Source organism: Phyllobates terribilis, unplaced genomic scaffold, assembly GCF_046119375.1.
Source record: "Phyllobates terribilis strain yellow unplaced genomic scaffold, ASM4611937v1 Scaffold_13__5_contigs__length_258822181, whole genome shotgun sequence".
NCBI classification, from domain to species: Eukaryota; Metazoa; Chordata; class Amphibia; order Anura; family Dendrobatidae; genus Phyllobates; species Phyllobates terribilis.
The window spans coordinates 67,239,798-67,311,886 of NW_027362773.1; the positions used below are offsets into that span (position 1 = coordinate 67,239,798).

Here is a 72,089-nt window from a genome sequence, read left to right on the forward strand (position 1 = left end):
GTTACCAATAAAACCCCTAATTTGTCCCACACAAAACCAGCCCCTTCTCAGGTCTGTCATCTGTCACTGGGACTATAGGGGGTCCCATGTTACTGGTAGAACAAAGACTCTGGAAAAGCGACATTGCTCCCACCCCCTCAAATAAAATCTAGTGAATTCTGCGCTCCCAAATCCAAATGCCCCCTCCTTCTGAGCCCCACTGTGCCTTAACCGCAGTAAGCGGCCACATGTTTAGCATTATTGTAGCGGGGAAAGCACTTAATTTACATGGTTGTGTGTCACCAGGAGAAATGTATGGGGGCGCTACACTTTATGGGGGCACAATGTAAAGCCTGGCGTGGATGGTACATAATAGTCACTGCAGCAGTTGATGAATTCATTGAGATGTGCAATTTCTACAATGGGGTCACTTTTGGGGTTTTTCTGCTGTTCTGCAGCTCCGCAAATGTCGCCCATAAACTATTCTACCAAAATCTATGCTCCAAAAGCCTATAGTGCTCCTTCCTTCTCAGCTCTGACATATGACCTAACAGTAACTTCTGATGACATATAGGGCATCATCGCGTTCAGGAGAAATAGCATAACAAATTATGGGGTCCGTTTTCTTCTATTATTTATTGGAAAAATTACAAATTTGGGGCTAAAACTACATTTTCGTGAAAAAAATGAAAATTTTCAGTCTGACGACCTAATGTTATCAAATTCTGTGTAGTACCTGTGGGTTCAAAATGCTCACTATACCCCTGGATAAAATCCTTGAGGGTGTAGTTTACAAAATGCGGTAACTTGTCGGGGTTTTCCACTGTTTAGGCACATCAGGGGCTCTCCAAATGCGACATGACACCCACAGACCATTCAATCAAAGTCTGCGATCAAAATGACACTCCTTCCTTTCCAATCCCTGCCGTGCGCCCAAACAATAGTTTTCCTCCCACATATGGGGAATGTCCGTACTCAGGAGCAATTGCACAACAAATTTTGGGGTCCATTTTCTCCTCTTACCCTTGTGAAAAAATATTGGGGCTAAAAGTAGATTTTTGTGAAAATAATTTGATTTAGTAATTTCACAGCTCTACGTTATAATCTTCTGTGAAGCACCTGGCAGTTCAAGGTGCTCACCACACATCCAGATAAGTTCCTTGAGGGGTCTAGTTTCCAAAATGAGGTCACTTTTGGGGAGTTTCCACTGTTTAGGCACATCAGGGGCTCCCCAAACACGACATGGTGTCCGCTAATTATTCAAGCAAATTTTACATTCAAAAAGTCAAATGGTGCTATTTCCCTTCCGAACCCTGCCTTGCTCCCAAACAGTGTTTTTTCCCCACATATGGGGTATCAGCTTACTCAGGAGGAATTGCACAACAAATGGCATGGGACAATTTCTTCTGTTACTGTGGCACCCTGCTGTTCACAGGTACCACAGGACCCAAAAGGGTGCATGGATGGACTTCTCCACGAGAGGCCCTCATTACATGCAGACACCTCCACCCTTCCACCTTATACCACCAGAGGGAGCCCTGTTAGGGATATATATATGGAGGGTGGAGCCAGGCAGTTCAGAGAGAGAGAGAGAATTCAGAGAGTGTGCTGCCACTGAGAGCAGTGAAGACGCAGCACGTATGCTGCTGGATTGAGGGCCTCGAGTGTGGCCGGAGGCAGTAAGGAGAGGAGAGAGGAGTTGCGGGGGCAGAGGAGCATCATAGGCTCACCCCAAGACACAAACCGGACACCGGGTCCACGCCTACAGGGTCCTCTATACCCAGTAGGGACTACCGGCTTATCAGGAGGCTTCCAGACCCCTGGTCATCCTGAAGCTACCAGCAATAGCCAGACTAGGAACCACGAAGGCCCCGGCGTCCAGGGATAGTGGTTGCCAAAGAAAGGTCCTACTACCAAGCGGTCAGGTGAGAGAGCAACACAGCACAGAAGCTAGGCCAAGTTTCAGGCTGGCTAGAAGCTTAGAGAGAGGGAGACACGGATCAGGAGGCCTTATACCCGCTCACTGGGGAGAAGTCCTGAAGTGCACCCTTCCTAGCAAGTACCCTGGACCATACCTGCCATTACTCCAGCAAAGGTACCGAAACGAACCCCCTGTGTGCGTGTCTGTCATTCTCCTTGACCTGGCCATCTTTCACCTGCATCCCTTCCATCAACTCTGCCCCGGGGGTCCGCTCCGCCTGTAGGGAGCAGAAACATCCCAGCTGCCCTTTCATCACCCCCGGAGGTCTGCAGCAGCACCGGTAACCATTACCGGAAACCACAGGTGGCGTCACGAAACGAACTATACACTAAAAACCCCTTTTTCAAGAGAGACCCCAGAGTACGGGCCCGGGAGCCGACTGCCGTGACATCCTAAGCAAGGTAAAAGGTCCGGGTACCGAGTCCCCTATATCCCCCTGGGTGACACATTACCCTTATGAAAATGCAAAATTGGGGCTGAAAAACATTTTTGTGGGAAAAATGTGAAAATTGTATTTTTACGGCTCAATGTTATAAACTTCTGTGAAGCATCTGGGGGTTCAAGGTGTTCACCACACATCTAGATAAGTTCCCTGAGGTGTTTAGTTTCCAAAATGGTGTCACTTGTTGGGGGTTTCCACTGTTTAGGCACATCGGGGGCTCCCCAAACACAACATGGCGTCTGCTAATTATTCAAGCAAATTTTACATTCAAAAAGTCAAATGGCGCTCCTTCCCTTCCAAACCCTGCCGTGTGCCTAAACAGTGTTTTTTCCCCCACATATGGGGCATCGGCTTACTCGGGAGGAAATGCACAACAAATGGTATGTGGCAACTTCTCCTGTTACTTGTCACGGGGTTACCGCAATGGGGTGGAGCCAGAAGACCACATCGTCTGAGGGTTTCTACTCCAGCTCCGAGAAGAGGCACTTCTCCTTCATTTTAAGACATGTTTTAGTTTTTCTGGCAGAACAGGGGTTAAACGGCCATGTTGGAAATCTTGGTGCTCACAGCTGGGCTCGGTTAGCCACTCCTTTTCCCTTTATAATCAGGGCTCTGATATTAGTCCTTGTCAGAGCTAGCTTTTGCTGCATGGCTAACGGAGGGAGAGGAGTTATTATGAGAAGGAGAGTTGGAGGGATTATCAGAGACTGTTGTTTGGTTTGTACGCATGGTAATTCCTTATCCTTCTCCATTTTGTTTTATTCCACTACCTTCACACACTGGTGCTTCCCTCTGTTATATGTGAGTGAATATTTCGTGTGCCTGGAATTTTCTGTTTACAACTGTCTGTGTAGCCTTGTTTGTTGGGTGGGTGTTCTACGGTGCACAGTCGCACCCCCTTCCCTAGGTGGGGGAGGAGAACAGACGGAGGGCTAACTCAGGAGTTAGAGTGCGGGCGGAGGCCCCGACATCCTTACCTTCAGAGGTATCCCGGGGAATAGGGCAAGCTAGGGCTCCCCCTAGTGTTAGGGACATTGTAGGAGCCCCTGTTCCCTGGTCACCAACCAACCGTGCGGTGACATTAGATCTGACCGTAGCCATTTTATCTGTTCCATCATGGAACCAATCACTGCTCTGATGGGGCAGTGGCAGCAGCTTAGTCTGGAGGTGGCGGATTTATGCACGGTGGTTTTGCAGTCCCCTAATACATCTGGTGTGGGAATCCCGTCCCTCAGGCAAACCATAGTGGAGCCCAAGGTTGCACTGCCTGACAGGTTCTCTGGGGGCGTGACAAGTTTGTCATTTTCCGAGAGGCCTGTAAATTATACTTCAGGTTACATCTGGCTTCCTCAGGTACTGAGGAGCAACGTGTGGGGGTGGTACTCTCGCTCCTTCAGGGGGATCCTCAAACATGGGCGTTCTCTCTTCCGGCGGACTCGCAGTCGCTTCAGGCGGTGGAGATTTTTTTTCAGGCACTGGGCCTTATATATGATGACCCCGATTGTGTCTCCTTAGCTGAGTCCACACTGTGCCAATGCCAGCAAGGAGACCGGCTGGCGGAGGAGTATTGCTCAGAGTTTCGGAGGTGGGCCACGGATACCATGTGGAATGACTCCACACTCCGTAGTCTGTTCTGTGAGGGGCTTACAGTAAGGGTGAAGGATGCCTTCCGGGTTGATCGCCTTCTTCGCCAGAGACATAGGGAGTCCCCTTCGTTTGTGGGTGATCCGGGGTCAAGGGAGTTCAGCGTTAAACCTATTATGGAACTCATGCAGGTGGTAGCGGCATTCTCCACTGGGAAATTGTCAGTAGTCTGTCGTAAGGGGGAGAGTGTTTCCTTTGTGGGAAAAGGGGACATTTCGTGGGCACGTGTCCTTCCCGACCCCAAAGTAAACAACCACCGGAGAGACTTGATAGCCCAGAGAAGGTTAGCAACCCGGGTGTATTTATCACCTCTGTGGGCAGGACAGAATTTTTCCTACCAGCCACAGTTAATGTGGGTGGAGCTAAGGCAGAGGTGTCAGCCTTCCTGGACAGTGGGGAGGGGTTTTGTCGCGCCCAGGGGATGGGGAAGACTCGGCGCCCGGGCCTAGTTATTAGCTTTGGGGGGATGTCGCGGCGGTCGGCTCCCGGGCCCGTACCCTGGGTCTCTCTTTAAAAAGGGTGGATAATTATATGAAAGTTCGTGACGCCACCTGTGGTATCTGGTGAGAATCACCAGCGCTGCGGCAGCCCGCTGAGGCTGGTGATAAGGCAGCTTGGTGGTATAGCTCCCCACAGGTGGAGCTGGGCCTCAGGGCAGCGTAAGAAAAGGGGGATGCAGGTTAGGGAGGCCCAGCCGGGCCTACGGAAAGATAGGCAAACACACAGTTCTCTTCAGTACCTTTTACTGATGGAAATTCAGGCACATCCCGGAGCACTGTAGAGTGAAGGGTGCATTTCAGGATTCTCCCCAGGGAGCGGGTACAGGGCCTCCTGTTTCTTGCCTTTGCGTAGTAAGTTTCTGACCTGCCTGGAGCTAGGCCTAACTTTGTCTCAGTCCTGCACCGGCTGACCTTGTGGTAGGGCCTTCTCTTGGAGTACACGCTCCCAGCTTGCGGGGCCTATGCGTCTCCTGGCTCTGGTACGTATCAGCTCTTTGGTGATCCTGGGACCTGTAGTTCTCCAGGGATTCCGGTTGCTTCTTACTGGGTCATAGAGATCCCTGTAAGCTCGGACCCAGTGTCCGGTAAATGCTTCGGGGTGAGCTGGTTAAGCTCCTCTGCCCCCTATGTTACTCACTTTCCACTCGCCTTCGGCCACGCTCAAGGCCCTAACTAGGCTACAAACACTAACGGCAGCTTGCCGCGCTTCACCACTCTTATGGCGTCGGCACTCCTTAAGCTCACTATTCTGAGCTACAACTGAGTCTGGACTGTGCTCCACTGCAGCTGACTCCTCTCAAGCATGTTTACTGCAGGAACTCTCTCAACAGACTCTTTACTCTCTGTGGACTCCAGACTAACTGCCTAGCTCCACCTTCCCTATTTATATCCCTAACGGGCTCCCTCTGGTGGTCTGAGGTGGAAGGTGGAGGTGTGTTTATGCTGTGGGGGCCTCTTGTGGAGGAATCCTTTCATGCACCCTTCTAGGATCTGTGGTACCAAGCGCAGCTGGGCGCCACATTCCCCCCTAGCAAAGCTCAGCACTCCCTGGCTGAAGTACATTTTGAAACAACAATAATAACATGAACAATAACAATCTTTCCTTTTTGGGAGGCACTTTGACTTGAACATTGCATATGAACATAAACAGATATATAAACAAGTTAGTAAGTAACCCCAGAATCCAAGTCTCTTGCGGTGAGGTTCCCCGACAGGATGTCCATCTCACAGGTTAGAGTACTTGGTAGTTTGAGGGACCTGTCCCAAACCCTCAACATAGGCCCTGGGGTGGCTGCAGGGCATGGAGATCCTGAGTTGGACCTCCGGTAGAGCCACTCCAGACAGGTTTTCCTTCTGAGGTCACCTAAAGGGGCACTCCAGGGAGTGCAAATATTTACAAAGTAAAGTTTTTGGGCTGCACATAGTCCTCAGCCACGAAGTTCTTAGGTAAATAACAAGGGAAGTGTCCATTTGCAAGGCAAAACACAAATTAATAAATACATACATATAAGAAAGTACACAATATAATACAATACATTACAATTTAATACCCCAGGGGCAACTATCTACACTGTCAGGAGTTTAACTATTTTACTGATTATACCTGACAGGGGGTTGACCTTTAGTACTACGCGTGGACCTGCGTGGTACTGGGATGCGTGAAGCACTAGTAGGTGCTCTACCTCCCAATGTGTCAGTACTAGGTGTGGAGGGGCCACAAGGCTGCATTGACCTCTCTACAGGACTGGCAAGTATACCATTGGCTGGGCCCTCTTGCTCTTCTCCTACCGGGGATCCTTCGTCTGGGGACTCTTCTTGAGCTGGCTCTTCTGCAGCACTTACAGGTTCTTCTTGCTGTGGGTAGAAGGTGATTACAGGGATGATTACTGCTCCTCCTAGTTGGGGCCAATCTGCCTGGAAATCTCCTAAGTCAGTGTGGAGTACTGCTTCTTTAGGCTCCTCTGGTACGGTGAGAGGCACTTCTTCTTGGGGCTTTAGCAGGTTTGGACACAACTTTAGGTGGTCCCTGGATACTGTTGCAGACGTTCTTCCTCCGTATCTACTAATTAGGCAGGTCTTCCTATTATCAAATCTTGAATTCAACACAGTGTAGGGTTCTCTCTCCCACTGGTCATCAAGTTTGTGGTTTCTCCTTTTCCTTTTTAGTACTACTTCACCAGGTGTGAAGGGTTCTGCTGGCGCACTTTTGTTGTAGTGGGCCTCCTGCTTGTCTCTCACCCGAGTGAGACTGTCCTCGACACAGGCCTGCACTCTTCTGTACTGCTCCTGTCTAGTCGTGTCCCAGTCCTCAGTGGTCACATCAGCTTCAGGTTCGACAACACCAAGCTCCAGGTTCATGGGCAGCTTCCCTGGCCTTGCCCACATGAGATATGCCGGAGCCCAAGTTTGTGACGCCTCCTGCCTCGCTAGCCCACCCTGAGAGATGGGGGTACTCGGAACCGGGCCTCCGGTGTAGGGTGGATGCAGTCGTGGCCTAGGCCCGGCCCGTGCCCAGGGTCCTCACATCAAAATAAGGGCTAGGAGGGACGGTGGTAATCGAGTGGATTTAATGACTATGCCACCTGTGGAGTCTGGTGATTCGCCACCAGCGCTGCAGCAGTCCTCTGAGGCGGGATGTCGTGGCAGCAGCAGATGGTACTACTCCCCACAGGCGAAGCAGGGCCTTAGGGCAGAGAAGAGGGGATCAGGGGAGTCGTAGTGGGTGGTGTGGTGTGGTGCCGCGCTGAAATAAGGGACTGGAGGCAATCGATGCAGTCTTCCAAGCTTTACTCACGTTGTTAAGCATCAGCTGCAAGGCTTCTCCTTGCTCCTCACGTCGCGCTGCGGCCACCAGGAAGGGGGTTCAACACACTCCGGGTAGTTCGGGTGCATCAATCAGGACCCCCACACCAGAGTGTTCCTAGAATTTCCCACTAGGTCCTCTCCTGTCCATATGTGGTGAGTGTTGTAAGGCTGGGTCTCCCTCTGGCTATACACAGAACAAGGGTACGGGTGAAAACTCCGCTCCGTCCGTTACCCGGTGGGATCCACTAATCCTCCGGAGCCTCTCTGACTAGAACATGAAGTAGCAAAGCCAGATATCAGGGGCCGGTCCCCTTTTGTAGCAGGAGTCTCTCTGGCTAGGCCAGAATGAGGGTAGCAGGCGGCGTACGCCGCTCCGTCCGCATCCCCGGGGATCCTTTTGCCTGTGGAGCTTTACTACTCCGCTCCCCTCCAGGCCTTCTTAGTTAGGGACCTTGACCGGGTAGAGGCAGCCATTAAGTCTAGCCCGCTCCTTGCCTCAAGGCCAGAATACGAGGACCGTGTATCTTCAACAGGCTGCAGGTTCTTAGCAGAAAGCCACATTCAGCGATGAAGATCACAATCAAAGACCTTGAACCTAAGATGGCCGTAGATTAAATATGAATTAGCAAGTGTAACTGTAAAGTGCTTCCTACACCCACACTAGCCACTAGGTTCCCCCTATCTTTGGTTCCCCCCTTGCTCTTCCATTCAGGACCAGAGCAGCACTTTGTGCTTTACACCCCCTCCAGAATGGGAGCAGTGTGGTGTTGGGTGTGTAAAAGGGGTCCTGTGCGGTGCCCCATCCTTACCTCGGAGAGGAGATACCACACCTCTTTTACAAGGTGCCGTACCCCTGTGGCGACTGAACCCTCTGGGGCGCCACAGTTTCATTTAATTGACTCTAGGTTTGTCCAGGTTCAAGGCCTCGTCTCACATACTCTGTCCAGACCAATACCCATTGTTGCCATCGATTCCGCCTCCTTGAGAGAGGGGCACTTTACTCAAGTCATCTGAGATATGGGGTTTCAGGTAGGGGCTATGCACACTGAGGTGTTAGACTGCTACGTACTAGAGGGTCTGCTCTCACCTGTAGTACTGGGACTCCCCTGGCTCGCTCTGCACAATCCTGTGGTCGATAAGCAGACTCAGGAGATTGTAAGATGGAGTGGGTATTGTCAAGAGCACTGCTTGGGTACCCGGTTGGCTAGGGTGGATACCCGGTCTGTGCCTAGTTACCTGTCAGATTTTGGGGATGTGTTCTCGGTGCAGGGGTACCAAGAACTCCCTCCTCACTGTCCTTATGATTTCCCCATAAATCTCGTTCTGGGGGCCAAGCTGCCAAAGAGCAGACTCCGGTTCGGAGAGGCAGGCCATGAAGGACTACATCACGGAAAGCCTGGCTAAGGGTCATATCAGACCATCCTCTTCCCCCATTGGCGCTGGGTTATTTTTTGTAAAGAAGAAAGATGGGGGTTACACCCTTGCCTGGATTTCCGTGAACTCAATGCGATCACTGTCTGTGATCCGTATCCACTTCCCCTCATCACTGACCTCTTCAATCAAATTGTAGGGACAAAATGGTTTTCTAAGATGGACCTTAGGGGGTGTATAATCAAATCCACATTAAAGAAAGTGATGAGTGGAAAACTGCCTTCAACACGCCTGAGGGACATTATGAGAATCTGGTGATGCCCTTTGGGTTGACGAACGAGCCCGCTGTCTTTCAACACTTCATAAATGACATCTTTTGTCACCTGTTAGGCAGATTCGTGGTTATCTAGCTGGATGGCATACTAATTTATTCTCCTGACCTTGAGTCGTACCAGGGACACGTCAGGCAGGTTTTACAGATACTTCGATACACTTCTCAGGCTTAACATATAATTTATTGTATGTTCTCAGTCGAGGAGATCCCTTTCCTAGGATATGTGTTGTCCTCCACTGGTTTTCGCATGGATCCAGCGAAAGTCAGGGCGGTATTGGAATGCGATGGTCCGGAGGATTTCAAGGCGTTACAAAGGTTTTTAGGTTTCGCCAACTACTACCGTAAGTTCATAAAGAACTTTTCGGTAGTAGCCAAACCTCTTTTGGAAATGACCAGGAAGGGGACGAACTTCTCCAGGTGGTCTAGTCCTGCCAGGGAGGCATTTGATACATTGAAAGGGTGTTTTGCTTCTGCGCCGATTCTTATTCAGCCTGATGTCTCTCAGACTTTTATCATTGAGGTCGATGCGTCTGAGGTGGGAGTGGGGGCGGTATTGTCTCAGGGTGTGAATGGCAACCTTGTGCTTATTTCTCTAAAAAATGGTCACCTGCTGAAAGAAATTATGACATTGGTAACAGGGAGCTCTGTAATCCTTGTGGTGGTTGATAGGCTCAATAAAATGACTCATTTTGTCACGTTACCAGCTTTACCGAATGCCAAATCCTTGACGTAAGTTTTCATCAGGGAAATAATTAGATTACATGGGATCCCGACCAACATTGTTTCTGATCAGGGGGTGCAGTTTGTCTCCAAGTTTTGGAAGGCATTTTGCACCCGTTTGGGGATCTATTTTTCGTTTTCTTCCGCGTTTCACCCATAGTCTAATGGGCAGACAGAACGGGTTAACCAGAATTTAGAAACGTATCTGAGGTGTTTTGTATCTGAAAACTAGGAGGACTGGGTTGCCTATTTACCGTTAGCGGAATTCGCTGTAAATAATCGGTGTCAGGAATCGACTGGCAAATATAAGTGTGTGACTGATCGGAGACGTTTGGTGGGTCCGGACCTGTGTGTGGGTGACTTAGTGTGGCTGTCCTCTAGGAACATTAAGTTGAAGGTTCCGTCTTGGAAGCTTGGTCCCAGGTTTATTGGACCTTACAAGATTGTAGCCATCGTCAATTCCGTAGCATTTTGCCTTGTGTTACCACCTACCTTTAAGACCCATAATGTTTTTCATCGTTCTCTCTTCAAAAAATACGTTGCATCTTCTGTACCGTTGCCTCTTCCTCCTTCACCTGTCGTTGTCAATGGGGACTTGGAGTTTCAGATTGCGAAAATCTTGGATTCCAGTCTTCTTCATCGGTTGCTTCAGTACCTGGTACATTGGAGAGGGTACGGGGGGTGAGTACTGTCACGAGGTTACCGTAAAGGGGTGGAGCAAGAAGACCACAGCGTCTAAAGGCTCCTACTCCGGCTCCGAGAAGAAGCACTTCTTCATTTTAAGAAATGTTTTATTTCTTCTGGAAGAACAGGGGTTAAATGGCCATGTTGGAAATCTTGGTGCTCACAGCTGAGCTTGGTTAGCCACTCCTTTTCCCTTTATAATCTGGGCTCTGGTTTTAGTCTTTGTCAGAGCTAGCTTTTGCTGCATGGCTAAAGTAGGGAGAGGAATTATTATGAGAAGGAGAGTTGGAGGGATTATCAGAGACTGTTTGGTTTGTACGCATGATAATTCCTTATCCTTCTAGATTTTGGTTTATTCCCCTACCTTCACACCCTGGTGATTCCCTCTGTTATATGAGTGAATATTTCGTGTGCCTAGAATTTTGTTTACAACTGTCTGTGTAGCCTTGTTTGTTGGGTGAGTGTTCTACGGTGCAGAGTACCCTGCCGTGCGCTCAAACAGTGGTGTTCCCCCACATATGGGGTATCTGCGTGCTCAGGAGAAATTGCACAACAAATTTTGTGGTCCATTTTCTCTCGTTACCCTTGTGAAAATAAAAAAATTGAGTCTGAAGTAAACATTTTGTGAAAAAAAGTTAATTTTTTTCCTTCCACGTTGCTTCAGTTCCAGTGAAGCACATCAAGGGTTAATAAACTTATTGAATGTGGTTTTGAGCACCTTGAGGGGTGCAGTTTTTAGAATGGTGTCACTTCTGGGTACTTTCTGTCATAAAGACCCATCAAAGTCACTTCAAATGTGATGTGGTCCCTTAAAAAAATGGTTTTGTAAATTTTATTGGAAAAATGTGAAATCGCTGGTCAACTTTTAACCCTTATAACCTCATAAGAAAATAAATTTTGGTTCCAAAATTGTTCTGATGTAAAGTAGACATGTGGAAAATGCCATTTATTAACTATTTTGTGTGACATACCTCTCTGATTTAATGGCATGAAAATTCAAAGTTTGAAAATTGCAAAAATTTTAAAATTTTCACCAAATTTCAGTTTTTTCCACAAATAAATGCAAGTCTTATCGAAGAAATTTTACCACTACCATGAAGTACAATATGTCATGAAAAAAAAAATCTCTGAATCAGTGGGATCCGTTGAAGCATTCCAGAGATAGTACCTCATAAAGGGACACTGGTCAGAATTGTAAAATTTGGCCTGACGTATTTTCATGACATATTGTATTTCATGAAAGTAGTAAAATTTATTTGATATAAATTGCGTTTATTTCTGAAAAAAAATCAGAAATTTGGCGAAAATGTAGAAAATTTAGCAAATTTTAAACTTTGAATTTTCATGCCCATAAATCAGAGTCATGTCACACAAAAGAGTTAATAAATAACATTTCCCACATGTCTACTTTACATCAGCACCATTTTGGAACCCAAATTTTTTTTTTTTTTTTTTTCAACAAAATTTACAAAGCCATTTTTTTAAGGGATCACATCACATTTGAATTGATTGTGGGAAGCCCTTATGACAGAAAATACCCAAAAGTGACACCATTCTAAAAACTGCACCCCGAAAGGTGCTCAAAACCACATTCAATAAGTTTATTAACCCTTCAGGTGCTTCACAGGAAATGTTGGAATGTGGAAGAAAACAATGAACATTTAACTTTTTTTCACAAAAAATTTATTTTAGACCCAATTTTTTATTTTCGAAAGGGTAACAGGAAAAAATGGACCCCAAAATTTGTTGTGCAAGTTCTCCTGAGCATGCACATACGTCATGTGGAAGAAAACCACATTTTGGGCGCACAGCAGGGCATGGAAGGGAAGGAGCGCCATTTGACTTTTTGAATGTAAAATTTGTGTAAATAATTAGCGGATGCCATCTCGCATTTGGAGAGCCTCCGATGTGCCTAAACAGAGGAAACCCCCACAAGTGACACCATTTTGGAAACTAGACCCCTCAGGGAACTTATCTAGATGTGTGGTTAGCACCTTGAACCCCCAAGTGCTTCACAGATGTTTATAACATGGAACCATGAAAATAAAAAAATCCCATTTTTCCCACAAAATTATTTTTTAGCCCCAAATATTTTATTTTCAAAGGGGTAACAGGAGAAAATGGACCCAAAAATGAACCATGAAAATAAAAAAATCCCATTTTTCCCACAAAATTATTTTTTAGCCCCAAATATTTTATTTTCAAAGGGGTAACAGGAGAAAATGGACCCAAAAATTTGTTGTGCAATTTCTCCTGAGTATGCAGATACTCCATATGTGGGGGAAAACTATTGTTTGGGCGTACGGCAAGGCTCAGAAAGGAAGGAGTGACATTTTGGAATGCAGACTTTGATGGAATGGCCTGCAGGTGTCATATTGCGATTGGAGAGCCCCTGATGTGCAAAACAGTGGAAAGCTCCCACAAGTGACCCCATTTTGGAAACTTGACCCCTCAAGGAATTTATCTAGATGTGTGTTGAGCACCTTCAACCCACAGGTGCTTCACAGAATTTTACAACGTGGATTTGTAAAAATGGAAAAAATATATTTTTCCCACAAAAATGTTGTTTAAGTGCCAATTTTTTTCATTTTTACAAGGATAGCAGGAGAAAATGGACCAATTTTTCCTATGTACACTGATACCCCATTTGTGGTCGAAAAGTACTTTTGATGCACAGTGCAAAGCTCAGAAGGAAAAAGCACCATATTGGAGTTCAGATTTTGCTGGACTGGTTTGAGGGTGCCATGTCACATTGGCAAAGCCCCTGAGGTGCCAGAATAAGAGACCCAATTTTACAAACTACACATCTCAATAAATTAATCTAGGGGTGCAGTGAACATATTGACACCACAGGTGGATTACTGAATTTTATACTATTGGGCAGTGAAGAAAAAAAAATTAAATTTTTACCACCAAATGTTGTTTTAGCTCCAGATTTTACATTTTCACACTAGGAAATGGGTAAAAATGACAAAAAAAATTTGTCCTACAATTTTTGCTGAATGTAGATATACCCCATATGTGGCTGTACATTACTACTTATGTCGAGACTCAGGAGGGATGGAGCGCAATTTGCCTCCTGGAGCTCAGATTTCTCTAGAATAGTATGTGGACTCCATATACAGAGCCCCTTAGTGCTAGAATAGCAGAATCCCCCCTGAAATGACGCCATTTTGGAAATTATACCCCTTTTGGAATTTTTGTACATGTGTAGTGATGATTTTGACTGCGGGTTAGGCACACTGTGGAGCACAAAAGGGAGGTGGGCATTTGTATTTGGGAGTACATAATTTGCTGAATTTCTTTTGGGGGAAAGGGCCATTTTGCTTATCCAGAGCCTTTGAGCTACTAGTAATGTGGAAGCCCTGTACATTTCGGTTAACAGAAGCTTTTATTGTGATACAAAATGTTATGTAAAATGTTCCCATTTATTCTGTGCTCTACGCTGAGCAATGATATCGGGGTTTCCATTTAAATCTCCAAGTGACGTAATTCAGATGAAACCCCCAAGGGATTCAGTCACAATAATGAGGTAGCAGAGTTACTCTGGACTACGTCTGGCCTCTGTTCAGCGGTGTCCTTTTTTTCAGAGGTTCACAAGCTGCGGCCGACAGCACTTTTATGCACGCCTAATAAAAAGACAGACTCTGTGGGATCACAAGCCAGACGGCGTCCACAGTGTCTCCATCTGCCTCATTATAGGAAATCTTCCGCCGGTGGTTCCGTCTGAATCACGTATTTCAGTGATTTACACTGAAACCCCAGTGTAAGCGTTCAGCGCAGAGCCCAGGATAAATGTGCGCAGAGCCTTACTGCGATCTTTGAGGCAGAATGAACAAATCAGCAGCAGGTGAAGAATTGGTTTTATTTATTGTTTACGCCGCTCCTCGTGCGGTATAAGTGATTAGACGACTTTATTCTTTAGGTCGGTGTGATTACAGCAATACCAAATTTATATCAGGTTTTTATGTTTGGCTGCTGTCACACACTAAAAAAACGCTTTTTTTTGCAAAAACTAGTTTTTGCATCGCCATATTTTGAGAGCTATAATTTTTCCGTATTTCGGCTGACAAAGTTATGTAAGGGCTTGTTTTTTGCGGGACAAGTTGACATTTTTATTGGTACTATTTTCGGGCATTTTTTTTTTCTTTTTAATGCCGTTCCGCGTGTGGTAAAATTAATAAGGCAGCTTTATTCTTTGGGTCAGTATGTTTACTGCGATACCACACATATCTTTTTTTATGTTTTGGCGCTTTTACACAAAAAACTATTTTAGAGAAAAAATTTTTTTTTCCAGCACTTTATTCTGAGAGATATAACTTTTTTATTTTCCAGCTGATAGAGCTATTTGGTGCCTTGTTTTTGCATGACAAGATGATGTTTTCAGCAGTACCATTTTTATTTACATTCGTCTTTTGATCATGATGTATTCCATTTATTGTTCCGCAGTATGATGATAAAACATAGTTTTTTACTTCTTTTTTTACCGTGTTCACTAAAGGGGTTAACTAGTGGGACAGTTTGATAGGTCAGGTCGTTCCGGACGCGGCAATACCAAATATGTGTACTTTTATTGTTTTTGTTTTTTTCATAATAATATTTATTTATGGTATAATATATATTTTTTATTATTATTGAGATTTTTTTAAAAATATTTTTACAACTTTTTTTTTTACTTTTTTACTTAGTCCCACTATGGGACTTTCACTTTCTGGAGTCTGATCGCTGTTATAAGACATAGCATTGCAGGATCACTGCTATGTCTTATAGCTGTCAGTCCTGCAGACACAAGATACGTAGTTAGATCATGCACTGCACATGACCCAACTACCTTGCTAGTGCCTGGTGACCCGGATGTCGTCAAGACATCGGGTCACCATGGCAACGATCAGGACCCCGCGATGACGTCACGGGGTCTCCGATTCAAGAGCAGAGGGGCTTCTCAGGAAACCCCCCACAATCACCACCATTTTGGAAACTAGACCCCACAGGGAACTTATCTAGATGTGTGGTGAGCACCTTGAATCCCCAGGTGCTTCACAGAAGTTTATATTATGGAGCTGTAAAAATAACATTTTCACATTTTTCCCACAAAAATGTTTTTCAGCCCCAATTTTGCATTTTCATAAGGGTAACAGGAAAAATTGCACCATACCATTTGTTGTGCAATTTCTCCTAAGTAAGCCGATACCACATATGTGAGGGAAAACCACTGGTTGGGCGGACAGCAGGGCTCAGAAGGGAGCGCCATTTGACTTTTTGATTGTAAAATTTGCTTGAATAATTAGCGGACGCCATGTTGCATTTGGAGAGCCCCTGATGAGCCTAAACAGTGGAAACCCCACACAAGTGACTCCATTTTGGAAACTAGATCCCTTAAAGAACTCATCTAGATGTGTGGCACCTTGAACCCCCAGGTGCTTCACAGAAGTTTATAACGTAGAGCCGTGATAATAAAAAAAAAATCTAACTTTTTCCACAAAAATGATCTTTTAGCCCCAATTTTTTTTTTCATTTTCCAAGAGTAAAAGGAGAAAATAAACCCCAAAAATTGTTGTTCAATTTCTCCTGAGTACGCCGATACCCCATATGTGGGGAAAAATCACTGTTTGGGAGCATGGCAGGGTTCAAAAAGGAAGGAGCACTGTGTGACTTTTTGATCACAATATTGGCTGGAATCGAGAGTGGACGGCATGTCGCGTTTGGAGAGCCCCTGATGTGTCTAAACAGTGGAAACCCCCCAGAAGTGACCTCATTTTGGAAACTACACCCCTCAAGGCTGTTAAAGGTATTGGCCACCTTTTGGGGACATTTTTTTTTTCTTTACTTGAATGCATGTATTTGGCTCTAAAAATAATTTTTGCGATTGGGTCTCATTACAAATATTGCAATGCTTTTCTCTTACATGATCATTTTTCCAGCACAATTATCTTTAACCCCTTTCTGACGTACGTAATACATTCCTGTGCCCTGGTACTTATGGACCAAGTACATATTATTACGACATTGTGATAGCGCCCACACACGGGCTGAACAGGCGCGATCGCCACCGGGTGTCAGCTGATTATGACAGCTGACACCTGGCACTCAGTGCAAGGAGCGGTGTCCGCACTGTTCCCGGCACTTTAACCCCCTAAATACTGCAGCGTATAGTGAGCAAGCAGAGGGACAAAAGCCCCTCTGCTCTTGGATCGGAGACCCCGTGAAGTCATCAGGGGTCCCGATCATTGCCATGGTGACCCGAAAACATCATCTTGTCTTGCAAGAAACAAGCCGCCATACAGCTCTATCAGCCGAAAAATAAAAAAGTTATAGCTCTCAGAATAAAGTGATGCAAAAAAAATATTTTTTCTATAAAATAGTTTTTGTGTAACAGCGCCAAAACATAAAAAAACAATATAAATGTAGTATTGCAGTAAACATACTGACCCGAAGAATAAAGCTGCCTTATCAATTTTACCACACGCGGAATGTCATAAAAAAAAAATCCTGAATTGTTGGTTTCTGTTTATTCTGCCTCCCAAAAATTGGAATAGAAAGCAATCAAATAATGTGACGTGCCCGAAAATGGTACCAAAAAAAAGTCAACTTGTCCCGCAAAAACAAGCCCTTACATGACACTGTAGGCCGAAATATGTAAAAATTATAGCTATCAAAATATGGCAATGCAAAAACAAGTCTTTGCAAAAGAAAGCGTTTTTTAGCGTGTGATAGCAGACAAACATAAAAACCCGATATAAATCTAGTATCTCTGTAATCGCACCGACCCGAAGAATAAAGTAATCTAATCTATAATGTAACGGGAGATGCGTGTCTCTGTCTGAAGCCTTTATAGACTGCGCATGCGCGATGCGCAGTCTGGCTTCACACAGAAGACCACATCCAGCCGTTACAGCTAAGAGGAGTGTATGCCACCGGAGATCACGGTATGCGTAGACACTGAACGTATACCGCGATCTCCGGCGCCATACTTACATACTTACCTGACCGGAAGGAGCGTTGCCGCGGTGCCTCTCTTCGCCAGAGACCGGGGCAGGAGTGAGGCGTCGGATCGGTGCTTGCGCATAGCGCTATCCGGCTCCATTTTACTGAAGACACATTTTCAGTGTGTCTTCAGCAAAATGGCGCCGGACAGTGTGGTATGGGCCCGCACATACTCCGGCGCCGCACTCCTCCCCCAGCCTCTGGCAGAACAGGACACAGCAGCGCTGGAGCACAGGGAAGAAAGGGGAGTATAAGTGTTTATTTTTTTGTATGTGTGTACAGCGTGAAAGGGATGAAGGGTGCCATACATACCAGGATTGGAGAGTGAGGGGGCCACACATACCAGGATTGGGGGGTGAGGGGGCCACACATACCAGGATTTGGGGGATGAGGGGTACCAAGCATACCAGGATTTTGGGGTGAGGGGACCATACATACCAGGATTGGGGGGTGAGGGGACCATGCATACCAGGATTGGGGGGTGAGGGGACCATGCACACCAGGATTGGGGGGTGAGGGGACCATGCATACCAGGATTGTGTGGTGAGGGGACCATGCATACAAGGATTGTGTGGTGAGGGGACCATGCATACCAGGTTTGGGGGATGAGGGGTACCACGCATACCAGGTTTGGGGGATGAGGGGTACCACACATAGCAGGATTGGGGGGTGAGGGAACCATGCATACCAGGATTGGGGGGTGAGGGAACCATGCATACCAGGATTGGGGATGAGAGGTGCCATGCATACTAGGATTGGGGATGAGAGGTGCCATGCATACTAGGATTGGGGATGAGAGGTGCCATGCATACCAGGATTGGGGGGGTGAGGGGTGCCATGCATACCAGGATTGGGGGGTGAGGGGCGCCATGCATACCAGGATTGGGGGATGAGGGGACCATGCATACCAGGATTTGGGGGTGAGAGGACCATGCATACCAGGATTGGGGGGTGAGGGCACCATGCATACCATGATTACGGGGTGAGGGGACCATGCATACCAGGATTGGGGGGTGAGGGGTGCCATGCATACCAGGATTGGGGGGTGAGGGGTGCCATGCATACCAATGTGGGTGAGGGGTGCCATGCATACCAGGATTGGGGGAGAGGGGTGCCATGTATACCAGGATGAGGGATACCATACATACCAGGATAGGGATGAGGAGTACCACACATACCAGGATTGGGGGTGAGGGGTGCCATGCATACCAGGATTGGGGGTGAGGCGTGCCATGCATACCAGGATTGGGGATGAGGGGTGCCATGCATACCAGGATTGGGGATGAGGGGTGCCATGCATACCAGGATTGGGGATGAGGGGTGCCATGCATACCAGGATGAGGGGTGCCATGCATACCAGGATTGGGGATGAGGGGTGCCATGCATACCAGGATGGGGGTGAGGGGTGCCATGCATACCAATGTGGGTGAGGGGTGCCATGCATACCAGGATTGGGGGAGAGGGGTGCCATGTATACCAGGATGAGGGATACCATACATACCAGGATAGGGATGAGGGATGGGGTACCATGTATACCAGGATAGGGATGAGGAGTACCACACATACCAGGATTGGGGATGAGGGGTGCCACACATACCAGGATTGGGGGTGAGGGGTGCCATGCATACCAGGATTGGGGGTGAGGGGTGCCATGCATACCAGGATTGGGGGTGAGGCGTGCCATGCATACCAGGATTGGGGATGAGGGGTGCCATGCATACCAGGATTGGGGATGAGGGGTGCCATGCATACCAGGATTGGGGATGAGTGGGGCCATGCATACCAGGATGAGGGGTGCCATGCATACCAATGTGGGTGAGGGGTGCCATGCATACCAGGATGAGGGATACCATACATACCAGGATAGGGATGAGGGATGGGGTACCATGTATACCAGGATAGGGATGAGGAGTACCACACATACCAGGATTGGGGATGAGGGGTGCCACACATACCAGGATTGGGGGTGAGGGGTGCCATGCATACCAGGATTGGGGGTGAGGCGTGCCATGACTTCCAGGATTGGGGGTGAGGGGTGCCATGCATACCAGGATTGGGGGTGAGGGGTGCCATGCATACCAGGATTGGGGGTGAGGGGTGCCATGCATACCAGGATTGGGGGTGAGGGGTGCCACACATACCAGGATTGAGGGTGAAGGGTGCCATGCATTACAGGATAGGGATGAGGGGTGCCATGCATACCAGGATAGGATGTTGGGGACAGGATGGGGGCAGAACAAATACCAGTAAGGGGGCAGCACATACCAGCATGGGAGACAATATGCCAATAAAAATTTATACCGGCGTAAAAAATAAATAAAACCAATTCTTCACCTGCTGTTGATTTGTTCATTCTGTGTCCCAAAGATCACACTATAGCTCGGCTCACATTTATCCTGCGCTCTGCGCTTACACCGGGCTTTTCCGTGTAAATCTCTGATATACGTGATTCAGATAGAACCCCCAGTGGAAGATTTCCTTGTAATGAGGCAGATGGGGGCATCGTAGATGCCCTCTGGCCTGTGATCCCACGGTATCAGTCTTTTTTTTAGGTGTGCATAAAAGTGCCGTCGGCCACAGTTCTCACGCAAGGTGTGGGAAAGACTTAGTGCAACACAAAGGGAAGAGGGAATGGAGCCTAGACTCTAGGGAAAGAGGGGAAAGTGGAGACCTCCTAGGTTGACCTAGCATCACCCTGTCTCCCCTAACGTCCCTGTATTGGCTCTTAACCAATCGCCGCAAGCGTACCTCGCCCTGTCTTTCTCTGGCGTTTGGCTCAGGAGATGAGCACTAGTCGATCTCCACTAAACACTATAGACAACAAGGAAGGACAAACAGGGGAAAAGTGCTTAGCTTTAGATGACTCCAGACAAATGCACAAACACGTTCTCAAGCTCCAGAGAGCAAAATGTACTGCTCTTGCTAAACCTTCACAAAGAATAATGAATATCGCCGGCACCTCCCTCTAGAACACACCAGGTATTTTTACACCCAGGCCAGGGAGTTAATTAGCCAGAGGGAGGTAGCCACTGGGTCCTAGAGACAGCCTCTTAGAAGATGTCTGTAATGCCAAATGTAGAGATCTTCTGCAACCAACTGCAGGGCGACTGTCACCTCTGACACACCCGTGACAACAGTTTTGTGAACCTCTGAAATAAAGGACACTGCTAAAGAAAAGGTCAGACAGAGTCCAGAGTAACTCTGCTGCCTCGTTATAGTGAATGGATCCCTCGGGATAGGGTTAGGATTAGGGTTATGTTAGGGTTAGGATTAGGGTTGGGGTTAGGATTATGGATGTGTTAGGATCAGGGTTGTGTTAGGATTAGGGTTGTGTTAGGGATGGGGTTAGGGTTTTTTCAAAAGTAAAGAAAAAAAAGATGACGCTACGGCGACTAGTGTTGAGTGCAAGTGCTCGCATCTTGAGTTTGCATCGGGTGCTTGGGTATGCACCGAGTATCGCGAGTGCTCAAGTGACATGCTCGAGTCCCCGTCCCGCATGTTTCACAGCTGTTATACAGCCAAAAAAAAACACACAGGGATTGCCCGCCATGCATGAGCAATCCCCATATGTTTTTTTTTGCTGTCAATCAGTGTTAGATTTGTTTGAGGCCTCTTCCCCGCGCTGCAACACAGCTCAGGTAACGAGCTATGCTTTGGTTAGTAAAGTAGCGCCCCCCCCCCCCCCTCCATACTGTTGCATGCTGACAGTATAGAGCACAAGGAGATGGATGGCTCCCTGCTGCATTACTCGCCAAAGGTTAGATTTATGTCCCTCAGTGAGATTACCATACATAACTAACTGAGCCCTAGCCAACTTCAATACTGAGTGTCAATGGGGGCTTTACTCATAGATGATATAGGGTGAGAGGGCTCAGTCACTAAGGGATGAGTGTGGGCTCTAATCCTTAATTTCTTGCTTCACCCCTGACAAACTGTGCCCCCTCTCCCTGTATCACCCTTGACTAACTGAGCCCCCCCTCCGTATCACACCTAACTGAGCCGAATGTATCATCGCTGACTGGTATAATGTCCCCATTCTGGCATAATGTCCCTTTTCCAGTAATAATGTCCCCATCCTGGACTCCATGCTATAACAATGTTCCCCTTCTGGTATAATGTCCCCCATCCTGGGCCCCTTCCTATTTTAAAAAGAAAAAATATATTATTTTTACCTTCCTCTGCTCCCACGACGTGCTGCATCCTGTTCAATAGCTGGTGCAGGGGCCAGGAGTTGACTTTTGGATGCTGGCACAGGCAGCGCAGGAATACATTGCCATGCCCAACCCATCATTGGCAAGCCGACATCTGCTGCCGATCTCTTGGCCTGCAGCATGTATTGCAGTGCAGGGAGCTGGCGGATCTCTGTGCCACAATGCATTTCAGCTGATTGTGCAGCTGAGCATGCATATCCAGATGAAATTGGCATAGGTGGGCCACAGCAAGGGCCTGGTCGCGGTTGTACCCTCTGCTTGTTCTGTATGATTCAGTACAACAGTATTGCATTATATGGTGCAAATAATGATCTCATATGAATACAGCCTAATGCTGGACTACACAGTAGTATCAAGATGGCAGCGATGGGGGGGTCACACAGCTGCATGGTAACCCATCAGCACCCTGCAATCATGTCAATTAAAATGCCACTGTCAGTGATTGACAATAGCATCTAACTGGTTTAACAGCAGTGATTAGAGCTAGCTCTGTTCGCTGATGTTACAGGCACATGCCTACGGTATAACGCAGTTGCCATCTGTTGCTTGTGAAGCTCCTGAGCCAACTCCACACATGCGGATCCTGCTGTGGACATACTGGTACTGTACGTTCATCTGTGCAGAGCAATTGTTATGAATTGATTTTATGTACGTGCATGGGGAGAGCAGCGCCCTTGTCCCGCCACTGGCTGCCTTAAAAAAGACATGGTGATGGAACAAATGCATTTATATTGCAACTTTTTTAACATGCATAAAAAGTGGCAATTTGTATACAATTATATAACTATGCACCATGTGACCCACTGGACGACAGCTCTTTTTAACATTGGGAAGTTACTACCTGACATAATTTGCACCAATTTGATAAATATGGAGTGGTGGAGATGAGGGGAGTAGAGATTGGCTCACATTAGGCCATGTATGATAAATGTGGCCCGTTGTGTTTATATGACACCACACTGTTAGCCCGTTCTACCACACCTGGGGGCCCTGTGTTCGGCTAAGTGCCCATGAAGCATCTCCCTGGCAGGAAAAATGCATGCGGATTTTACATGCGTTTTTCCCACCAGGTAGAAGCGTTTGTCAAGCGTTTTTGCATGCATTTCTGCATGCGGGTTATCAAGTACATTTCCTAGCGATTTTAGCATCACTTGGAAAAGTGCTTGAAAACTTGGTCACACTATATAAATCCATGCAACCGACATGGAATTATATAGTGTGACCAAGTAATAGTTAAAAATAAGAATAAGAATGGTAAAAAATAAAAAAAAACATTATACTCACCTTCTGATGGCCCCCAGTCTTCTCTCCGGTGCGTCCGGTGTCTTCGGCGGCTCGCAGTGGTGTAGAAGAACCTTCCATGATGTCATTTAGTCCAGGACAGGAGACCGGGGGACATCGGAAGGTGAATATAATGTATATTTTTTATTTTAAATTCTTTTTTTAACAGGTTCTATGGTACCCGGGTCTGGAGGAGAGTCTCCTCTTCTCCAGACCCGGGTACCATCCGCACATTGAACCGTGTGATATCCGCTTGTGCAGATGCAGTGATGCGGATATTAAGTGATTCAATGCAGGTCAATGGCGGCAATTACGGCGCGATTCCGCAAAATAATTGGTAGTGCTGCGTATTTTTCCGCAATGATAATCCGCAGCAGAAATTTCCGCAGCATGTGCAGAGCACATGCGGATTATCATTGGGGACCATGGAGCACGTATAACAAAGCGGTTTTTTAAGCATTTTCACTGCGGAAATTCCCGGCAAAAAAAAACAAAAAAAAAACGCATAGTGGGCACACAGCCTTATAGTCATGGAGCTACATGGTGGCCCAGGCATGATCTTGTCTGCTGGGCACAAGGTTCTCCAGTGTGACACTGCCGCAAACCCAGTCTGCAGCCAGGAATACACCGAGGAACGCGGAGGCCACAGGAGGAAAACGCTGCAACACTCAGCATGTAAAGCAATTGATATTTAACCCTAGTCACGTGCACTTAAGCAAAAAAAAAAAAAAAAAGTGTCCCTAAAGGTGGACAACCCCTTTAAGAAAGTATAGATTTGCTTTTGCAGCCTGTAATGGCCGCCTTTATATGTACGTCACAGCTGCAGCTCAGCTCACTCATCAGGTCATGCCCACCAACGATATGGCCGAGTCTTCCATGTAGAACGACACAGTGTACTGCACGGCGCATGCGCTGTCTGTACTGCCGCTCTCCTGACGTCATGCGTTCTCGGCCTGTCCCGGAAGTGTTCGCCGGCTTCCCTCCCTTTTCCGGTGCCTTGGCGGCGTGCGGCAGCAGCAGACCGACCAGCCATGAGCGTCCCTGCCTTTATTGATGTGTCTGAAGAGGATCAGGTGAGCGGCTCTGACCCCAGTGAGGGCGCTGTACAGAGCTCAGGTGGCTTGTGCCGGAGTCTGAGGATCTGCTGGGACTGTTAGTGCCGCCTCATATGGAGACGTGAAACCTTATTGTAATGCTGGAAGACCACATAATCACATTCAAGCTAATGAAATACTTTAAATAGTCGTTATTTTGGGAGGGCGAATAAATGGGCGCAGTTACCCACGGCCACCATGTAATGGGATGTCAGGGTCCAGCGGCTCTGGGGTAAATGGCTGCAGTGTCAGACTGTGCTCACTCCAGTGACTGCTCCGTGACCAGATTCCAGCAGATCCCTGGCTGGTTGCTATGGGTGACAGCTCCTTTTGTTTGCAGTAACTTTGCTCTGTCTTCCCCCTTGTGTGATGATGTCCTCCCCTGCCAAGTGTGGCAGAAGTGCTCCCAGCTCCATAGCCACCTTCATGGTAGCCAACATCGCTACAGTTGTGCTGCCATACTGTACATGGACTTGTGCCTCACTGAGCTGCAGGCCTGGAGCTGTCCCCTTCTGCCACCCTGGCACAATCTAATATAAGACTGGTACAAGGAAAGTCCAGCCTAAATGTCTGCCTTGTATTGGTGGAGTCAGTGCTCCCGAGACCTCATGCAGAGCCTGTTTGCTCCATTTACATAATCACTATGGCTCCGTATACAGATTCATTATTGTCCCGTTTATTTGGGAAGATGAGTTAGAAAGAGGAGTGACTGCGTTTGTTTGGTGGACATGTGTGCACTGCAATGATAATAATAGTCATTCAACCATCTATCGGCATGTATGTGACAACGCATGAACCTCACAGGAATCTGTCAGATCCATGGCCGATAACATTACATTTGGCCGACTGTGTGTACAATTTCTCTTTAAATCTGCATGTTTAGCAGCAGTCATGACAAAAGTGTGGACGTTCCAGCCTCTTCACTTGCTTCCCCTCTCCCGGGGTCGCGTTATAGTTGAATCTTGGCATATGTCATATAGGAACATGTAATTGCCCATTAGTTGCTACACACTGATTACTAAAGACAGTAGCTGAGACTGAATTGACACTATATACACACTTCCAGGCTAAGTTCACACCATGCATATATGCTGTGGTTTTTCCACTGTATATTTGCATATGGAAAGACTACAATTAAATTAAAATGGATGAGATTTATGTAAATATCAAGTAAACAGTTTTTTTTTATACTGCAGAAATTTACCTGCGGAGGAGTTTTGATAACAGCGGTCTGTCCACTTCCCTTGTGGATTTTCCCCATAGACTTCAAATGTACAGCTCCATGGAATCAATGGTGCTATATAAATAATAATAATAATAATAATTTAGAACCTGAAAGGAAAGGCACAGGCATCTTTATTGCCTTTCTGCAGCAGATTCCCAGTAAAAAGGCATGTGATCTGCAGAGGACCTTATCAGTAAAGTTTTATCATAACCAAGTAACTCAGCTAAAACAAACTAGTTTAATTTAAAAGTCAAAAACCAGTGTAGAAAATGCATGTAAAAAACACAACCTTAATTAGCTGGGGGAGTGTAGAAAAGGGTATTTCACTGTGCAAGTACACAGCACATTACAGTTCCGGGAAAGAAAATCTATTTATATCGAACATGTGACCTGTCAATTACTTTTACAGTATATGTGTTTCATTTGTGGATTTGACTAATCCACCAATACTCATTGTGGGAACTTTGCATCAGGGTAAATCCACACAGGACTGATACAGTGGGACTTTCACTGCATATTTGCATGCTGAGAAAGCTCTGTGTATTACAGTACCACCAATGTGGATAACGACATTTTTTAAAGGGGTTGTTAGTTTTTACAGAAAATGGGGACAAAAACAGGTAATGCTGTAAAACAAGAATATACACATTTCTGTACATAGCTGTTAAATCCCCTGCTGCTCCAGTGCTGTCTCTTCTCTGCCCATCTTTATTTACAAGGCTGGAGGGTCTACAGCACATGACGGCTGCAGTCAATCACTCCACTAATTGGTGATGCCAGGGTAGATGACATGAGGCCACTGAGCCCAGTGGTTGGCTGCAGCGGTCATGTCTTGTAGACGGTACTGGAATAAAGCATCCATATCTTTCTCATTTCAGAATATCTGAATGTCTTCAGGTGCACATGTCCTGCCTGGGGAATTGCTGTTGTGCTGCAGACTGCTCTTCAATGATGAGTTTTTGTGGTCTCCTTTAAATGTCCCTCTCTTGCAGGCTGCCGAGCTTCGTGCATGTTTGAAATCTAAGGGAGCAGAGATCTCGGAGGAGAATTCAGAGGGGGGTCTTCACATTGACTTGGCCCAAATCATTGAGGCCTGTGATGTTTGTCTAAAGGAAGATGATAAAGGTATAGATGTAATTTCCTTATGTTGCATGATGAGGATGTATGTGATGTCCGTCGTTTGATGACTGCTCCAATGTTCTCATTCACAGATATTGAGAGTGTTATGAATAGTGTGGTATCACTATTACTGATATTGGAGCCAGACAAGCAGGAAGCTCTCATTGAAAGCCTATGTGAGAAACTTGTCAAATTTAGGGAAGGTGAACGTCCATCATTGAGGCTGCAATTGTGAGTAATCCCATCTCGGTGTGCTGCGAGATGCAAGCCTAGTTTTCTCCAGAAGCATATCATGTCTTCTCCGCCAAGACTAATATTATGTGGACACTGTCCAAATTGGTTTATCCATTGTCTGTCATATACACAGGTTACCAAAATTGTAATAATGATGAGCTAATAATTTTTGATCCTCATGTCATTACATTGAGCATTGGGGGTGTCACACTTGGTAGTCTTGTCAGTCTCCATTTTATTGTTAAAATAAAGCGACCTCATTTGTAGTCCCAGGCTGATTTCCCTTTTGCTTTTTTAGATTCTTTCCTTCCCAGATTCCAAAAAACAATAACTTTTTTTTTTTTTTTATCATTTTCCTGTCCATGTAGACGTATGAGGGCTTTTTTTTTTTCATGTCATGTACTGGAAAACAGAATTATTTTCTTTCCTAAGTGCGGTGAAATACCTCCCTAAAAAACCCGCAATTCTGACATTGTTTTACAATGTACATTGTGTGGTAAAAATGACCTGGCATCATGATTCTCCTTGCCAGTACGATCTATAGCGATACCAAACTTGTCCAGTTCGTTATTTTAGTGGTGAAAAATTTTATTTGTGTCATTTTAATTTTTCTTTCGATGGAGCTGTATGAAGGCTTATTTTTTTTCGCAGGACAAATCAACGTTTTTATATATACCATTTTGGCATATTTTTGACATTTTGATATCATCTTACAGCATTTTTGGTGGCGTTGCCGCAACCAAAAAACTGCAATTTTGGTGTTTTGAATTCTTTTTGTTTACCATGTTTACTGTTTTTTTTTTTTTTTCTGTATTTCTTAGTCTTTTAGGGTACTTGAACGTGCGATCATCTTATTGCTTGTGCTATATACAGCAATATCACACTATTGCGCATATAGCACAAATCAGTGTCTCCTTTGAAGCCCGGCCACAGGCTGGGTTGCAATGCAGCTCTTTGATGGCAGGCATGGAAGTCTTCAACAGAACTCTGCCAGTCATAGCAACCCAACGGTGCCCCGTGATGATGTCATGGAGCAGCCGATGAGCACTGAAAATGATGCACCCCCATGCCGCATGCTGTTAATACCACTGTCAGATTGGCATTGTCATTTAACAGGTTAAGAGATGCAGCAGAGCTCCCTCTACCTGATGCCGTTAGAGGCAGTCCCGGCTAAATGTCAGAGCCATTATCTGCTGGGTATGGGGTTCACCCCGTGAGCCCGCTCCTCACTTGTATGGTGGATGTTGGTAAGGGGCTAAACGCCTGAAAACTACTTTGCAGGCTGCCCTGATGCATCTTTAGCCTGGTAATGTCTGTATACAGTATATTTAAAGGGGTTGTCCACTACTATTAATTGCCCATTCTATTTTTATGTTGAAAATAAGTTTCTTTGTAAATACCTTGCGCTGCTGTTACTGCCTGTGAACGGCGCTATCACTGGCCGCTCACAGGCATCACGTGACCCCCGGCTGCAGCCGGCTCTGACATCCGCTGATGTCACTTCAAGTTCCGTCTGCAGCCAGGGTGATTTACTTCTGTGTTCCACGGTGAGTGATGGGTTGTGGATGGGGATACCCCAACATCCACCGCGCTCTCCCTCTCCTCATTCATTGGGAAAGCGCGCGGTGGATGCTGGGTGTGACGCGCGGTGTAACCCGCCCACAGCCCAGCATCCACCGCATCACTGATGTCACACCTCACTTGACGTGAGATCAGCAAAAGGAAGAGCCGAGGGTCACGTGATGCCTGTGAGCGGCCAGTGATGGCGACGCTCACAGGCAGTAACTGCAAAGCAAGCTATTTACAAAGATACTTATTTTCAACATAAAAGTAGAATGGCCAAATATTAAAAGTAGTGGACAACTTATTTAATGTCTTGTTACTAGTATTGTGTATTGTTCCTTACAGGCTGAGCAATCTCTTCCATGGCATGGATAAAAGCACCCCAGTCAGGTACACTGTGTACTGTGCTCTCATAAAGGTGGCTGCTACCTGTGGAGCCATCATTTACATTCCTACAGATCTAGACCAGGTGAGTGCCCTCTTCACATGATAACATGAGTGTAAACCCTGATATCTGTGCTGGCTACATCTTACTATATTTTATATGTCAGGTTCGAAAATGGATAATTGACTGGAGCCTTAACACAGAAAAGAAGCACGTTCTCCTCAGATTGATCTATGAGGCGCTGGTGGACTGCAAAAAGAGGTACAGAACTGTTTCACCGGTGTATATTCTGGGATGATGACGGGGAAGCAGCTGTTTATCCCTGTATCTTTCTGCCTCTTTTGGAACAATATTGGAATCTGAGAGTCCTCAGTGGTTGATACCTTTTAATGGCTAACTGAAAAGATGGTAAACATAGCAAGCTTTCGAGACAACTCAGGTCTCTTCTTCAGGCTAATAAGAAGAGACCTGAGTTGTCTCGAAAGCTTGCTATGTTTACCATCTTTTCAGTTAGCCATTAAAAGGTATCAACCACTGAGAACTCTCAGATTCCAATATTGTTCTATCTACTGGCTAACACGGTATAAATATTCTTTACCATGCCTCTTTTGGTGCATTTAGAAATGGCAGGATAAAGTTGCTGCACATATACTTGTGTGACCGATTGCGAAGTAGGAGGCAGGGTACATGCATATCTGCTTTGAGCTGGATGTGCTGCAATGTTCATACTTATGCAAAGTGCTGAATAAACTTGGTAGAAATAGCGTGAAACAGCTTTTGAAACCCAAACCTGTGCCTGATAGTTTTGCGCTCACCATAAACAGTTAGCTGAGCCAAATGGATTTAGCAGCCAAACCCTTCCTTTCTTTCTTCCCAACTGCAAATGTCACTTGTACTGTTAAAATTGTGATGTCAGTTGAGCCCGTAGTTATTGGCTTTCTTCATGTATGATGTAGCAATGGATTACTGTTGTTTGCTTCTTCGAGAATTTTCTACCTGTGCAGGCAAAACTTGCCATTTTCCTTGTCCTTATCAAAGCTGAGAATTGAAACATAAGTGCTCCTGACAGAACAGGCTTTCATTCATTACAACGAATGCTGCAGCAGTGTTTTATCACAGCATCGGAAGTGGCAACGGATATGAGAAGACTTCAGATTGTCCTGTTTGTGCACTGACTTATTCTAATAGTTGGGAGAGCAATTCAGATTAATGGTTTGGCAGCAGCCTAAACACTGAGCACATGTGAGACAAGGTTCATGTAAGACCTTTAGGCCTCTGCTCATCTTCACACATCAGTGAATCCCATCCTCAATTCTCAGGGAAATCTGCTGCCCAGAAAGTATGTATGTTACCCCTTGCAAGATCTACAGCCTCTAGTGTGTCAGGAACCTGCTTCTGCTACGTTGTGTACCACAATGACTTCTCTTTGTCAGTGTGTCTGAGTAGAAGATACCGCAGATAATGTTATCAGTCTCATTAGCAAGGATGATGGTTTACCCAAGAGGGACTGATTTTGTGCAATGGCGATGAAAATAAAAATGGTTTGTCTAATTTATACCATTTTTATTGTCCTATTGCATATGGTGACCCTTGCTTGGGACCTTATTACTTTGACAGAAAATCTCTCATCATGAAGGACTAGTGTGTCCGAAGAAGGTTGTCCAAAGCTTTTAGTCCTGCCGCCATATTAAATATAGTTTAAATTGTCATTAACGCGAAACACTTTATCCTATTGCTTATATAGAACATTAGATTATAATTCAGGGGAGTTTACTGTCCCAATAAATTGCCCCTTGGTTTAATCCTAGGACATCTTTGAGACTTTCTTTTGCATGTGGTAATCAGTGTATTTACACCTGGTTTATTGTGAAGGTTTAGATTCCTTCATGTGGCTTTCCATTGTGATGTACAATGCAAGGCTATATTGTGGTACCGTGTTAGCCAGAAAAATCTATGTAAATACTTTTATGCCCAAAAAATGACAAACGTATTCTCAGAGTGATACTTTTATTGGCTAACCAGAATAAAATATATATGTGCAAGGTTTCAGAACACAGAGGCTCCTTCTGGCAATATTACAAATGAATTCCTAAGACAAGGGGCACAACATTTAAGAGATGTTACAGTATGACATTTGTTCATGAGGAGGAGGTGGTGATGCCTCCTAATGATAAGGCTTTGTAATTATACATTTGTAGAGAAGTATTGTATGCACATAAGTAATGTACACCTTTTCTTCACAGCGAGGAAGCGGCTAAAGTGATGGTGGAGCTTCTGGGAAGTTACACAGATGATAACGCCTCTCAGGCCCGCGTTGATGCACACAAGTAATATATTAGTAAATTGCTTCTTTTAGGCTTCAGGATAAATATGTTACTTTGCCTATGTTCACACTTACATGATTTTTGCTTCCATTGGCGGTATTACCTGCTATATACCCTCATCTGAAGCCTCTGATGCACACTGCTGCATAGGCATAAAGTGTCTACATAAGGGCTTTTAGGTACACGGGGCGTGTGCTCCAGGAGATTTCTTGCACCTACGATGCATGTAGCATGAAGTATATATAAAATGAGGACTCCTATCTTTTACTATTCGTACATCCTTACCTTGTGGCATTTCTAATGCCACTGTGCTATGTCACTGTTAGTGTAGAGTCATGTGATTGGGTTCTCACGGCTACCCAACTGAGTGCAGATGCTCAGTGTGGATTATATGGTATTTTCCCAGACTGATTTTTCTTATGAATTCTTAATATGGTTGTGCTTTTTCAATTTATTGTGTGGCTCATAGGTGTGCACAGATGTTAAATAACAAGTGGTGATATACTCACCCTCCCCGGGTCCAGAACTGCCTCTTCGCCACTGCTTTGGTCTCTCTTGCAGTGGTGACGTCATGTCTGCCTGCTATAGACTGCGTTAGTGGCTGAGCTCAGTTATTAGCTGCAGCAGTGACAAGCACTGTAGACATGGCATCACCACAATAGGCAGTTAACAAACACCGAATGCCGGGTGACTACATCTCCATTTGTTTCACACCTGTGCACACCTATGAGCTAAAAAATATTTATAAGAACAACCCCTATGAGAAAACATTTTGAATACCTTATTTTAAAATTGGAGGAGTACAGAGGTACAAAGTAACTGCATGTACTTCTAGTTATTCTGTGGGTTTGGTAATACAGCAGTTTGCACAAGGCCTTACCATGTATGATTAGCATCATATGTTCTCTTAAAATAAATAAAGTACAACTATTGTCAGCTAATGTTATTTCAATGCATAGAAACCCCGAGACAGCATCAAGGGAGCTCTTCAGAAACACACCTAACTTTATTTAAAGGGAATCTGTCACCAGGTTTTTTCTTTTTCGTACCCTATCTGAGATGTTTTCATGAACAGCTCCCTGATGCTGGACTATCTGTTTTCAATAAGCTCTTTAACCCCTTTATGACTGATGCACATAAGCGGTTGTCAGTTCCCGCATCATGATGTGCTATGTCCGTCATGGATTAAAACTGTCACTGTGTGTAAACATGCAGTGACCATTCCATGCCGACAGCTGTCACTCACAGCTGACCACTCCTTGCAGAGATGCAAGGACCCATTTAATCAGTTGCCGCACTCAGATCGCTGTGATCAGTCTGACTGATCAGAGCATGATTGTGCAGGAGGTGCACCTCCCGCACGATCACAGCAACAGTTCGGCTCGCTAACAGCTGAGCTCCTGCAGTAACAGCCAGGGATGGTGCCTGCACTGCCCCTGGCTGATAAACCTCTCCAGATGCCACGATTGAGTAATTTAGAAGGTTGAGAGGGGGAGTGAGCTCCCTCTATAACTGCCTTTGGCTATCCCTCTGACGAACTCACGTCGAGCCGATGGTTGTCATGGCACCCGTAGGTCAAACAACGACCTCCTAGTGTGCCAGGTATGATGGCCTGTTGGACCCAGCTATACAGGGTCTAACAGGTCTTATGCGTTGCAGTGCTGGTGCATTACAATGCATGAGCCAGAAATCAGAAAAATAAAAGTTAAAAAGACTGAAAAAAAAAATAAACAAAAAAAGAATACACCAATAACTACACGTATGTATGTAAAAATAAGAATAAACAAATCAAACTATATATATATGGTCTTTAAAGCTGCCACACTACTTAACTTCCACAGTGAACAGCTTAAAAAAAAAAAGTGGCAAAAAAACTATGGTTTTTCATCATACCCCTGGAAAAACAGTGGAATAAAAAGTGGTCAAAAAGATGACTATAGATAAAAATGGTATAGCTGAAAACATCTTGTACTGCAAAAAACAAGCCTCCATACAGCTCCATCAGTGGAAAGTTATATCTATCAGAATACAGCGATAAAAAAAAGTTTGGTTTTTTTTCTAGAAAATTGTGTATAAGCAACAAAACGTTAAAAAAATAAACTATATAAGGCTATGTTCACACTAGGCGGTTTTCCAGCTTTTTTTCTGCAGCAAAACCTGGTCTCTTGCCAGGAAGAGTTGTTCAGGATTTTTTTTTATTTATTTTTTGGTGCGTTTTTCTTCACTGTCCTTTTGTCTCTATATGCATGTACATAAAGTTCAGTAGAAAAAGAAACAATCTCATTATATTTCATCAGGTTTTCTGATACCTGCATTTTTTGGTGCTTTTTTTTCACCCCCCATTACTTCAATCACATGCTCTAGTCTGCAAAAACCATGCAAAGCACAAAATACTGATGAAACAAAAGCCAAGGTGTGTAGATGAGATTTCTGGAATCTCATAGACTTTGCTGGTACTGTAAAACACAGCAGAAAATTTACATAAAAAAAGCTGAAAAAAAGCCTAGTGTGAACATAGCCTAAATGTAGTATCGCTGTAATCGTACTGACCCTAAGAATAAAGCTGCCTTATCAATTTTCTGCCCCCCCCCCCCCCCCCCCCACACACACACACACCCCCTCAGCCTCCCAAAATCAGAATAGAAAGTGATCAAAAAATGTGCCGAAAATGGTGCCAATAAAAACGTCAACTCATCATGCAAAAAACAATGACTGTCGTCAGATATCGGAAAATTGTAGCTCTCAAAATATGGGGATGCAAAAACTATTTTGCAAAGGAAGCTTTTTTTAGTGTGACAGCAGCCAAACATAAAATACAATATCAATCTGGTATCGCTGTAATCACACTGACCCGAAGAATAAAGTCGCCTAATCACTTATACCACACGAGGAACGGCGTAAAAAATAAAGGCAATTCTTCACCTGCTTTTTTTGTTCATTCTGACTCCTGAAGATCGCAGTAAGGCTCGGCTAACATTTGTCCTGCGCTCTTCGATGAATGCTTACACTGGGGTTTCCGTGTAAATTCCTGAAATGTGATTCACGCTGAACTCCGGCAGAAGATTCTCTATAATGAGGCAGATGGAGGCACAATGGACGGCATCTGGCCTATGATCTAGCAGTGTCCGTGTTTAAGCGTGCATAAATGCGCGGTCCGCCACGATTTTGTGCACTTATAAAAAGCCGGATACCGCCAGACTGAATCCGGAGTAACTCTGCTGCCTTATTAGTGAATGGATCCCTCGTGGGAATCACGGATTTTGTAGATTGACATGGAAACCTCGATATAAGTGCTCAGCATAGAGCACAGGATAGATGTAAACTGATCCAAAATGTTCTGTACCCCAAAATGCCACCAATAAAAGCTTCTACTCTTCCCACAAAAAAAGTCCTTATTCGGATTTGTCATCCTTTTAACAGAAATATAGGGGGTGTCCGTATTACTGGTAGCAGATAGGCTCTGGAAAAGTGACATGGCTCCCACCAAAATAAATAGTAACATCTGAGCTCCCAAATCCAAATACCCCTCCTCCTGAGCCCCACAGTGTGCCTAAACTGCTGTTAATGTCCACATCTTTGGCATTACTGTAGCAAGGAAAACCCACTTAACTTATCGGGTCTATGTCTCCAGAACCACGAGCCGTGCACAATGTATGGGCGCTACAATGGCTTATTTACACTTTCACTTTGCAGCATTCACTGCTGCTCATTTCTGAAAAACACCCATGGAGTCAATATCATCAGTACACCAGTAGATAAATTCCCAAAGGGCTATAATTTCCAAATTGGGGTCACTTGGTCACTTGAGGGGGGATTCTGCTCTACTAGCACTTAGAGGCTCTGTATATGGAGTCTGCAAACTATTCTAGGAAAATCTGTGCTCCAGGAGGCAAATAACGCTCCATCACTCCCGAGTGTCGCAGTGTGGCTAAGCAGTACTGTACAGCCACATATGAGGTATTGCCACATTCAGCAGAAATTGTGTAACCCATTATGTTGTCATTTTTAACTATTTCCCCTTGTGAAAATGTAAAATCTGGGGCTAAAACACCTCTGCAGTGGTAAAAAATTAATTTTTTTTTTCCTGCACTGCTCAATGGTATAAGCATTTTTTAAACACATGTAGTGTCCATATGCTAGATGATTCCATTAAGAGATGTAGTTAATAAAATGGGGTCACTTATTGGGGGTTTCTGCTGTCCTGACACCTCAGGGGCTCCCACAAAACATAACTGCAATATCTTCACTCTGATTTGACGCTTCTTCCCTTCTGAGCTTTGCGCTGTGCCTAAAAAGTAGTTTTTTGACCACATCATTTTTAATTTTCCAATGTTTTAAAATTCTATGAAACACTTGAGGGTTCAATATGCTCACCACCCCTGTAGTTTCCAAAATGAGGTCACTTATTGAAGGCTCTGCAAACACGACATGTCGTCCACGATCTATTCCAGACAATTTTGCACTCCAAAAAGTCAACTAGCACTCCTTCCCTTCCGAGCCCTGTCATGTGCCCAAACAGTAGTTTTCCTAAACATATGGGGTATCGATGTGGTGGTCCATTTTCTCCTGTTAACCTTGTGAAAATAAAAAGTTTGGGGCTAAACTAACATTTTTTGGGGAAAAAAAACTAAATGTTTTTTTTCCTTCCACGTTCCTCTAATTCCTGTGAAGAACCTGATTGGTTAATAAATTTGTTGAATGTTGTTTTGGGCAGTTTAAGGGATGCAGTTTTTAGAATGGTGTCACTTTTGGGTATTTTCTGTCTGTAATGATTTGCTTCTCTTATTAAGTCTTTATTTTTGATTAAGATGCATCGTGAGAGCATTGAAGGATCCCAAGACATTCTTGCTTGACCACCTTCTAGCTTTGAAACCAGTGAAATTTTTGGAAGGCGAGCTCATTCATGATGTATGTAGTTTCTTGTTCTCTTATTATGACTGTTGGAGAAATGAACTGTGGCATGTGTTAAATGGGTTCTCCAGGAATACGAGAGTCATTAATATCAGATTAGTTGGGGAGCAGCATCACTTCCAATCAGCTTTTCAGGTCATGCTAGGGGATGCTGGGTATTGGACCCCCACTGAACGGATATTGGTAACTTATCCTCAAAGTCCTGGACAGCCTTTTTAAATAGTGAGTGATTTGTTGATTTTGTATAATCTTTATTTTACATGTTCTTGTCTACTGTAAAGATTGTTATTTCTGTGTTAGAACCGAGCATAATCCTTATCTGAAAAGTGCAGGCATGAGTTAAGTGTGTGGAAGCTATGTATGATATACATCTTGCCTTTTAACTCTTCCTAAAATGATTACGACCAATGTTCTGTTTGTTTTTAGCTCCTGACCATATTCGTAAGTGCTAAACTTTCTTCATATGTCAAGTTTTATCAGAATAACAAAGATTTCATTGACTCACTTGGTAAGTGAATTTATGATCTGTGAAGTGCATTTGTTTATAATATTTTTTTCTTGTTGAAACATTATATAAGGATGTTCCCATCTCTGTTTTTGAGCTGTGTTTCTTAGCATAGGTTTTTCATTAAAGGGAATCGGTCAACTTGTAATCTGAGAGCAACAGGATGTAGGGGCGGAGTCCCTGATTCCAGTGATGTATCCTTAGTTTACTGGGTGCAGCAGTTGTGATAAAATTCCTGTTCTCTTTGCTCCAGATCTAGCAGAGCTTAGAATGCTGAGCACACCACTGATTGGCGGATTTCTATGTACACTGTACATTGACAGAAAGCTGTTAATCGGTGATGGGGGTGGGGTTACACAGCAGGAGGACTAGATGGCATGAGACAACTGGTCCTCTATTGATGATCTCCTGATAAAACACTGCTTTTATTAAAACACACAGCCCAGTAAATGGCACATCACTGGAATCCGCGTCCACTACATTGTGCTGCTCTCGAATTACATGTCAAAACTGCTAGATTCTTTTTAACTGGATCCACTTAGGTTAAGGCTCTACAGAGACTTATCTTTCCCTTTTTGTCAGTTTAGAACAGATAAACAGAATTACCTTAACTTCCTGTGTCGTCCTATTTCAAATAGATGCAGAGGGGTCGTCTTGGTTTATATGGGGTCTGTCAGGTTTCCATTTGTTTTCTTTTTGTTTTATAGAATGGAAGAAAGTCCTACATGTTCTAAAAATATATAGAAAACGGAAACACAAACCCCCATAATGGGGCCCCTCTGCTTCCGTTTAAAATAAGATTGCAAAGGAGGCTTATTTCGCTTATCTGTTCCTTCTGTCCATTATAAAAGGAACAGACAAACGAAAACGCTAGCGAGACACTTGAATAGAGACTTGTAATACACAATGATACAGATGGGAAATACAGCAGTGCCAATTTGAGTGCATTCACAGACAGATTTCCAGCAATAAGCACAAGTGGAACACTTTTCCCACATTGGACGTACTGTGTAACCATATCAGGGTACCCCATACGTTGAGACTAGGGTTTCTTAATCTGTTCAGCACTACAGGAAGGCATATGTGATTTATTAGTGACCTCCTGTACCTGCAGCTCTCACCATTCTAGTTTACAATACCCATAATCTACAATTGGGGGAGTTACACATGTGCAGGGTCTCTGATTATGAGACGAGAGGATTTTCCAGCAATATGGAGTACTGGTAATGGAACCTGCATCTTACACACTTTTGGTGTATACTTCTTATATGCCATAAACCTCTTAGGCTATGTTCCCACCATCCGAAGCCCGCATACAGACCTGCCGGAGAAGTTGACATGCTGTGGTCTGGAAAGAAATCTAGAAATCCCATCCACTATGCTGTAACATCTGGCCGCTGCGGGTTTGACGCTGCATAAGTCCGCAGAGGCTCCGGATTGTGGGTGCACAGCCTTAAAAAGGTAATGCCACTTTTGGGTTTTATTATTGCCCCTGGAAATAATTCAGTGTGTCCCTTGGACCAGAATAAGTGGCGCACTCCTGATCTTGGGAAAATCCACCTCTGCAAATTATAAAATGTATTTGTGGAGCGTCTTGGGCTTTTTTCACATGTTGCGTTTTTGCAGCGTTTTGGCTGCGACTGCTCTTTGACTTCCTTTTGATGTTAGATTTGTCCATAGGCAGGGACAGTGAAGCCAGCACTGATTGGGCGCATGGCTCACTTGACGTAACAACTTGACGTGAGCCCCAGGAACGTAGGTTCCAGCACCGAAGGTATTTTAACGGAGGGCAAACATGAGAAAGCAACCACTTTAACCATCATAAATTTGACCTGTTTAAATCAAGTTTTCAGTTGCACATTTGGTTTTCTTTTTATTGTGAAGCAAACAACAAATAGGAGAAAATAACTGAAAACATCAGTATGCATAACTGTTCACCCCCCTAAAGTCAGTACTCTTATAGAGCCTCCTTTTGCGGCAATTACAGCTGCAAGTCGTTTTGGATAAGTCTCTATGAGCTTTCCACTTCTTGCCTCTGGGATATCTACACAATCCTTAAGGCAAAACTGCTCCAGCTCCTTCAAGTTAGATGGTTTCCTCTGGTGAACAGCAATCTTCAACGCTGACCACAGATTCTCAGTTGGATTAAGGTCTGGGCTTCGACTAGGCCACTCCAGAACATTTACACATTTCCCCTTAAACCACTCTAGTGTTGCTTTAACAGTATGCTTTGGGTCATTGTCTTGGAAAGTAAACCTCCGTTCCAGTCTCAAAACACTGACAGACTGGAACAGGTTTTTCTCAGAATATCCCTGTATTTCCCACCATCCATCTTCTCCTCGATTTGGACCATTTTCCGTGTCCCTGCTGCTGAAAAACATCTCCACACCATGATGCTGCCACCACCATGTTTCACTGTGGAGATGGAGTTCTTTGGGTGATGATCTGTGTTGGTTTGGCGCCAGACATAGCGTTTACCTTGCTGGCCAAAAAGTTCAATTTTGGTCTCTTACCACAACACCTTCCTCCATACATTTGGGGAGTCTCCCACATGTCTTTTGGCAAACTCAAAATGAACCTTACAATTTGTGTGTGTAAGTAAAGGCTTTTTTTCGCCCACTCTTCCATAAAGGCCAATTCCTATGGAGTGTACAGCTTATTGTGGTCGTATGGAAAGATACTCCAGTCTCTGCTTGGGAACTCTGCAGCTCCTCCACAGTTACCTTTGGTCTCTGTGCTGCCTCTCTGATTAATGCCCTCCTTGCCGGGGCTGAGAGTTTTGGTGGGTGACCCTCTCTTGGCTGGTTTGTTGTAGTACCATGTTCTTTCCATTTGATGATGGATTTCATAGTGCTCCGGGAGATCATCAGAGATTGGGATATTTTATTTATAACCCAACCCTGGCTTGCTTGGAGATCTCCTTGGTCTTCAAGGTGCTGTTTGGTTAGTGGTGCCTTTTGCTTAATGGTGTTGCATGTGACTTATAAAGGTAATTGCTTGCACCAGAATTTTTTAGGGGCTTTATACATATGCACATGCCAATTTTTATTTATTTTATGCCATAAATTTAATTTGTGCCTATATTTTTCTCTCAAAATCTTAACAATTTTAGTGCTGATGCATCACACACAAATACATAGTTTGTAATGTAACAAAATAGATACAAGTGCTTCTGACAAAATTAGAATATCATCAAAAAGTTAATTTATTTCAGTTCTTCAATACAAAAAGTGAAACTCATATATTATATAGTCATTACAAACTAACTGATCTATTTCAAGTGTTTATTTCTGTTAATGTTGAGGATTATGGCTTACAGCCAATGAAAACACAAGTCATTATCTCAGAAATTTAGAATACTTTAGAACAGCTTGAAAAATGTTTTTAAAATCCGAATAGTTGGCCTACTGAAATGTATGTTCAGTAAATACACTCAATACTTGGTCAGGGCTCCTTTTGCATCAATTACTGCATCAATGCGGCGTGGCATGGAGGCGATCAGCCTGTGGCACTGCTGAGGTGTTATGGAAGCCCAAGTTGCTTTGATAGGTCTTCAGCTCGTCTGTATTGTTGGGTCTGGTTGTCTCTCATCTTCCTCTTGACAATACCCTATAGATTCTCTATGGTGTTAAGGTCAGGTGAGTTTGCTGGCCAATCAAGCACAGTGATACTGTTGCTTTTAAACCAGGTATTGGTACTTTTGGCAGTGTGGACAGGTGCCAAGTCCTGCTGGAGAATGACCTTTCCATCTCAAAAAAACTTGTCAGCAGAGGGAAGCATGAAGTGCTCTCAAATTTCCTGTTAGACGGCTGCGCTGACTTTGGTCTTGATAAAACACAGTGGACCTACACCAGCAGATGACATGGCTCCCCAAACCATCACTGATTGTGGAAACTTCACACTAGACCTCAAGCAGCTTGGATTGTGGCCTCTCCACTCTTCCTCCAGACTCTGGGACCTTGATTTCCAAATGACAATGCAAAATTTACTTTCATCTGAAAACACCTTGGACCACGGAGCATCAGTCCAGGCCTTTTTTCTCCTTGGCCCAGGTAAGATGCCTCTGGCGTTGTCTATTGGTCATGAGTGACTTGACACAAGGAATGCGACACTTGTAGCCCATGTCCTGGATATATCTGTGTTTGGTGGCTCTTGAAGCAATGTCTCTAGCAGTAGTCCACTCCTTGTGAATCTCTCCCAAATTTTTGAATGGCCTTAACAATCCTTTCAAGGTTGCGGTTATCTTTGTGGCTTGTTCACCTTTTTCTACCACTCTTTTTCCTTCCACTCAACTTTTCATTAATATGCTTGGATACAGCACTCTGTGAACAGCCAGCTTCTTTAGCAATGACCTTTTGTGGCTTACCCTCCTTGTGGAGTGTGTCGATGACTGCCTTCTGGACATCTGTCAAGTCTGCAGTCTTCCCCATTATTGTGGAGCCTACTGAAACAGACAAAGGGACCTTTTTAAACGCGTAGTAAGCCTTTTCCGGTGTTTTTTGTTAATTATTCTAATTTGCTGAGATAATGACTTTTGTGTTTTCATTGGCTGTAAGCCATAATCATCAACATGAACAGAAATAAACACTTGAAATCACTGTCTGTAATGACTCTAACGAGTTTCACTTTTTGTATTGAAGAACTGAAATAAATTAACTTGTTGATGATATTCTAATTTAGTGGGACGCACCTATATTTGTCTATTTATTTTGTTACATTACAACCGGTGTTTAAATATTTTTGTAATCCAATTTGTGTAATATTACGATTTTTTTTATACAAAAAACCCTGCTAAAATAAGATAAATTTAACACAACTTGATTTAACTTCTTATGCCGCGAGCAATATTTTAGTGTTTTGCGCTTTCATTTTCCTCCCTTTCTTCCAAACGGCGTAACTTTATTTTCCTGCTGACAAAGCCATATTAGGACTTGTCTTTTGAATGACTAGTTGTTCTTAAGAATGACACCGTACATTTTATCATACAGTTTACTGGAAAATAGGTAAAAATTCCAAATGAAGTGGAATTACGAAGAAAAAAAAAATGCAATACCACAATTTGTTTTTTGCTTTCTCACATTCATTCTGCAGTAAAAGTACTCTGGAAATATGACTGTGCAAGCCAGTTTGATTAAAAAAAAATGCTAATTTGGCATTGTTATAAAGTGGTGAAAAAGAAATTCGTAAAAAATTGGCTTGAGTCAATTTTCCAAAACCGTAACATTTTTATTTTTCAATCAATGGAGCTCATTTTTTGAGTGGTTCCCTGATGGATTTACCCCAAAATAGTATCAGTAAAAACAACGATTTGATCCCTTCTTATTCCATTTTTTGTGAGATTGCAGCAACCAAAATTCTGCAATTCTGGCATTTCGATTTTTCTTTTTCTCTTTACCTCTCTGTACCTGTGTGGACAGGATATGACTGTGTAGAACTGTACCAATCTGACCTTGCGCGTCCTTGAGGGGGGTGCGGAACGTCACTTTGGTGCAAAGGGTAGATCCGGATCATGTGCTCCTTCTGGCGTAGAGTAATGTCAGGCAGGTGGCAGGGTGTGGAACCATCACAAGAAGTGTCAACAGCGAGATTCTGCGGGGTCCCCCTGGTGCCGTTGCTTCACATTGGTGACAGTGGTGGGATGGAGATGATGTGTGTGAGTGTTTAACGCATACTCACAGACACTAAGGACTGCCATGTAACACAGAACTTCACATTATTTCGACAACTTTGAAAATTTATAGTGTTTTTTTTTTTTTTCACATTTTGCATCCTCTAACACAGTATTACCAAAGAACAAATTCTCAAAAGAATGAAAATATATTGGTAATATTCATTGGTTCACTTGACATGGAATGACCCGATAAGTCATTTTCTGATGATAAATTCCCTTGGTCTTTGCCAGCTTATCTGTTAGAGGAACAAAGGGTTTTGGTGCATTAAATTAGACATGCCTAATATGGCTTTTGAATATTCAAGTGTCCCTCCTTATAATAATAATAATAATAATAATAATATTATGCCATTCATTCCATGGCGCTTTACATGTGAACGGGACATACAAAGCACAAACAATTAAAATAAATACAAGTCGGCGATTGGTACAGGAGGAGCGAGGACCTTGCCCGCGAGGGCTCACAATACTGTGGGTATTTTACACCATTGCTGTTCTGCATAATAAAGGCACACTATGGAGCCAGCTTTTCTTTGACTTCTTGACTGATCAAGTAGAACCCAATATAGGCTGCATATAGGGTTTCATGAGTCTGCAGCAATGGATAAAAACAGCTTGCAATTAATGCTGGTTCACAATTCAGAGTGATGATGGTGGAGAGGCTGGTGCCTCCTTATTTCTGCTCTTCATGCAACTTGGGTGATTAAGAAAGTGTCAATAGACTTGTAATGAAAACAGAAAACTGGGGTCCTGCAAACTTGGCAGTCCTGCCTTTTGCTGGTAATTTGTTTCATAGTGTGCATCTCTTTGATGGAATGTTAATGTCAGCAGCTCTTTTATTTACAGACCAAGGAAAAAGGGAGTAGTCATTAACACTGTGATGCTCCCCCATTCATGTGTAATTGACTGTTTCAAAAGAGCACAGGTCCATCAGCTATTGTGCGCATTACAATTACATTTTCCATATTGAATCCCCCCCTCTTTCCCCGTCCATTCTGACACTCTACTACCTTTCAGTGGAAAAGGGTCAGAGCCAATGCCAGACATCGTAAATGATACATTTCAGAAATAAATACTCTACCGTTCTGACAGCTACATCTGACATGAGATGAGAAACAATACACTTGAAATGGCTAAAGTCTTCTGCATTACATGTACATATGTTCCATATGACATATGGATCGTGAAAGTGAAGTTTGTTCTTTTTTTTGTGATTATAGAACTGCAGAGGAAACAAATATAACTGGGTCCTTTCACTCATAAAAAAGTGGTAGTCTACTATCACTCTTGTTTGCCCAATAGTAACCTATAGGATTGTCACACTGCCATCTGTATAAAAAACATATAGTATATAACCATATGAATTAGACGTGAAACGATACCTCCAGTATTTGTATCAGTAGAAATAAAAATTCAACTGTATTCATAACCTGATTGATATAAAAACAGGGAACTGGCAGCAGCAAATCTTGATGATTTGTTCAAGTGTATTCAGTGTAGCTGGACAGTTTTAAGTCAACTATTTAAAGAAGCACTCCTCCCATCAACATTTTTATCATATTTAGTATATTGCAGTCATCATATTATATAGCACTGTGTACTTACAACTGCTCATTTTGCATTTCCACCCAGCAAATTCTTCTATTTTCCATTAGGTCTATTGCATATGATTAAAAACTGACCCGCTGAATCCTTCTAAGCTTTATGTAGAAAAGGGAGGTCAATTTTTCCTCTGAGTCATAAGTCCCTGGCAGGGGGAGGAGGGAGCAGCTGGGTCAGGAGTTGAAGAGGGGAAAGATAAATGCAAGGACAAGAGACTTCCTGTTTCTACATAGGGAAGAATTTACTGGGTAGAAAAGCAAAATGAGCAATTGTAAGTACACAGTGCTATATAATATGATGACTGCAATATATTAAGAGGATAAAAACTTTGATGGGAGTGTTTTTATTTAATACCCTCACTGATAGCAGCAAAGCGTGTAAGTGTGGATTTCTGCGCATGGTGCTCATACTTAATGAATAAATGGAGCTGGTGTTCATGATTTTGTTTCCATTTTTTAATTTGTATATCATGTAATGTTAATGACAGTCTGCTCTCCTGATCTATGTGTCTCACACTGGTAACAGCCCCTTTAATTTAAAATCTCTGGACTCAGATCCTCAGGGAGATCTATGTCCGGCCCATAGATCTTAGCAGCTCTTTTTACATTTTAAGTAAAATGTGAATTTCTCTGGAATAAGACATCTGATCACAGATATCAAAGAATCAATTTATTCAACTAATTGGTGACAAAAATGTATAATTGGTGGAGAGAGGTTGACCTTGAGGGCCCTAGGTCTTTTTTTCAACATGCCTATATAGATGGCTTAGGAGGATGGATCCTGCTGACAAGTTCCTTTCAAGTATGCCTGTTGTTCATACATCTTTAATGTAAAAAGAACCTCTAATAGTCTGTGCTGGGTTAAAATAATCAGATGTTTCTTACACTCAGGAAAGCCAGCACTGCCTTTCTGCCGCTGCTCCAGGCTGTTTACTGGCTGCAGCAGTGACGTCACGAATACATCACGCATTACCTCTGCAGCCAGTCATTGAGCTCAGTAACTCATGCGGTTTACATATGCGAGGCCAGAGAGCTATAACCGGATACCTCCTACACCTGCACAGTTAGGCCGTTCTGTTCCCTGTCTCCCGCTTGTCCTATGACAAACATATTACACAGTGGCAGCAGCTGTCACTTGACATTGCTTGTCATAAATATGGAGGAGGATACTGGGCTCAGAGGAGCCAGGAGGTAAACATACTTTTTTTTTCTTTTTTATTCAATATATCAGTTTAGAGGAATTTAACAAGTTGCCTAGTAGCTGATAGCTTCTTTTTACCTCTCCCCGACTTCTCAGTTTTCCGATTTGTATTTGTTTTTACCAAGAGCCATAACTTTTTTTATTTTTCCGTCCACTTAGCCGTATGTGAGAGCATGCTTTCTGTGAGAGTTGTAGTTTTGAATGTCACCATTCAATGTACTGGAAAACAGAAAAAAAAATATTCCATGCGCAGTGAAATTGCGTAAAAAAAACACAATTCTGCAATTGTTTTTTGTTTCGTTTTTACAGAATTCATTGTGCTGCAAAAATGACCTGCAATCATGATTCTGCAGTTCAGTACCATCACGGAGATGACAATAACAAATTCTTGAATTATGCATTTTTTCATTTTTACTCTAGTTTTTTTAAGTTCCTTTATGAAGTTGAACCTGCAGTTGTCTAATCGCTTATGCTATATATTGCAATACGATAGTATTACATTCTGTAGTAAACAGATGTTCTCCTATGAAGTCCTCTACAGGGTGAGGCTTTGCGGGAGAATCAAGATGGCTGCAACGGGAGGTCTTCATCGGTCCCCCAGGCCATTTAGTGCTGTTGGCACAGATTGGTGGTGAAACTACAGCGATGGGAACACTCTTCGGCCACTGTAGTTACAGGTAGATACCAGCTATGTAACAAGCAATAAAGGCAATAACTACATCAGTAATACAATCAGTAAATCAAGGAAGGGACTTCATTTAAAAAAAAAAAAAAACTGAAGCAGTGGAACAGCTTTAATATATTATTTTATTTCTTGGCAATAAAAATAAAACGCACAAATGAAGAATCATGAGAATTTTGTTGCCGACAATGAAAATACAATGTATGTGAACTATGTGGAAGCAGCTGTACCCATCTTGGAAAGCAGTGCTTGAAGAACTGATGACCATGCAGTGCCTTTGACAAATTCCCATGCTAGCGGAGCATTGGTTGCAGTTAATTGTACTGGGAAGTTTATTTTAGATGAGATCTAATTTGATTTGTGTTATTTCTGTGGCAGGAATGTGCTGATTCCTTGATTACTAATTAGAATTGAAGCATTACAATTTGTCATCCGGATCGCCCTCTCTTGTACACCTAATATTTCTCTGCACGCATCGACCCTGTTTATGCTTTTGGAAGCTAATCAACATACATTTGTTAATTATGTTATTTGTACTAATTGATTTTTATACTTTTAAGATGCTTGACCAAAGGCCTTTTGGTTGCTTTAATTTGTTTTGGTTTCATGGGTGGTCTATTCTTCTGCTGTAATTACTGCTAATTATACACTTAATTAGTAACTTATCTTGTAATGCTGTAAACCCTGCGTTTTATGTGTCCCAGTACAGTAAATATTTCTTTTCACAAGCAATTTGTTTGGGAAATTAGAATTTTATATGGATAAACCAAATGAGAATAGAGGTATAAAACATGAATTTTGAATGTGTCTTAAGGAGCTTGTTCCCTTTAATTTAGGTTTCTATCCTGGCTGCAGTTTTTTTTTTTTATTTTTATTAAATATAAAAGTTGTACTCTCCTTCCCCGCATCCACCAGCAAGTCTCCACCAGTGCTCCCGGTGTATGAAATGGACTGCGACCTTGACATCATGTAGATGGTGCAAAAGGCAATCATCGAGCTCGGCGGCTCTGGAAGGAGCATTTTGTCTACACTGCCGCGTTGTCAAGGTGATGACCGTGCTGTAAGCCAATGCCAGACACCAAGAGCAGTGCCAACAAACTGCAGCCAGGGTAGAAAATAAAATGGAACAACTCCTTTACATGTTTTATAGTTTGCTGTATCTTGGAGATTGTCTTCTTGTCTATAAATGCATACAGGCTTCCAGAGTTGCTGAACGGAGATGGAAAAGGTCCCACTTCAACAAGCACTTCAACACATTCTAACAGTCCCTGACTGCTTTCAAGTCCACACTGACTGCAGCAAAACAAATCATCTTCTCATTGCTCATATCCTACCTGTCTCACAACCCTAAACAGCTATTCAGTACTTTCAATTCTCTCCTCTGTCCCCCAGCTCCCCCTCCCTGCCCACTCATCTCAGCTGAAGACTTTGCCTCATTCTACAAGCAGAAGATTGACAACATAATGCAAAGCTTTGGCCATAAGTCCCCACAGCTTCTTCTCATAACTACTCAACTCTCCTCCAAAACCAGCTTCTCTGCCATTACGGAAGATCAACTTTCCTCTTTACTCTCCAAGTCCCATCTCACCACTTGTGAACTTGACCCAATCCCATCCTACCTCATCCCAAACCTCACCGCAGTCTTCATCCCAACCCTAACCTACCTCTTCAACCTGTCATTAACAGTGGACCATTCCCTCTTACTACAGACTCTCGGCATCACAGACTTGGCCCTATCTTGGATCTCCTCACACCTAACAGACCAGACATTCAGCGTCTCACACTCCATCTCCTCATGTCGCCCACTATCTCTCGGTGTCCGTCCGTCCCCCCCCCCCCCCCCCAAGGTTCAGTTTTAGGACCCCCTGCTCCTCTCCATCTACACCTTCGACCTGGGACAGCTCAATCTCACAGCTTTCAGTATCACCTCTATGCTGAGGACACACTGATCTACCTCTCTGGATCTGATATCACCCCTTTACTAACCAGAATCCCACAATGTCTGTCCTGTATTTCATCTTTCTTTGCTAGATTTCTAAAACTTAATATGGATAAAACTGAATTAATCATCTTTCCACCATCTCACTCAACCCCCCCACCTGACCTATCTTATCAAAGCGAATTCCTGTCTACTCTCCCCAGTCCTGCAAACTCGCTGCCTCGGGGTAACCCTTGACTCTGATCTTTTTCAAATCTCATATCCAAGCCCTTTCCACTTCATGCCGACACCAGCTCAAAAATATTTCCCAGATCTGTACATTCCTCAACCATGAATCTGCAATAACCCTAGTGCACGCCCTCATCATCTCCTTCCTCGACTACTACAACCTCCTACTCTGTGGCCTCCCCTCTAACACTCCTGCACCCCTGCCATCTATCCTAAACTCTGCTGCCCGCCTAATCCACCTGTCCCCTCGCTATTCCCTGGCCTCTCCCCTCTGCCAATCCCTGCACTGGCTCCCCATTACCCAGAGACTCCAGTTCAAGACCCTAAACTTGGCATGCAAAGTCATCCACAACCTGTCCCCTCCATACATCTGTGATCTAGTCTCCCGGTATCTTCCTGCATGCAAATGAAGAAAATAATCCCCACATACTGATGGTTTAGATAATTAAAAAAATGATTGGTCCAAAATATAGAGCAGCATATTTGGGTGACCCAGTACTGTTTTTTTATTTTTATTTTACTTTGTATTGTTATTTATATGTCTTTTTAGGTCTCTCACATGAGCAAAACATGGAAAAAATGCGGCTTCTAACATTTATGGGAATGGCTGTGGAGAACAAGGAGATTTCATTTGACACCATGCAGCAGGAGCTGCAACTTGGGGCAGATGATGTGGAAGCTTTTGTAATTGATGGTAAGTCTCCCTCTGTGCTAGCCAACTAGTTATGGAATACTTATAGTGTGTGAAACCACGGAGAGAGCAAATTATATTTCAACGTCTCATATCTTTATAGCTTTTTTTTTGCATTATGGTTGTGTTTTTAATGCTGTGTAGTTTAGGACAGGTGCAAGTCTTTTTCAAGTGGTTTTATACCTAAACAGTATTAAAGTGTATGTATCTATCTATCTCGAGCCATGGCGACTTGATGAACGATCTGTAGGAAGATCGATATTGTGCAAGCCTACATAGGTCCACCAGGATCTTCTCTGCCATTATCTTGATAGTATCAAGCCATTGGGTTGCTGGTCTTCTTCTTTGCCTTGTTCCTTCTATATGATGTTCATCTCCAGTGATTGCTTCGTGTATGAGGTGTCCAAAGTAGGCAAATCATAGCTTGGCGATTTTATATAAATGTAATAAATAGTTTGTGTATGTGTATCTGCCCACAGCTAAACCCTCCAGCAACCCTCACGGCTCTTGATATAAAGCATTCTGTAGATTTCCCTGTAGGAGAAATCCCAACTATAGTGACCTATTGCAGAGCTAGGGGAGTATTACTCTGTAGTACAGTATTTGTTCTGCAAATTGTCTCTTCAGAGAGGAAGAGGACCAGAACTCTAGTGCCACCTATAGGAAGTAGCAATCCTAAAAATTAATAGTGACCCTTTAACGAGCCTTATCACATGACTTGGGATATAAGCCAGTTTGAGTTTGTGGTTCTGGCTTATATCTTAAGTCGTGATAAGGCTCGTTAAAGGGTCACTATTGCCTTTTAGGATTGCTGCTTCCTGTAGGTGGCACTAGAGTTCTGGTCCTCTTCCTCTCTGAAGAGACAAATTGCATTTTTCCCAGAGGAGCATTGCGGCTTTAAAAGTCTCCTCACCGTGACAAGCTCAACATGTCGCTCTACGCAAGGAGAAATGTTACCTCTTAGATACCAGTATTTGTTCTGACACGCTGTATGATGAGACATACAGAGCTATAGTTCATACTTACAGAGCCATAATATCTCCATGTAAATGAACCCCCATTGTTTCCAGCACATTTTAGGGGATATGAGAAATCTACCCTGCTTGGCAAGTCTTCACGTCCTTGTTTGGAAAATAATGTTGACTAATAACAAGCCACTTTTTAAATAAAGTTTGTGCTAGGTCCAGAAACTTTTTGTAGAATCTCATATAGCTCGATGTTTTTTTGCAGTATTTTAATTTTGTAACATGCACAATGCTCATATTTGTAATTACAGCCGTGAAAACTAAGATGGTGTACTGCAAGATTGACCAGACACAGAAGAAAGTTGTTGTGAGGTAAGGCAATCATTTCACTACCGCAATGTGCAAGCTCTAGGTTTTTTTTTTTTAATTATTTCTCATAATATATCTGTTTAATATTTTAGCCCGTTCCCATCATGTGCTTGTAGTTAAATGCTGCCTATTTATTATAATTTTATTAAAGCACAGAGCTGAATGTGATTAGCTTATTTAATGAAAGTGTTCTATTTTCCAGCACATTTCACTTAATGACCGTGAAAGTGGCCTGAATGCTAATTAGCTGCGCATCTTTCTATAGTTGGGCTTGTAAAACGGGAATTGTACTTTGGAACCGGCGGCGCAGAATGCAATTATTAAACTACAGTTAGAATTATTGCAGACCAATCTTGACCGTATTGCAGGATTTACATTTTGATTTAATTTTCATAGTCACAGCACACACAGAACGTTTGGGAAGCAGCAGTGGCAACAGTTGTACGATATTCTCAACTCCTGGAAAATTAACTTAAACAAAGTGAAGAACAGTCTCCATAGTATTTCTGACGCCTGAACACCAAAATGAGCATTCCAGCAACTCTGGACTTACACTATTTCTTCTGGGCTTCAAATGGATCTCTCAAAGGGGTTGTACATGTGTTTTAAATAAAGCTATTTGATCATAAAGTAGAGATTTGCAACTTGTTTATTTCACAAACACAGACTTATTAAAGGTAGTTTCCCTTAAATGTAGATGATTTTTTTTTTTTTTTTTTAAATCCCATCTTTTAAATGTTAGTGGTAACGTTTGGCATCAAAGGTCATTCACCTTCAGGCAGGGTCCGTGAGGAAGCAGAGCTCTGGACACTGATAGTCTTCTGTCTTTGCTTACATCAGGAAGTCTTGTTTTTTTGTTTATTTTTGAGGTCCTGAGCATTTTCCTTTTCATTTATAAGAACAGCTGTAGGTAAACTTGAACTACTGTAGACACTGTATGCAATCTCAAAAAATAAAACAAAATTGCAATGGAGCCTTCAACTATTTAAAACATTTAGAACTGTGGTGGATATTTCAGAAACTTGGCTGGACAAGAGCCATGAATGGTGACAAACGTAGAGGGTTATACTACATTCAGAAGAGACAGGAAGGACAAAAAAGGATGTGGGGTGTGTTTTTGTTTAATCCAACTTAAAACGCACCTGTCAGCAGGATTGTAAACCGCATACACTGTCAGGTGGGCGCCGTTACACTGAGTAAAATGATACCTTTGTTGATGAAATCCGTCCAGTTGTTCTTGCGTAATCTTTACTTTCATTTCTGCCATAATGATATGCATGTGCTCTGGTGCTCTTATTATGTATTCATGTATTCGTATCTGTGCCTTGTGACAGGTCATTATGCTTTCAGTGACCTGCCTACTATTTTACATACTGACTTTGTAATTTTTGTCACATTGAAATTTATATTCCCCAAAATGGCGGCTGCATAAGCAGTAGCCATTTTGCTTTTGGAAGAAGAATTTGGGTGCAGCAATATGGCGCCGCGCATGAGCAGTAGCATCTCTCGGCAACCGAGAAATGCTGCTGCGCGGGCGGCGGGGGCCATATTGCTGCAGGCAAGTTTCTTTATCCTCTAGCAAAATGGTGTGCGCAGTAGCTTAGCGGCGCCATGTTACTGGAGGAAAAAGACATTTACCTGCACCAATATGGCCCCTTGCCCAGTAGCATTTCTCTGTTGCCGAGAGATGCTACTGTGCATATGCGGCTCCATATTGCTGCACCCAAACTTTTTCCAAAAGCAAAATGGCGCGTGCACAGTAGCATCTCTTGACAAACGAGAGATGCTAATGCGCATGTGCTGGCAGCGGCCATTTTGGGGAATGTAAATTTCAGCGTGACACAGAAATTACAAAGTCAGTAAGTAAAATAGTAGGCAGGTCACTGAAAGCACAATGACCCGTCACAAGGCACAGATAGGAATACATAATGAGAGCACATGCATATCATTATGGCTGAAATTAAAATGAAGATTATGCAAGAACCACAGGACGGATTTCATCAACAAAGGTAACATTTTACTCAGTGTAATGGCGCTCACCTGACAGTGTATGTGGTTTACTAAGCACAATCCTGCTTATAGGTGCGCTTTAAGAAGTGTGCTCAATGACGACATTGGGGGCAGCTATGATACAATGTAGAGTTAGTATAGGTAGCTGTACATTTGGATGGCAGTAATGGAGTTTGCTATAAGTCACCTAACATTACTGAACAGGTAGAGGATGAAATCCTGAAACAAATGGATAAGGCCACAAATAATAGTCCTTTTATTAGGTGGATTTTAATTATCCAGTCATTCAATTAGACAGTCTTCTGGTTGTGCTAAAATCTGTAAGTTGTTACACCGTTCAAGACTATTACCTCTGTTGGTTTATGAACCAACCAGAAAAGACAACTTACTGGATCTGGTTCTGTCAAATAGACCAGATACTCCCTGACCTGTAGATCCAATATTGTATTTGGCCAGTAGCGACCACAATATTGTAAGTTTCAAAGTGATATTCAATAAAACATTTCAAAAATGAAACACAAAAACCTGAAACTTTGAATTTAGCTTTCCTAACCAATTAAGGGAAGAGCTTAGTCCTGTAAACTGGGATCATGTCCTGGTAACGGGATACTGAACACAAATGGGGACAGTTTAAAGATATATTAGTAGAACACAGTAGAAAGTTTATACCCTCCAGTAATATGTCCAAGAATAAAAATAAATCATGGTTAAAGGGAATCTGTTACCCCCTGGCACTTATCTGACCTCTAATATGAGCAATACAGGTGATATAAATGTGAATCTATACATACCTGTATGCCTCATTAGAGGTCTGGTTGCTGTGAAATTTCTTTTTATTCAGTCAAGTTTCTGATGCTGTTGAGTCGGGGCCTGGAAGAAATCCCCACCACCTGTGTGAATTACCATGTTTCTCCCCTCCCCTGCAGGTGACAGTGCCCTGTGATGTGCAGTTGCAGCAGCCAAATCCAGGCCCTGTGACCTGCTGGGGAGGGGGAAAGCATTGTAATTCACACAGGAGGTGGGATTTCTTCCAGTCCGAGGGACTGGAACACATCAGAAACTTGTAGGGCTAAAAAGACATTTCACAGCAACAAGTCCTCTAATATGAGGCATACAGGTAGGTATAGATTTACATTTCTATCACCTGTATGCCCATACTAGAGGTCAGATAAGTCCCAGGGGTTGACAGATTCCCTTTAAATGGGATAGTACACAGTATAAGACAAAAATAACCAATGTATCCTCTTCTTAAACTCTCTCGTAAAAGGGTCAGTGCCACAAAATTGGAGGATGGCTGACTTATTGATATTTAAGAAAGATAAGAAGGTGGAGATGGAAGCTTTTTGGAGAAGGAAATGTCATTCTCCAGCAGGACTTGGCACCTGTCCACACTGCCAAAAGTTACCAATACCTGGTTTAAAAACAACAGTATCACTGTGTTTGATTGGCCAGCAAACTTGCCTGACCTTAACCCAATAGAGAACCTATGGGGTATTGTCAAGAGGAAGATGAGACATCAGACCAAACAATGTGGATGAGCTGAAGGCTGCTATCAAAGCAACCTGGGCTTCCATAACACCTCAGCAGTGCCACAGGCTGATCGCCTCCATGCCACGCCGCATTGATGCAAAAGGAGCCCCCACCAAGTATTGAGTGCATTTACTGAACATACATTTCAGTAGGCCAACATTTTGGATTTTAACCCCTTTCTGGCCTGGGGCGTATTAGTACGCCCCAGGCCATCACCCCCGGTTCAGTGAGGGCTCGGGCGCTGAGCCCGCACTGAACCGGGCACATGTCAGCTGATCTGTACAGCTGACATGTGCCCGCAACAGCCGCGGGTGCAATCGCGATCCACCCGCTGCTGTTAACCAGTTATATGCCGCTGTCTATCTCTTGACAGCGGCATTTAACGCCGCACCAAAAGCGCGTCGCTTACCCCGCCCATCGGTGACCCCGTCACGTGATCGTGGGTTATCGATGGGTGGGCATGACAACCCTGGGTCTGCAGCAGATCCCAGTGGTTGTCATTTAAAGATCGCTATGTGTGCCACCTAGTGGTTGGCGCTCATAGCACAGGAGCTTTTCTGCTACATAGAGGTGATCTGTTCATCACCTCTATGTAGCAGAGGCGATCAGGCAGTTGCTGCTTCTAGTCTCCTATGGAGACTATTGAAGCATGCAAAAAGTGTAAAATGTTTTAAAAGATATTAAAAAAAATAAAGTTTAAATCACCCCCCTTTTGCCCCATTCAAAATAAAATAAAAAATAAACCCCACATACACATATTTGGTATTGCTGAGTTCATAATCGCCCGATCTATGAATATTAAAAAATAATTAATCCGATCGGTAAACGACGTAACGAGAAAAAAATTCCAAACACGAGAATTACGTTTTTTTTTTTGGTCAATGCAACATTGCAATAACGGGCGATCAAAACATCGTATCTACCCCAAAATAGTATCAATAAAAACATCAGCCCAGTGCGCAAAAAATAAGCCCTCACCCCAGATCCCGAAAAATGGAGACACTACGGTTCTTGGAAAATTGCGCCATTTTTTACATTTTTTTTTAGCAAACTTTGGATTTTTTTTCACCACTTAAATAAAAAAGAACTTATACATATTTGGTGTCTACGAACTCGTAATGACCTGGAGAATAATAATGGCAGGTCAGTTTTTGCATCCAGTGAATGTGGAAAGAAAAAAAAAACAAAACTGTGGAATTGCATTTTTTTTTGCAATTTGACCGCACTTGGAATTTTTTTCCCGGTACACGATATGGTAAAACTAGCAATGGCATTTAAAAGTACAACTCGTCCCGCAAAAAATAAGCCCTCACATGGCCATATTGCCCAAAAAATAAAAACGCTATGGCTCTGGGAACAAGGGGAGCAAAAAACGAAAATGCAAAAAACGTAAAATCCCAAGGTTGCGAAGGGGTTAAAAACATTTTTCAAGATGTTACAAAGTATTCTAATTTACTGAGATAATGACTTTTGTGTTTTCATTGGCTGTAAGCTATAATCATCAACATTAACAGAAATAAACACTTGAAATAGATCACTCTGTTTGTAATGACCCTGTATAATGAGTTTCACTTTTTGTATTGAAGAACTGAAATAAATTTACATTTTTGAGGATATTCTAATTTTGTGAGAAGCACCTGTATACTTAAAATGTCGGGAAGGGGTTAAACCAGGAAATTGTGAATACAATGGGCCCGATTCATGAAGACCAGCAATGTTCATGCTGATCTTGAGATTTGCTGGAGTCAGATGCTACTGATTCACAGGCCTCTTGGTGAATCAGGAGCATCAGATGAGTGGCATACACTTCTGTGTTCTCGTTGCCACAAATCCTACTTCAGTCCCTCCAAGAGTAAGATATGTGGCGTAGCAAAGGCCAATGCTTGTCATGAATTTGAGCATCTGTCACCACAACCCTGCCTTACACTATCTTCGTCCACTTTGTCAGAGCTTGGCAAAAATGGCATTAGAACGCCAAATGTGACACATTTTAGCACAACCTTGAGTTGCGCCAAAATTTTGCGACTTCAAAGCTTTTTATGCCAGAACTTTGATGTAAGTCCTTTGAAGAATTAGACCCTTTGTTTGCAAAAGGCTTCAGAGTGCATAATTTATGGTGATTGATACCAGCTGGTTGAGCCATTGCTCTGCTGACTTTAATGGTAAAAATAACCTGACCTTCCATAACCTAACCTGCTGCACATAGAAAAAGGTTATGTTTGTCAAGTTAGTAGGGATGTTAATTCTTTTTTTCTTTAAAAACAATGGAATGTAATAACCTATATAAAAACAGCTTAATCTATAAATGTTCACTATACAAAGTAAATTAAAGAGAAACTGATGAAAGGCTTCATTTAATTACTCATTAAAAACCTTCTAAAAGAGAATAACAGCATGTACAGTTAATATTCTAACAGTTAATGTACGAACATAGCTCACAAAGTACAGATGTGAATGTGATCTTTATGTTCAATCCTCTGCAATCCCAGTATCCTCAGACTTCCTTTTCCGTGATCGATTTAGTTTGTTATTAAATAAGAACCTCTCGATTGCGCTTATCTGCCGCTGTATACTAGAAATATCATAGTTGTCTTTGTTGGTGACGGTCACCTCAGTACATGTACTGTTCGGCAGGTTAATAAGATATGATCTTACAGATTCAGTGATGGCAGGGCAGAGATTTTGCTTTTCAACCACATTTGACTAGAAAGGAAAAAATATGATACCAATTAAACAAGAAAAGATTTGTTACTAATGCAGACAAATGTTGTGTTCACATATTGTATTCACAGAAAACAAAATAGTTAGTTACTGCATTTTTCGGACTCAAAGACGCACCGAACCATAAGACGCGCCTAGATTTGAGAGGATGAAAATAGAAAAAAAAATTGAAGCACAAAATGTGGTCATGATGCACTGTTGAGGGGGAGGGGGTTTGCTGCTGACACTGTTATAGGGGTAATGTCCCCCAATTCTGTTAATATCTCCCATCCTGATATATATGCCCCACCCCCTTCCTGTTAAGCGTGGCCCCCATCCTGGTATGCATGGCACCCCAATCCCCCATCCTGATATGCATGACACCCCTCATCCCTATCTTGGTATGCATGGACCCCCTCATTCCTCTTCCTGGTATGCATGGCACCTCCCATCCTGCTATGCATGGCACCCCAATCTACCATCCTGGTGCGCATGGCCCCCCCCTCATCCCCATCCTGGTATGCATGGCACCCCTCATCCCCATCCTGGTATGCATGGCACCCCTCATCCCCATCCTGATATGCATGGCACCCTTCATCTCCATCCTGGTATACATGGCACCCCTCATCCCACATACTAGTATGCATGTGTGACGATTGTCTGGCTAATTAAGATTATAGACTATGAGATTTGTTAATCCAAGAGAAATACACTATTGTGTTTTTAAATTGACTTGTAAATTTTTGTATTTCTAAAGGACAGACAGTATTTGTATAACCCTGATTGCGGTCTCCTCTTGGTTTGGTGAACAATATTGTTCGTTACTATGCTAATTACATATAATACTAAGTCAGCTATATGTTTATTTACAAGAGCCCCCTGTGATACCAACTATGTAAATTGATTATCTCAAACAATGAGACCTGAGTAATGCCCTCCCTAACACCTTACCTGTGAATGTGTGTACTTGCACAGACAACTATTTTTAAGGGACATGTGCTTCTGTAGCAGTCAGTCTTAAATCAGAGAAGCAAGAGGACACTCACTCCCTGAGAACATCAGCTTGGAAGTATGGCTTAACCCAAAGAGACAGACTTGTATTCTACATGATTCTAGTCTAAGGGTATTGGCCCTGACTGGAAAGATACGGATCTGCTCCATTGACCATTAGAGACACCATGGATACATTTGGGGAGACCAGGTTGGGATGATGAAGTCACCTGGCCCCATGGATATGTTGTCTGGGGTTGCCAGGTGGGACACTCTGGTCACCTGGAACCCATGGAGACAGTCGGAGAAGCCAGATTGGGACCCATTGGTCATCTGGCTCCATGGAAACGCTTGGAGAGGCCAGGGTGGAACCCTCGGGTCTCCTGGCCTTGTACCTCGATGGACTGCTAGCTTCCTAATCTTGCCGCTACCTCTTCTCTGTGGGGGCCCACCAGAAGCGAGGGGCCACTGGTTGAGGTAGTCTGCATCTTGGGTATTTGCTGGGACTGTTCTATGTGTTTATTGTCCGCTCTGTGGTTCAATAAAGTATTGCCACGCTGTTTTACCTTCACCCTGTGTTGTTTGAGTAGCGTTACGCCTATGGAAGACCCTGGGTCTTCACATTATTGCATGGCACCCCTCATCCTGGTATGCATGGCACCCCCTCTTCCTTGTATTCTTGGCCCCCCTCATCCCTCTTCCTTTTATGCATGGCACGCCTCTTCCTGGTATGCATGCTCCCCCTCATCCCTCTTCCTGGTATGCATGGCACCCCAATCCACCATCCTGGTATGCATGGCTGCCCCCTCATCCCCATCCTAGTATGCATTACACCCCTCATCCTCATCCTGGTATGCATGGCACCTCCATCCCCATCACACTGTACACAAAAAAATAAACAATTCTACTCAGCTTCCTTCCCTCTGCTTCAGCGCTGCGTCCTCTGCTACCAGCACTGATTTCACGATGTGAGCAGCGCATTACATCACTGATATAGAAATAAAGGTCATATCTCATTTGACTTCCATTCACTGCTGTACACCACCATAATTGTATCAAGTATGATACACATCTTTTCCCCTCTCCATTTCATACTTGATACAAATTATGGTGGTGTACACCAGTGAATGGAAATCAAATGAGATATGACCTTTATTTCTATATCTGATATTAGTGTCCTGCTTGGATACAATTCCTGTTTATATCTCTGGACGATAATTTAGGGTCCAATTACCTATATATAATGTATTATTCATATTAGTATGGCTACATCAAAGATATTGAGCCAATTACGTACGAGATTGGCACGTCAAAAAGATATGAGGACCTTATTCAATGAGGATCCTCTTGTAAGAGGAGAGTCAATGACAGATCATCTGGACACAGATGATCTTATGAGAAAATTTAGGGACATACAGATAGAACATATGCAAGCTACCTGGGCGAGACTAAGTTTAGAACAATATCTAGAAAAGGGATTAATTTCCAGGGGCTTGCGTGTCCCGATCTTTCCATCATATGACCTTACAAAACCAGGTCTAAAAGAAAGATGGGAGAACTGCCTTACTGATTGTTCCCTCAACTTGATGAGGCTCCGCATAGAAGACGAGGTACACATTATTGAAAAACTGAAAAAAGAACTTGATAAGATTACCCCTACCATGGATAAAATGGAGGGTAAATCTGATTTTGAGGAAACTTTAAAGCAGATTATGTCATATATAGATAAGATTAAGACACGGAAAAGGAGAAAATACCTCAGGGATAAATCACATTTCTCCAAAGGACAAGTTTATAACTGGAGTAAAAACCATTCACAACGTATAAAGAAGCCTCCAAATAAAAGATATGAAGAACAGAGACGAGAGTTCTCGGGGACCGATGCGGAAAGTAGTAACGTCTCAGATTCCGACACGGATCAAACCCCCTGTCGGAATTGGCAGAAATGATAGAACTGGGAACAACTCGGATATGCCTTTTTTACGCGATCGAGGACCAGGTCGGGATTCAGAGGGTTGATGAAGAACAGGAACAGGAGGAAGTAACCCAAGAGGATGACATTAATTCTTTGAGAATAATTAACCTCTCTAAACATACGGTTGTTTACCTGTTCTCAAGCTAACACTCTGAGAAAGGGCCTTAATTTCTGTTTGCCCACGCGTCTAAATAAATTTAACATAATTAAAGATCTACACCTATTTGGTCGAAAATTGATATACAAGAAATTGAAAGAAAGAGACCACGTGATGAGATCCCTGAGAATTTAAGAGAGGTTTCTCCAACTGATTTTTCAAGCCAAGAATTACATGCCTTGGATATTTTAGAAGAATTGGACACCAGTACACCATATGAAGAATTTGGATTAAATTCTAGTCAAAGTGAGTGCAAATGGGAGAAGAGAAATTTGAAACCCAAATCTTTTCATACATGTCCTGCCGTAAAGGTTTTTGTGGACATGGTCACTAGGGATATATTAGCATTACCTGAGGAAGCAGTTAGATTGCCCACTGATTTGGAAGATAGGCGCAATATTGATTAAATGAAACGCTGGGATGATGTCATCTCTAAACCCAGTGATAAGGGGGGTAACATTGTTATCTGGCTCAAGAAGAAATACATTTTGGAGGCAAAAAAACAATTGATGAATAAAGAATGTTATAGACCCTTATGGAGTGACCCGACAGCTCAATTTATGGATGAATATAAGAACATCATCCAGCAGGGATGGGAATGTTGAGCAATTACAAATAATGAAAGGAACTTTCTCCTGAATAGGAACCCTAGGGTGCCAACTTTTTACATGCTCCCTAAGGTGCATAAGAACCTTGAAAATCCACCAAGGAGACCTATTGTCTCTGGTATAGGAAACCTGATGGAAAAGGCCAATCAATGGCTAGATCAGGAACTAAGGGGATATGTGTATGATCTTCCCTCCTATACCAGGGACACCATCGACTTGAAGAACAGGAACTATTAGTTACCTGTGATGTAGAAAGCCTCTACACCAGCATCGACCAGGAAAATGGGGTTGCAAAGCTGTGGAATTTTTTCTCTACAAAAACCAAGAATATAATCCATCACACAGGAAATTTATATTTGACCTGTTGAGGTTCATCCTGAAGCGCAACTTTTTTTTTTGACGGCCACATCTCTCTTCAAACGCGGGACACCGCGATGGGTGCGGCCATAGCACCCACCTTTGCTAATTTATATCTAGGATGGTGGGAGGAGGAAATGGTCTTTGCTGAAAATATGTGAACCATATTGTAACGTGGAAACATTACATTGATGATGTCCTTATGGTGTGGCGGGGCACAGAAGATGATCTAGGGGCCTTTATTGATATCCTTAATAAGAACTGCTTCAATTTGAAATTTACACTTTCCTGTCACAAAGATAAAATCCCATTCCTGGACATAATGATACAGAGGGATCCTGTCAATGTGGTACAAACTGATTTGTATAGGAAGGAGACATCAACCAATAGCATCCTAGATGCTCAGCGTGCACATGCGGTTGCTACTATACGAGCTATCCCCAAAGGCGAATTCCTACGGTTACGTCGGAATTGTTCATCCTTTGAATGTTTTAAACAAAGAGCCCGAGAACTCAAATTAAGACTCCTTGAAAGGAATTACTCAGGGAGGATAACCAAAAGGGCATACAATTATGCATTACGAACTAATAGGGATGAACTTTTAGTCCCCAAAAAGGATAGGAATCAGGATGACTGTGAGGTTTATAACGGAGTAGCACGAGGACTGGCAGATGATGCTTAGTATCCTAAATAAACACTGGAAAATTATAAGATCTGATGTTGATCTTAAGGATTGTATGACCCCTCGAGCATCATCTGGTTATAGGAAAACAACCTCTCTCAAATTTGTTGGTGTCCAGTCATTTCAAATGTAGCAATATACCGACAAAGATATGAGATCCTGGATTTTTCCCATGTAAAATGTGTAGAGCTTGTCAGATCTTGATCCCTAAAAAATCGTTTGTGGATGTCTTTGGGAAAACATACCAGATCTCCCAACACCTCAATTGCTCTGTAAGTGGAGTTGTGTACTGTTTGGAATGTACATGTGGATTGAGATATATTGGCAAAACAACTAGGGATCTCAAGATACGCATAAGAGAGCACATTCAGAGCATTATCAATTATGATAAGGAAGAACGAAAATGTCAAGAACAAAACGTTTACACCCATGCCTATAGCGAGGCACTTTAAAAATAAACATGGATTGAGGTGGAAGGACCTCAAGGGCTGGGCAATTTGTCAATTTAAACTGGATGCTAGGGGTGGGGATCTTGACTCCATGCTCTTAAAGAAGGAGAGTGAGTGGATTTTCAGGTGCAATTCTGTGAATCCACATGGGATGAATGAAAATTTCAATTTTGGTTGTTTTTTTGTGAAATCTGACACAACTTTCCATTTTTGATAGACATAATTATTGAGATTAAGTGCCAAATCTGTCTGCTTCTTGTGGCACCTTAACATTCCAATAATGAACTAAGAGATTATATGATGGGTATTTTGGAGAAGATGGACTAACGCTCTCTTCACTACAACTTGACTAAAGTTCCCTCTTTTTGGGAATGAATTGGAGTGGAATGATATATATGAGATAACATGGTGGTTAGTCCCTTGATAAGGGTATACTTATGTTTCAATAAGAGTTAACATAGGAGAAATCTGAAATAGCTGTTGAGCTATTGGTAATATCTGCTCTCCTTTGATGAATTTCTCTATTCATATTGAAGTAGGGAATTGTGGAGAAAATATATTATGTTTGACAACTATTCATATTGGGAATATAATTATTGTGTCTGATACTTTATAAAATATAAAATGCACCCCTTTTTCCCCCTTTTTTATCCATATAATAAACATGCAAATGAGATGTAAATTTACCATTATATGGCCAAGATCGATATTGTATACATCTAATTGATTATGGACTAATGGCATTGAATTAATTCATGGATTAAAATACCTAAAAGTTGTTGTCCATTTCTTTCTTCACTACAACTGTTAAAATATGAGACGAGAAAACATCTGCATAGTGGTTGGTCCTTTGATAGGGTGCAGCTACAATCTCAACAACAAATTAATATAAGAGAATTTGGACATTTGTTGATATTTATTTCCCCTTTTTTATTTATATTGAATAGGGAACTGTTGAGAACATACTGTATATATCACATTTGATAACTACATATATGGGGGATATGATCATTATGGTTGTTTTTCCTAAATAATGAGTGGTAAAGAAATTTCCCCTTTTCATTTATACAATAAATGTGAACATGATGTAAATTGATCATAATGTGGCCAGGATCGATACTATACATAATTGATTATGGATTTTTAATATATAATTAATTAATTTATAAGAATAGTTAATATTGTATGCTTGAGATCTAATATTTGAGTTGATGCTACAATTGATCATAAAGTGGATTTTTCTTACATTTATAATTTGATTGGTTGACCTGCTTGTCAATCCTGCTGGACTGTATAAATATCCGGGACAAGGGGCCGACCTTGCCCTTAGAAAAAGCCGGCCCCTCAGTCCCGGCTTCTGTAGTGTAGGTGGATAGGGAATTGAATATAATGCTAATGCAAATAATGGCTTCTTATGTGATATCACACTCCAAATCTCTCGGAAATGAGATGGTCTGATTAGGGCACGATCTATGCTATATGTGTGCAATGCAGATTGCGCTGTACTCTTTGCCTGGAGCGGCACGCTGACTGCAGTTCCTTGTGAGCAGCGTTTTGGGTAATCAGATGCCGGCACTTGTAGCTTTCGGCTCAGCTGCCGGGCGTTTGAACATATCGACCGCCATCCCAGGGGCTGTAAGGCAGATGATGTGGCCAGGGATCCAGGGAATACCCTGAGACCACTCTCAATATTATCTAGCCTACTAGCCAATTTTATTTGCGCTAATAAATTCCTGTGATCAGCTGCTATCAGATGGTGCGGGGCTTTGTGCCTATAGTTTGAATTAGCCCTTAACGGAGTATAATACGGAAAGCTGTAATTTTCTTTCAGGTGCACAGATACACCTACTACATCACCGTATAAGTGAGATGATATATGAGCCTATTAGATCGTATGGATCAGACATTTAATGCAGGATATTATACTTATAATAATCTATGCCTGCTGGTTAAATTGATAAAAAAAAAATTGTTCCGATCCATTGACTTAATCTACAAAAGTGTACCACACTAAGCCAATTATTTATCATTGTGCCCATTTATGTGTAAAATACAGCCATAACCCACCACAATAAGGGACTGGGCTAGGCATTCCCATTGTGATTTTCCTACCTCACTACAGACCGGGTTTTTGTGGGTCACTATCTATGGATGGTGACCTTGTATGCATGTAATAATGCACGTTCGCTCAATTATCTAATTTTAATAGTAATTTTCAATAAATATTATTTTATTTTCCATTCACATCTTTTCCCCTCTCCATTTCATACCCATTACATCACTGCCATGTGCCGTCACACGGTGAGATGATCTGCCGGAATAGTCACTGCTCCCCTCGCCCGGACTATGGACGTAGGGAGCAGTGACTATTCACTCTCCTTAATAGCATGCACATTGTCAGTTGAGCCGTGGCTCCTGCTGCGGCTCGGCGATCACGTGTGCCCACTATTAAAGAGCATGAATATTCACTACTCTCCCCGTCTATGGGAGTAGTGAATATTCATGCCCTTTAATAGCGGCCACACGTGACCGCCGAGCTGCAGCAGGAAGCCGACGGCTGTGGCTACACTGTGCGCGCTATTAAGGAGAATGAATATTCATTGCTCCCCACGCCCTTGGGCGTGGGGTGCAGTGAATATTCATTTTCTTTAGCAGCGGGCACCATGTAGGCTGCAGCAGGCACCTCCTGCCTCCTGTGCCCCGCTCCTCTGCCGCTCTCCCCACAACCCCCACCATCCACAGCCACATTATATATAGCACATTCAGACTGTAAGACGCAACCCCCACTTTCCTCCAAAATTTTGGAGGAAAAAAGGGCGTTTTGTAGTCCGAAAGATACGGTAGTTAACAGGGTTGAAAAGTCTAGTTCATCCAAGAGATGGGAAGGGCTAGAAGGAAGGGTTATACAGTGGGTACAGAAAGTATTCAGACCCCTTTTAAATTTTTCACTCTTTGTTTCATTGCAGCCATTTGGTAAATTCTAAAAAGTTCATTTTTTTCTCATTAAAGTACACTCTGCACCCCATCTTGACTGAAAAAAACAGAAATGTAGAAATTTTTGCCAATTTATTAAAAAAGAAAAACTGAAATATCACATGGTCATAAGTATAACCCTTTGCTCAGTATTGAGTAGAAGCACCCTTTTGAGCTAGTACAGCCATGAGTCTTCTTGGGAATGAAACAAGTTTTTCACACCTGGATTTGGGGATCCTCTGCCATTCTTCCTTGCAGATCCTCTCCAGTTCCGTCAGGTTGGATGGTGAACGTTGGTGGACAGCCATTTTCAAGTCTCTCCAGAGATGCTCAATTGGGTTTAGGTCAGGGCTCTGGCTGGGCCAGTCAATAATAGTCACAGAGTTGTTCTGAATCCACTCCTTTGTTATTTTATCTGTGTGCTTAGGGTCATTGTCTTGTTAGAAGGTGAACCTTCAGCCAAGTCTGAGGTCCAGAGCACTCTGGAAGAGGTTTTCGTCCAGGATATCTCTGTACTTGGCCCCATTCATGTTTCCTTCAATTGCAACCAGTCGTCCTGTCCCTGCAGCTGAAAAACACCCCCATAGCATGATGCTGCCACCACCATGTTTCACTGTTGGGATTGTATTGGGCAGGTGATGAGCAGTGCTTAGTTTTCTCCACACATACCGCTTAGAATTATCACCAAAACGTTCTATCTTCGTCTCATGAGACCAGAGAATGTTATTTCTCATAGTCTGGGAGTCCTTCATGTGTTTTTGAGCAAACTCTATGCAGGCTTTCATATGTCTTGCACTGAGGAGAGGCTTCTGTCGGGCCACTCGTGCCATAAATGCCCGACTGGTGGAGGGCTGCAGTGATAGTTGACTTTGTGGAACTTTCTCCCATCTCCCTACTGCATCTCTGGAGCTCAGCCACAGTGATCTTGGGGTTCTTCTTTACTTCTCTCAGCTAGGCTCTTCTTCCACGATTGCTCAGTTTGGCTGGAATGACAGGTCTAGGAAGACTTCTGGTGGTCCCAAACTTCTTCCATTTAAGGATTATGGAGGCCACTGTGCTCTTAGGAACCTTGAGTAATGCAGAAATTCTTTTGTAACCTTGGCCGGATCTGTGCCTTGCCACAATTCTGTCTGAGCTCCTTGAGCAGTTCCTTTGAGCTCATGATTCTCATTTGGTCTGACATGCACTGTGAGCTGTGAGGTCTTATATAGACAGGTGCGTGCCTTTCCAAATCAAGTCCTGTCAGTTTAATTAAACACAGCTGGACTCCAGTGAAGGAGTAGAACCATCTCAAGGAGGATCACAAGGAAATGGACAGCATGTGACTTAAATATGAGTGTCTGAGCAAAGGGTCTGAATACTTATGACCATGTTTTATTTCTGTTTATCTTTTTTAATAAATTTACAAAAATGTCTACATTTCTGTTTTTTTCAGTCAAGATGGGGTGCAGAGTGTATATTAATAAGAAAAAAATTAACTTTTTAGAATTTACCAAATGGCTGCAATGAAACAAAGAGTGAAAAATGTAAAGGGTTCTGAATACTTTCCGTACCCACTGTATGTACAACTACAATGCATCGTCTGGTAAACCCCAGAAAAACCAATCTTTCCCTCCTGGTCCCAATTTTCGTTACACTGCACCAAACAGTCAGAATTGTACATAATTAGTTTCTAAAACAGTAAGCGTTTTTTTTTTTTTTTTTAAACCATAAACTGTTCCCACTGTAACTATTTCTTGAGGTAGACTATTCTACAGATTAATAGTTCCCATGGTAATGAAGGCTTGTCTCTGCTGGAGGTTGAATATTTCTCCAAGTGGATGGAGTGTCCAGATGTCTTTTGAGGGGTTTTTACATGAAGTAGCTTTTGACCATACTCTTTGCATGGGCCATTTGTACTCCTCTTCTTTAACCCCTTCACCACTAACCTGAACAGGCCAAATTTTACAATCCTGACCAGTGTCACTTCATGACTTAATAATTTTGGAATGCTTCCACGTATCCCAGTGATTCTGAGATTGTTTTTTTGTAACACATTATACTTTGTTAGTGGTAAATTTAGGTCAAATTTTTTTGCATTTATTTGTGAAAATGTTGGAATTTTGGCAAAAATTCTGAACATTTTGCAATTTTTCAACTTTCAATGTTTCAAACCTTAAACCAGTTAATCATGTTGCGCAAAATAATTTATAAATAACATTTCCCATGTGTCTACTTTACATCACCATCATTTTTTAAACAAACTTTTTTTTCTAACTTCCTAAAAAAAAAAATAAAGCAGCAGCAATTTCTCATTTACCCTTCTAACCTTATACCCATCCTCCCAGCCCCCGCTTCCCCAGTCCCACTAACAGGAGCTCTATGGAACACTCGCTCCGTCTGCAACAAACTTTCCTACATTCACGACCTCTTCATCACCAACAAGCTTTCCTTCCTCGGCATCACTGAAACCTGGCTCACCCCCTCTGACACAGCCTCTCCTGCTGCACTTTCGTATGGCGGATTCCACCTCTCCCATACCCCCCCTGCCCCACCGGCAAGTACGGTGGAGGAATAGGTTCCCTCCTCTCAGATAATTGCTCCTTCACCCATATCCCACTGCCACCCTCAATTGCTCTCCCCTCTTTTGAAGTGCACTGCGTGCGCATCTACTCCCCTTCCAACCTCCAACTGGCTGTAATCTACCGCCCCCCAGGATCAGCCACCACTTTCTTTGACCACTTCACCACTTGGCTACTTCATTTCCTCTCCGTTGACATCCCCACTATCCTCATGGGTGACTTCAACATCCCCATTGACACTTCCCTCTCAGCCGCCTCTAAGCTTCTATCCCTCACTTCCTCCTTTGGTCTTACCCAGTGGTCTTCCACACCCACCCACAAAGACGGCCACACACTGGACCTCATCTTCACCCGCCTCTGTTCCCTATCTAACCTCTCTAACTCACCTCTCCCTCTCTCTGACCACAACCTACTTACATTCTCTACCCTCTCCTCTCCAGGGCAACAATCCCCACTTCACAAACTTGCATACCCTTGCAGAAATCTCAAACACCTTGACCTACACTCACTCTCTGAATCCCTTCTCCCTCTTACAGACATTAGTTCCTTACATGATGCAGATGTTGCTGCCACTTTATACAACACCACAACAGCTGCAGCTCTCTATTCGGTTGCCCCTCTCACACATACCAAAGCTCGCACAATCAACAGACAACCCTGGCACACCAGCCTAACTAAAGAGCTGCGACGGGCCTCCAGGGTTGCTGAGCGTAGATGGAAAAGGTCCCACTCCAATGAGCACTTCATCGCATTCAAACAGTCCCTCACTACCTTCAAGTCCACACTCACTGCAGCAAAACAAACATACTTCTCATCTCTCATATCCTCCCTGTCTCACAACCCCAAACAACTAGTCTTCAGCCGAAGACTTTGCCTCATTCTTCAAACAGAAGATTGACACCATCAGACAAGGCGTTTGCCTAAAGCCCCCACAGCCCCTCCCCACATCTACTGAACCCTCCTCCTCCAAAACCACCTTCTCCACCATTACGGAAGATAAACTTTCCTCTTTACTCTCCAAATCACAACTCACCACCTGTAAACTTGACCCAATCCCGTCCCACCTCATCCCAAACCTTACCACTATCTTCATTCCAGCCCTTGCCCACCTCTTCAACTTGTCACTAACAACTGGTGTCTTCCCCTCATGCTTCAAACATGCCTCAATCACACCCATCCTCTCTGTCTAGCTATCGCCCCATATCACTTCTCCCCTATGCCTCAAAACTACTGGAACAACACGTCCATTCTGAGCTGTCCTCCCACCTCTCCTCCTGCTCCCTCTTCGACCACCTACAATCTGGTTTCCGACCGCACCATTCTGCTGAAACTGCACTGACCAAAGTTACCAACGACCTACTAACCGCCAAATCTAAGCGACACTATTCTGTCCTCCTCCTCCTAGACCTGTCATCTGCCTTCGACACAGTGGACCATTCCCTCTTACTAAAAACTCTCTCATCTCTCGGCATCACAGACTTGGCCCTATCCTGGATCTCCTCATATCTAACAGACAGGACATTCAGTGTCTCTCACTCACAGGCCACCTCCTCATCTCACCCCCTATCTGTCGGTGTCCCCCAAGGTTCAGTTCTAGGACCCCTGCTCTCCATCTACACCTTAGGCCTGGGACAGCTCATAGAGTCTGATGGCTTTCATTATCACCTCTATGCTGACGACACACAGATCTACCTCTCTGGACCTGATATCACCTCCTTACTAACCAAAATCCCATAATGTCTGTCTGCTATTTCATCCTTCTACTCTGCTAGATTTCTAAAACTTAACATGGAATTCATCTTCTTTCCGCCATCTCATTTAACCCCCCCAACTGACCTATCCATCATAGTCAATGGCTGCCCACTCTCCCCAGTCCATTAAGCTCGCTGCCTTGGGGTAACCCTGGACTCTCCTTCAAACCACATATCCAAGCCCTTTCCACTTCCTGCCGACTCCAACTCAAAAATATCTCCCGGATCCGCACATTCCTCAACCATGAATCTGCAAAAACACTAGTGCACGCCCTCATCTCCCGCATTGACTACCGCAACCTCCTGCTCTGTGGCCTCCCTTCCAACACTCTCGCACCCCTCCAATCCATCCTAAACTCTGCTGCCCGACTAATCCACCTGGCCCCCCGCTATTCCCCGGCCTCTCCTCTCTGTCAATCTCTTCACTGGCTCCCCATTGCCCAGAGACTCCAGTTCAAAACCCTAACCATGACATACAAAGCCATTCACAACCTGTCTCCTCCATATATCTCTGACCTAGTTTCCCACTACATACCCGCACGCAACCTCCGATCCTCACAAGATCTCCTTCTCTACTCCCCTCTAATCTCCTCCTCCCACAATCGCATACAAGATTTCTCCCGTGCTTCCCCTCTACTCTGGAACACTCTACCCCAACACATCAAACTCTCGTCTACCGTGGAAACCTTCAAAAAGAGCCTGAAGACCCACCTCTTCCGACAAGCCTACAACCTGCAGTAACCACCACTCTACAAATAATGCTGCACGACCAGCTCTACCCTCACCTACTGTATCCTCACCCATCCCTTGTAGACTGTGACCCCTCACGGGCAGGGTCCTCGCTCCTCCTGTACCAGTCGCCGTCACATTGTGTTCAAGATTATTGTAATTGTTCTTGTATGTATACCCCTTCTTCACATGTAAAGTGCCATAGAATAAATGGCGCTATAATGATAAATAATAATAATAATTTATCCAACAAAATTTACTTAACCTTTTTTTTTAAGGGCCCGCATCACGTTTGAAGTGACTCTGAGGGGGCTATATGACAGAAAATACCCCAAAGTGACACGATCTTAAAAACTGCACCCCTCAAAGTGCTCAAAACCAGATTCAAGAAGTCTATTAACCCTTTAAGTGCTTCACAGGAATTAAAGCAATGTGGAAGGAAAAAAATGAACGTTTTAATTTTTCCCACAAAAATTGTTCATTTAGTCCCAAATTTTTACAATGGCAACAGGTGAAAATGAACCATTCAATTTGATGTGCTAGTTCTCCAGAGTACATCAATACCCCATATGTAAAGGAAAACTACTGTTTGGGCGCACGGCAGACCTCGAAAAGGAAGGAGCGCCAATTGAATTCTGGAGTGTAGTTTTGGCTGGAATAGATTGCGGATGCCATGTCACGTTTGAAAAGACTCTAACGTTCCAAAACAGCAGAAACCCTCAAGTGACCCCATTTTGGAAACTACACCTCTTGAGGAACTCGTCGAGCAGTGTAGTGAGCATTTTTTACGGTCAGGCGATTCACAGAATTGTGTAACATTGAGCTGAGTCAATGGAAAATTACCATTTTATTCCCTTCACCCATGACAGCACACCTGGGAGAGGGATCTGCCCACCAAGGACAGGAAACCTACTGACATAAAAGGGCAGCACCTCACCCCCGCATTAGTTGGTTTCCTGTCCTTGATGGCAACCTCGTGCTGAAATCCATGGTAAAGAATGGAATTGAATAAAAGATCTTACCCAACCCTGTCCTGGTGTCCGGAAGAGCAGGCTACATGCTTGTGGCGCCGACCTACAGGGTCCTGGAAGCTCCATTCATGGGTCCAGAGGGGGCTCTGTTGCACTTGTGGGCGGCAAAGACAGATGCGTGGCATGTCTCGGACCGCTGCGCCACCCTCCCCCCTTCCCGCTCTGTGTGGCATGGTGAGGCGACCGGGACGCACAGCTAACATCGGCGCACTCCGCTGAAGTCACGGGCGCAAGGCACACTGGCAATGGGCGTGCCCGAGTGAAGTCACAGGGGGCACGCTGGGGAAAATGGCATCACCATATGCTAATATCGCCGGCCGGGTTGTGCAAGGAAATAGCGTGTTCTGATTGGTTCTCGCAGGGTGGGGGCAATTGTCTGGATGGAGCGGAGGAGGCGGAACTAGAAGTCAGCACTGTGGGTCCCACATAAAAAGGTGAACATACCACCAGAAAAGCGCTTATGCTTCAGCTCAACCTTTCCTCCCTGAGTACCATGTAGGATCAGAAGCAGCAGAAGCATCCATCAACTCACCAACAGCAGTGCGTGGACACAGTAAAGGGGGCAGCCAATCAAGTGGCAGGAGCAGCAGCCGTCCCAGCCAGAGGAGCAGAGTGCCTCAGGACTCCTCGGTGTCCAGAGCGGATGCTTTATGTATCCCAGAACAGCCTCCGAATCCGGTACCATTAAAGTGACAGCGGGTGGTGAGTGATCTTCGTGAATGTCACCATTTTAATAGGCCTCTTGTCTTTTGTTTAAATCACTAGGAGAGACCTAAAAAAGCTAAGACAAGGAACAGGGACTGTGTGCTATGTAAAACCCCACTAGCAGTGGACTGGCAGAAAAATCTCTCTTCAGACTGCATCCACAAAACAATTAGTGAAGAGACTTTTCCGCAAGCCTTAGATCTGTCATCAGAGCTGAGGTGGAGGCTCCCTTAAAACCCTTTTAAAAGAAAAAACATAGGGGAGTCTTTACTGATTCTGATGTTTCTCCGTTATCAGTGGGAGAATACCACAGTGAGTCTTAATCCTCATTCTCCTCGAACAGGGACATGGGGGGCAGACCATGTTTTCTGGTGGAGGAAATAAATAGGCTAGTTAAAGCCGTTTGGTCAACAATGGGCTTAAAAGAGGAGAAGGCGGCTAAATCCCTAGAAGATGTAATGTTCGGAGGGTTGGAGCAGAGAAAGAGTGCACCTTTCCGGTTAATAGTAAGATCCAGGCACTCATTAACAAGGAGTGGAAAAAAACCTGAGAAAACCAGTGCTTTGTCCTCATCTTCAAAAAGGAGATATTGTAAGAACTCTCCTGTTAGGTTTTTTCTATCTTGCTGGTCACATGACCTTTTTTGCCTATTTAATCCTGCTCCGCCCTCCTGGCCTTGCAGGACTTCATTGTAATTTCTACTCTTAAGCTAGCCTGGTGCTTAGTTACCTTTCTCAGTCAGTTTAGCTAGGTCTTCGGACCTTTATGCTCTATCTTGTGTGTTTGTCTTTTACTGCTACAATCTCTGCTAGGAGGTGTCCAACTTTATCCCAGTCCCTAGTTCTTGTAGGGATCCCTCCCTTGCATCTATAGGTCTTCGTACAGACTAGCCGAGGACTTTAGCGGGTCTGATCGCAGGATCAGGTTCCCCGTTACATCGTAGGGATCTAGCTTAGTTCTATTGTAGGGACAGATCTCCTTTCTTTCCTTAGTGCTTGTAGCAGATCATAACAGATATCCTTTTGAGGAGAAGGATTTCGAGATATGGGATAAGATCCCTAGGATCGATGGGGCTGTATCAAAATCCTCAAAGAGGTCATCCTACCGTTTGAAGTTGCTGGAGTGCTTAGAGATCTGTTAGATAAAAAAGTAGATGGATATCTAAAGCACACGTGGGAAGTGACAGCAGGGGGTCTGAAGCCTGCAATTGCCGGAACCTGTACCGCCCGTTCCCTTAT

General features: G+C 43.5%; 1 protein-coding gene across 1 annotated transcript; it reads left to right on the forward strand.

Annotated features, from left to right (window-relative positions):
• The first annotated feature begins 23,851 nt into the window (after positions 1-23,851).
• Positions 23,852-50,273, forward strand: EIF3M (eukaryotic translation initiation factor 3 subunit M). Its single transcript, XM_073658108.1, has 11 exons — positions 23,852-24,009; positions 26,248-26,380; positions 26,467-26,605; positions 28,517-28,640; positions 28,723-28,817; positions 30,800-30,883; positions 35,689-35,788; positions 36,218-36,299; positions 48,169-48,312; positions 49,586-49,646; positions 50,040-50,273. The coding sequence occupies exons 1-11, from the start codon at positions 23,968-23,970 to the stop codon at positions 50,158-50,160; spliced, it is 1,125 nt and encodes a 374-aa protein (XP_073514209.1). The 5' UTR covers positions 23,852-23,967; the 3' UTR covers positions 50,161-50,273.
• Positions 50,274-72,089: the final 21,816 nt, after the last annotated feature.

Bases quoted from the DNA above. Each gene is read 5' to 3' on its own strand.
- EIF3M (XM_073658108.1), top strand. From the start codon at position 23,968: ATGAGCGTCCCTGCCTTTATTGATGTGTCTGAAGAGGATCAG. The intron at 36,300-48,168 runs GTAAGTGAATTT...ATGTCTTTTTAG, and splicing joins AGATTTCATTGACTCACTTG to GTCTCTCACATGAGCAAAAC. The intron at 48,313-49,585 runs GTAAGTCTCCCT...TTGTAATTACAG, and splicing joins GGAAGCTTTTGTAATTGATG to CCGTGAAAACTAAGATGGTG.